The following is a 72089-nucleotide window of genomic DNA, read 5'->3' on the forward strand; positions in this document are numbered from 1 at the left end:
ATGACTTATCCCTTGTTAGTAATAATTGTACTTTCATTTTTTTAGACCCCGTCAATCATAGTCAAAACATAACTACAAATAGTGAAAGAAACATAAAACTTACCTAATCTCAAAGAACATAATTAATTAATTCAACCCATTTTCAAGTAGTTTGATTACTAACTTTAATATGACAAACTTTGTTAATCAGGTGAATTATTCTATAATAAAATTGTAACAGGTGTAAAATTAATTAAGCAGTAGACTATTATCAGTAATACGATAAGTAATCCTACCAACAAGAAACTTTAATCCAATAATTAAGGAAGCTCAATAATTTAGCTTTGATTTTTAGCTAACTTTTTTTAATCCCATATTCACCAAATGGATTCAATTCATTCTCCTTTTCATTATTTTTTTCTTTATCTTTATAATTTTTTTTTTCATGTAAAATATTTTTGAATTAAAGGAAAAATTATTAATTAATTAGCTAATTAATTAAATAATTAATAAAAAAGAGTTGTAGTGAAGTAGGGTCGTTTATTAGTTAATTAGAGTAATTTGGACCACTCGATGTAACCCAAAAATGAGGGCTTCGGCTAAGGTGATGACGAAGGGTTTCTTTAGTCGGTGCCGGCAGATATATTATGGGGTTTATACTAAAACGACAGAATTTTGTGTATTTTTTTTTACCACCAACTTCCTCATTGTTTCACTTAATTTGTCAAGAATAATACTGCTTTTTGATGTTTGTTGTGCACATTTTTGTGTGATTGATTAGGTTGGCTGATGTTGTGCTTGATTATTTTCTTGTACATTTGACGTTCTTATAAGTGAAAATATTCTCGTTTTCCTAAGTATTACTCGTAATTTTATACGGTCTTTGTATTATACTCTGTAAGAGTATGATAATTGTACAAGTATAACATATTTTTTTTTTGTATGAAAAGTGCATATACTTCGTAAAAAGGTAATGTTATATGCAACTCTAAGAATTGCATATAAGCATTAATAGTATAATTTCAGTTTAATTTGACTTAATATTTTCAGTTTTATATTCTTAAGTTACGTTAGCAGGGTTGAATTAGTTAGGCAAAGTTATTTACTTATTTCCAATTAATTTGGAAATCTTAAATCATGCATGTTATGTTCTTATAAAATATAAATATCTTCATCACTTATTTCGATAAAATAGGTCCATATACATATGATTTTGGACTAACGAATTCTGTATAAGGTTATTAGTAATAATATCAAATTAACTAGTTAAGAGACAATAATAAGGGATACCATAAATCAATTTTTATTTTTTATTTTATTTTTATTTTTTTACATAGACGGGGACCAAAATTCATTTCATAATACAGCTACGAGTTCATATAAGTTAAATTCATGATCATAAATTTAAAATGGTTAGATATGTTAAATTCAGGAATAACATATACTTTATCAAATGATATTCAGCTGAAAAAGGCACACCTATAATTTACATACCACTCAATAATCAAAAATCAAGAATGATCCTTAAATTTCATGAGTACTCTGTAGTATTTTGTTTGAGTTTCCATTTTGTAGTAGTATTACTTTTGTTAATAATTGTAAAGCAGCTCGAGAGATTGTTAGATCGAGCTTTCATCTAATCTTAGAGAACGATTTTTATCACTTGCCCTTGTGGTTCTCTGAAAAAAAAAAAAAAAAAAAAAAAGAGAGAGGGAGAGAATTGTAAACCTTTTGATCTCAACTACAATAATGCAATCAATGGTGTTGGGTATGAGGTTGTGTATGTAGGAGATATTCTATAGCTTGATTGATGTTTTTTGATTGACTAAATTCTAAGTACTTAACTTTCAAACTTTAATTTCTTATCTTGTTGAAACCTTGAAATGACATCTACACTATATAATGAAAATCTAGTCTTGAAATTATGACCATCCAATGATATTTCCTTGATTTAAATTATCAATAGAATAGTAAATTTTAAATTTTTAGCTTTTGAACCAACTACTTGTTTTTTTTTATATACTCCGTAGTTTGCTATTAAGAGAGTCACAAGTGATCAATAATGTACGAATGTTTAACCTCACATCATGACTCGTGACTTCATGTGCATCACCCCATAATAATTATATTAAGCGGCTTTTATATGAGATTTTTTTTTTTTTTTTTTGAAATAGGCTTTTATATGAGATTATCCTTCACAAACCACAAACTTAATTTTGTTTAAAAAAAAAAAATCACAAACTTAATTAGATCAACTCGTCACTATCACAAGCAACTTTACATTTTTCTTTGTAAACAGCTGGAAAACAAACTAATCTTTCAGCTCACTCCAAGTACTGTATTTACCAATAAATGAAATAACAATCAAAGTGTGCAAATTTTGTACGTAAAGAAGCAAAAAGGGCCAATTATCACAATTCACAAAGTTTGGATTGAAATACAAACTACACTATGAATTGCATGGTCTTGCATACCATGTGTTTAACATTGTTCCAACAAATATAGTGAAATGTTAAATCAAATTAAATAAAGTGACATAAAATATGAAAATTCCCTTTTTATTACTTTAATGTGATGTGTACTTGTAATAATATAGAGACACAAAAAAAAGAGAATTTCGTCTTCTATTATTATACTAGTATATTGTCTATTCCATTCTTTATTTCCAAACGAATTAAGGGTCAAATTTTGCAACTCAATTGAAGACAAAAAGGAAGATTAACGTCGGTATTTGGTCTCCTTCAAGATCTTCTTCTATAGTCCTTTAAGGCGACAGAAACGGCTATTAGATTTTGTATGTGTAATATACATACAAAAATTAATGAATTGGTGACAAAATGGCTAATTTTCTAAATACTTTAGATTTCATTAAAAAAAATAATTGAAGGATATATGTTTTGGAAAATTATTACTACGTTACAAAGAGAATAATGAAGAACTCAATACAAGAAAATTTGTAAGAAAAAAGATCCTTAAGTAAGGTTTAAAAATTCAAATCTTAGAGATTATATGTCCCAAGGAACATTTGATGATCTGTTAGTACTTTGGTGTCTAATATTACTACAAGTCTACAATTTTTAAAAAAATGTTTAGTAACTTAAAGATTATAGGCCACCTTTAATTTTTTTTTTATTTTTTTTTTATTTTTTTTTTGTGAAAGCATAGGCCACCTTTAATTAATTGTCCAATTTTGCCATTTAAACTACATAAAGTTTAATATTTTGTGGTTGAAAATTGATAGAGTATATAAACCGATTTTGTGCTTCAAGCGTCAACTTAATTTAACTTTTGGTTAAGATGGTCTTTAACAAAATGAATTTAATTAGGGGACTAACCGACTTCATTCCACCAAACAAATCAACCTTAATCCAAGAAAAGAAAAGAACTAATGGATGTTGTTGAAGATATATAGAAACTTCACTTGAAGGTGTTCATTTTTTTCATTTTTTTTTAATTGTTGGATTGTTGATGACAATGAGAGGACACTTTCTTTATAAATTCATCATCACTAATAAACGGACTATAACTTCAATAGATACATACCAAGTTTTTATAGATGATACTACTAGGTGCTAGCAAATCTTACATGGATAATTGATGGATACATACCAAGTTTTTATAGATTATAAAGGATTTGAATTAAAAATTACTCATCATATTGTAAGTCTCCCCTAAATATTATTGCTAGCTCCATAAAATTAAATTCAGTCAAATATGTAGTTAATCAATTAATTTTTGCAAAACATACGCATCATTAAGTGTAACTTAAAATGACATCGTTGGCAAATCTACGAAATATACAAATAGATGATAAAATTATTAGGAAAAAGGGTTGATCCTTCAAACAAACCAAAAAAAAAAGGAAATAGGGTTGAAAAATAGAAACTAGCTAGAAATATAAAGTATGGTTCTTTGAATTATCTTGAGAATTAAGCAGTAGAGATTCTTGTAGAAGCAGCTTATAAAATAAGTTGGCATCTAAAAAGGAGGAGAGTATAATTTGGACGACATGCATTACATACGTACGTCAATGGGCCAATTTAACTTTTTTTCTTTTTTCTTTAATTTTTAATTTTTTATTATTGTATGGGATGACATCTAGGTAGGACCGATATCTTGTAAAAGCACGTGACCAAACTCTGAATAATTGTGAAAAGGCGCCGATATGCACCAGAAAGCAAACATATCGGCTTGTCGGAATTCGGCACGTGGCAACAGAAGCTCGACACTTGGCGTAGGAGGCTTTGCATGGATGGGAGCCACCTGTCAAAGTGGATCATTATAAATAGTAGGTAAGACCTCATTTATGAGGGCATGAATTACTCTCTCTCTCTACTTTCTCTCTCATATTTATCTTCTTCTCTAGAACACTTTCTGACTTTGTCATCGGAGTGGTTATCCTCGGACCACCCCGGGGTTAGCTAACTTCTTCTCATTGTGTAGGTTCTCGGCTTGCCGATATGAGTATCAGGATCCCAGGTCCGAGTTCTTGGGAAATCAAATCTAGACAGAAACCATTTGACGCTAGAAGGAGGGGACTTTGATCACTTCTATCGCCTAAGAACCTCACACACACAAAAAAATATATATATATACATAATAAAAACAATCATGGCCGGAAACAATGAAACACCAATGACAAGAAAGGTAGTGAATCAGTCAGTAGAACAGCCTCAGGTGGAGATAGTGGATGAAACCCACACCTTAGAGGATAATCAGTTTTACATGCCGGTAACCACCCCTGCAGGCGGAGGGGAGGCAAAGGATCTCGGCGACGGGGGCAGGGGCTGGAATTGTGATAACGGCTCCAGACGGGAAAATGTTCGAATATGCCATGAAGTTTAAGTTCAAGGCAACAAATAATGAAGCCGAGTATGAAGCTGCAATAGCCGGAATGCAGTTGTCAATCGCAGCAGAAGCAAAGCGGCTGGTTTTAACAACTGACTCCCAACTGGTATCAAGTCAGTATAGTGGAGAGTATGAAGCTCGAGAGCCTGCAATGGTGAAGTATTTGGAGAAGATGAAACAGTTAGCAGCGCAGTTACAATATTTTGAGATAAAACTAGTTCCGAGACTGAAAAATGCTCAAGCAGATGCGTTGGCAAGATTAGCAAGTTCAAGTTTTAATGACTTGGAAAGGACGGTCATGGTGGAGGTTTTAAAGCAGAGAAGCATAGATGAGATGTCGGCAGAGGTTTTGTGTATTGATGTTGGGAACCAGTGGTATGATAAAATACTGGCATACCTCATCCATGGTGCAGGGCCGGCGGATAAGGGGGAGTTGAAAAGATTAAGGAAAGATAGCGTGTGGTTTGTCATGTACCAAGGTCATTTATACAAAAGGGGGTTTTCACTTCCATTGCAAAGGTGTATAACGGATTTTGAGTCAACAAGGTTGTTAGAAGAATTGCATGAAGGTAGCTGTGGTAACCATCTCGGAGCAAGAGCTTTGTCCAGAGAAGCAATGAGAAGGGGATACTACTGGCCGACGATGAATGCAGATGCAATAGCTTATGTTAAAAGATGCGAGAAGTGTCAAAAGTTTTCCCCAGTTATCAACTTGCCTCCTAATGATCTGACTCCGATATTAAATCCAATCCCTTTTGCCCAATGGGGAATGGATATAGTTGGCCCGTTCCCATCGGCCACAGGTGGAAGGAAATTTCTGATAGTGGGGATAGACTATTTCACAAAATGGATTGAGGCAGAACCAGTAGCGAAGATAACGGCATCAGAAGTGAAGAAGTTTATATGGAAAAGTATCTTCACAAGATTTGGGTTGCCGATGGCGATGGTTTTTGATCATGGAACCCAATTTGATTGTAAGCCGGTCAAATATCTCTTAACGATGTACAAGGTGAAATTTGCTTATGCAGCAGTATGCCATCCACAGTCTAACGGGCAGGCAGAAGCAGCAAATAAGGAAATTATAACGGCAATTAAAAAGAAGATCGAAGATGCAAAGGGTTTGTGGGCAGATTTGATACCGGAGATATTGTGGGCAAATAGGACGACAATTAGAGAGGCCACAGGTGAATCACCTTATACTTTAGTGTTTGGAACAGAGGAAGTCATACCAGCAGAGGTTGGGTTGCCGACATTTAGGATTCAGCATTACTGTGAAGACCAAAATGATTTACTCCTACGACAACAGTTAGACTTTTTACCAGAGGTCAGAGAAAAAGCATCAGTTAAGTCAGCTGCATATAAGGAAAGAATGTCGAGGGCCTACAACAAAAGAGTATCTCATCGGCCGTTAAGTGTGGGGGATTTAATACTGCGAAGAATAGCGGCAACCGGTAAGGGAAATGAAGATGGAAAGCTGACTGCAAGTTGGGAAGGACCTTATTGGATTAGAGATGTCGTCATCCAAGGATCGTTTTATCTCAAAACTTTGGATGGGACACCCCTAAAGAATGTATGGAACACGGTTGTGCTGAAGAAATACTACGTATAATGTACAATTTTCATGTGAAGCTGATATCGAAAAAGGGTATCAGTGATGAATAAAGAAACATTCAGACAACGTATATTGGAATAGGCATCCTCCATTTAACAGAACACCGTTAAATGGGACGGACAGCTCAAAACCGCTTCCGTGAAGTTAATAGATATACAACCTTATCAGTTGTATACGTTAACTCACGAGGTTGCTGGTTCAAAGTATAATACCGGCCAAATCAATTCGAGTATACACCGATATGAGGCGTAGCTCAGAAAGTGATCGCCGAGAGGGTACCTAACTGGATGAAACAACAAAGCAGTAGGTGACCAATGTTATAATCTGGACCAGCAACGAATGATAACTTCCAAGTATACATAGTTCTAACACGAACTATGTACACTCACTACTAGAAAACAGGGAAATAACAACGGACTACTTCCGACGGACCAATTATTCCGTTGGAAATATCGAATTTTCCGACGGATTTTAATTCCGTCGGATATTTCCGACGAATTCTACCCTCAAATCTCTCTCCTCCCCTTCTCTTTCGTTCTCACTCCTCTCTTCTTCGATCTCTGAATCTCACTCCCCTTCTCTGTCCTTCTTCCTTCGATCTCTGAATCTCATTCCCCTTCTCTTTCCTTCTTCTTTTTCGATCTCTGAATCTCACTCCCCTTCTTTTTCCTTCTTCTTTTTCCATCTCTCCTCTACTCTACTTTCCCCTCAAATCTCCCACCATAGCCAACACTAACCACTGACATCAACAACGAACAACACCAACATCAACAACACCATTGCCGGCATCAACTCAACAACAATATTCATCTTTTTCGCCCTTACTCTCTCTCTCTTCATGCTTAAAACAAAGGTTTTTGGGTCAAATTCGACCATGAAAACTCTAGATCTAGAGTTTTTATGGTCGAATTTGGCCTCTTAAACCCAATTTCGAGGTCATGGGTGGTCTAATTAAGGTATGTATTTCGTTTTTTTCAATTTTGATTTAATTTTTTTGTTTTATTGTTTTTTTTTTTACAATTTATGGTGGTGGTGGGTGGTGGCTGTTGAATGCAGATTGTGTTTGTGGGTTGCTCGGGTTTTATTTTATTTTTTTTTTGTTAATTTCTGGGTTGTGATGATTTTTGGTGGTGGCGGTGGTGATTTTAGGTGGGTGGCGGAGTGGTAAATATGGTTAGGTGGCTGTGGCGGTGGTGGTTGTAGGTGGGTAGTGGAGTGGTGGGTAGAGTTCTGGTGTGGGTGGTGCAACGGGCTAGTGGGTAGGGTTCTGGTGTGGGTGGTGGTTGTAGGTGGGTAGTGGGGTGGTGGGTAGGGTTCTGGTGTGGGTGGTGGGTGTAGGTGGCTGGTGGGTAGGGTTCTGGTGTGGGTGGTGTAACGGGCTAGTGTGATGGTGATACGGTTGGTGGGGTTGGGTGTGGGTTAGGTGACTTGGTGAGTGGTTGGCTGGTTGTGTGAGGTGGGGGTCGGTGGTGTAGGGTGACGGTGGCTTTTTTTTTTGTTTTTTTAAAGCATTTTCTGACGGAAATTCCGTCGAGAATTTACGACGGAATTCAATTCCGTCGGAATTTTCCGAGGGACTTTGTCGGGCTTGAAAATACTCTCGGCGGACTGAAATCTGTCGGAAAACCCATTTACGACGGAAATTCCGTCGGAAAAGGGTGTTTTTCCGACAACAACTTTTCCGACAACCGGTTACGACGGAATTCCGTCGGAAATGGGTTTTCCGACGGAAAACACGGTGTTTCCGACGAAAATTTTCCGTCGCAATTAACCTGTTTTCTAGTAGTGACTGGGGGGAGTAAAGAATGAGATAAATATCGTGCATTGATAGTTTTTAAATGACAGGTTGTTATGATATGATATCTTCATAATTTGATAATTGTTGAAAGTTGTCGGGTATCAGACAGATCATCAGGTAAATCTTCATAATTTGATAATTGTTGAAAGTTGTTGGGTATCAGACAGATCATCAGGTAAATCTTTGTTTTTTGCAAACTGTCTTTTGCATATCTCTGTCTTTTGTATATTGTGAATTGCAAGGCAATGTAGTTACGATAACATTGTTTAAATAAGCAAATTAACAAGTGATAAGTAAAAACAACTTAGTTACGATAAGAGGTGTTTAAATTTGCTTAAATTTTCAAGCAGTTGATAAACAACGAAAATGAAAATGAGTTAAGTTTACATGACAGTAAAGTTGACAATCGACAGGCATCACCACAAAAAAGGGGTATATGCCGATAAAACAGCATTGTCAAAATAAATGTTAAGACATACAAAAGGCAATAAAAAGAGAGTTACAGCTAATAAGGCCCAATAATACAAGACCCACAAGAAGATGTCGGTGATGACTGCCCGCCCCTTCAAGCTTGTGCGTTCTCAGGCACTGGAGAGTTTAAAATGCTGGGATCTTTAGGGCCGTCATCAGCACTGGGCACCAAATTGTACAAGTCCTCTTCAGAGAATTGTTGTGTCTCGAAGCCGGAAGGGATCTTGTAAGCTTCCTCGTTGAAAGCTTTTTCAATTTTGGCCCAATCTTCCTTCTTCCAACCTGCAGCATGGGCAACACATCTCTGAGCAGCAGTCCAACCTCCATCGAAACAATCTTGGAGCTTGGAGCAGAACTCGTTCGAAGCTAAATAACGGCCCACGACTCTCTGACGAATACCAGGCTTATCAGCTTCCATTTGTCTAACCATCTCCTCAAGGTTTTTTATTTTAGCTCTGACGTCGCCGAGATCCTTTTCAACTGAAGAAGGCGCTCAATGACCTTATCTTTTTCAGCAATTTGAGACTTCAGACTCTGCACTTCCAATTCTAGACCAGCAACCTTCTCAGCCTTAACCTTCAGTTCCGACATCTCCTTGTCGTCTCTTTCTTTTATTTTCTTCAAATCATTTAAGGCCCTTTCAGCATTATTGATGATTTCCTGCATGACACTTTGGCTGGAGGAGGCTTGATGATGCTTCTCCTGATAATAACGGTACATCTCAACGAGCTCTGTACCAGACATGACGGCTTAAAAAAAATAAAAAAAAATAAAAAATATATGCACAGTTAAGAATAAGATAAATAGAATAAGTCTATAGCAAAGTTGTATACCAAACATAAAAATATGTAAAATAAAAGTTAGAGTACCTTCATCATGTTGTGCATGTGAGTAGCAGCAAGGGGGGCGATTGGACCAGCAGGTCTGTCCATCGGCAGAGTAAGATTGCTCAAAAGTCGATAACCGAGATTCCCACCTTGCATTGGGTCATCGGTAATCATAGATTCATTCCGGCCGACATCCATGTTAGGCTGCCAACGGTCTCCGGAGTGACCAACAGGGACAGCAAAACCCTTCAGAACTTCGTCTGGAAACCTTCCAGAGACTCGTTCAATCCATTGGCTAGACCGATAAGTCAGGGCCGGAATGCTTGAATCAGAGCCAACCGTAGTAGGGGCAACTGTGACGGTTGGCTGAAGCTGACGAGGGGACTCGGCAGTAGTGAGATCTTCGATCTCAATCCCCTGAATAACCTTCTTTACAATGGCCTCAGGGCTCTTACTTTTGGTGGTGGGCGGAGTCTTCTCGGACTTCGACTGGTCCTTCTTCTTCCCACCACGCCCTTCAGATTGTCTGGGGCTGGAGATCACAACGGCTCCACCTCGCCGATTGGCCATGGATGTCGTCCTTCTCTTTTTTGCATTGTCATCAGCCATGATCTCAGCTCTTCTTTTGGCACTGATAGCTGGAGCGCGGCCGCAAACGGTAGCAAGGGTATCGTAGGGGCTTGAAGCTTTAGGGAAACTTCTGAGAACCCTTTTCCCGTCAGAAGATAGGCCGAGTTGCCTGTTGTCCAACTTATCAATACCTGAGAGCAAAAATTGAAAATTCAATCAGCCAGGTGCAAACAATTTTGTAAAAAAAAAAAAAAAAAAAAAAACAACAACAACAACAAAGGAAAGAGGTCGATAAAATAAACAGTACCATAATGGTCAGTCCAACAGAGACCGACACGAGATAACGGCGCGTTGCCCAGAATGTAACTCACATTCGGAACCCACACCTTAGGAACTATGCGGACCTTGCCGTCATCTTCATCAAATTCTGAGACGTCAAAATGATTGACGGTTCTCTCCTCATGTTTACCAAGATCACTCTCGGGAATTGAGTCAAAACGAGGATGAGGCTGGAAAAAGGTTCTTCTCAAAGGAAAGTCCTCAGGAACCGACATGAAAAAGAACCTGACTTGCCAACCCTTGCAACTTGTTAGCTTAGGGTGGACGGTATATTTGTGAGGTTGGGTATACAAAGACCACCACCCATCTGACTGACCATCTCTCTTCAGAGTGATCAGTTGTCTAAAAACGTTAAGGGTTAGGGGATAGTTTTAATACAACATAACCCAAATGGTGGCAATAACGGCCCGAATAGTGGGAGGAGTCATCTGAACTAAACAGACGTTCCAGGCCTTCAGGATTTTTGCCACAAAGGGATGTAAAGGAAAGCGAAGGCCAAAGTCTAAATGCTTCATATAGACGGCCACGGAACCTGCCGAGCAATCTAATAACGAGGCTCTAGAAGGGGGAATTGACAGCTCATACCCATCAGGTAAGTTGAAAAATTACTTAGCACGACGGCAGTAATATTTTTCAATTGTCGTTTTCCTAAAATCGTCATTTATTTTTGCCTTAGCCACTTTTCCATCTCTGGCAAGAGTAATAGGTTGTCGGAATTCAGCTCCGTCAGTTTCAGAGTTATAGCCCTCATCCAGGTTCTCTTCCTAGATAACCTCTGCCGTCATGTCAACAATATCTTCCCTGCTCTCATTGTTGATACTTTCTTCTTGAGTCTCGTCATCTCCTAAGATCGAATTGACAGCTGAATCATGAACGGGAGATGACGGACCTTCCTGGGGGTTTACAGGGATATCAGCTACTTGTTCTTCTTCAGAAGAACTCACAACTTGACCTTGCCCAGGTCTTTTGCTAGATTCAGCTGCCTTAGCGGCCTCGGCTGCCTTAGCTGCATTGGCGGCCTCAGCAGCCTCACGGGCAGCAGCTCGAGGCTGATAACTGGTACTCTTTACCCTTGGCATGGTGTTTATACCTATATTGCCAACGTTAGTGCCGTATTGATTAAAATAGCGTTTCCCAGCAAAGCTGCGTAAGTGATAACGAACACTAACATGCTAAACGTCAAGAATTTCAGTATTGGAAGGAATATCAGGATTAGTGGGATAATAGGCACGTTCGCAGTAGGCAATAGTCCTATGTAGCATAACAACACGTTTTTCTTCTTCAGAAGATAACGTCTCAAGTGGATAGTCAATATTATCAGAAAGGGAAGATGAATTACCCTGATTACTACCGGTTTCTTTGCCTAGGGACTGCCTAATTAAACGACGCCTAGCGGTACTAAGGTTAGGGAGATTCTCTTCGACACTATCTTCAGACATTTAATTTAAAAAAATGAGAAAATAAAACAAACATGCAAAATCAGGGGTTAGGGAGCGGCAATACCTTCAACGAAAGTCGCTGATATGATGTACTTAAAAAGCAAGAAGTGACGAAGAAGAAAATCACGCCGAATATACTGAGAAGCGCAGACCGAAATCGAGAAAAGTAAGAAGAGTAAACCTTTGATTGAAGAACAATTGACACCGAGAGAAAACTTTGGGAAAATCAGAAATAAAATGAAAAATGGCGGAATTTTGATCTAAAAGAAGAAACTGAAAAGTCAGTTGAAGTGAATGGCGGTTCAGAGATCCAACGGCCCTGAATCCACAATCAATTTCAAAAGCAGCGGTAGGATTTGCGACACGTGTACTAATTTTCCCGCTTAAAAAAAAAAAACGGAGTTTTTCGCTCCCGTATATTTTACAATAAGTGGACCTTGTCTGCTATCGGCACACAAGGTCACTTGGGGGGGAAAACGGAGTTTTTCGCTCCCATATATTTTACAATAAGTGGACCTTGTCTGCTATCGGCACACAAGGTCACTTGGGGGGAAAAAAGGAGTCAATAGATTAATGTGTCGAGGAAGTATAAAAGTATAAATTTGGGAGATAACACCAAAGATAATGCAAATGAATACACTATGGGATTATAACACTATACAAAAGTTGTCCTGAAAATTGCAAAAAAAAAAAAAAAAAAAAATAAATCTTCCCAGCAAAAGAATATAGAGCTTAAAAGAACATAAAAGCAAATCTTCTCAGCAAAAGATTGTTTGAGCATAAGCCAAACGGGTATAACGAACTGCAGCAACGGCAGGGATAGCGATAAAGTTTTGTTGACAGAGTACAAGAAACGTTATCACATGAAACTTCCAAGATGAGGTAAAATTCGAAGGATGAGAAGTGGAACCCAAAGTTTGTTTAGTTAGGTTAAGTTTGTCGGCTACATTAACTGAGAACGATGATGTGTGATCATGCGTCCTCACTTGGGGGGCTAATTGTATGGGATGACATCTAGGTAGGACCGATATATTGTAAAAGCACGTGACCAAACTCTGAATAATTGTGAAAAGGCGCCGATATGCACCAGAAAGCAAACATATCGGCTTGTCGGAATTCGGCACGTGGCAACAGAAGCTCGACACTTGGCGCAGGAGGCTTTGCATGGATGAGAGCCACCTGTCAAAGTGGATCGTTATAAATAGTAGGTAAGACCTCATTTATGAGGGCATGAATTACTCTCTCTCTCTCTCTACTTTCTCTCTCATATTTATCTTCTTCTCTAGAACACTTTCTGACTTTGTCATCGGAGTGGTTATCCTCGGACCACCCCGGGATTAGCTAACTTCTTCTCATTGTGTAGGTTCTCGGCTTGCCGATAGGAGTATCAGGATCCCAGGTCCGAGTTCTTGGAAAATCAGATCCAGACAGAAACAATTATTATTTTTTTTTTATTAAGCTTGGTGATCAAGGGTTTTACTGTTGATCGAACTGAGTGAAAGCAAAACTTGCAAGAAGTGGAAAGTCATTAGCACACGTGCAAAATACGTAAAGTAGGAGTATAATTATTTTTAAACCTTAGCCTGACAATTTATTACTTGGTAAGTAAAATTTTAATACGAGTATAAGTTGTCACTTGTACAGTTGTACTAGACGATGCACATTTCTCCTTTATGTTCTACTAATCAATATATATAGAGCTATAATTACGACAACGACTACTAAATATTTGGAAATTTTCAATATTCTTGGTCATGCACTCATGCATGGCGTCCAAAGGGTAGCGTAGGGTTAGGTTAGTTGCGCAAATCTAATTAATACGAAGTAGAACCTAGAAAAAAAAAACACAAGTTAGGAAAGGGAGGTATCAAGTATCATAGATCTTATGAAGATACACATGCAAACAAAACTTTGTGAAAGGTATTTTTCTAATTAACCTAATGTGTTTATCGATCCGCCATATTTGATTATAAAATCTTCCTTATAGTAGAATATTTCATTGATGATTAAATATATATTCCCTACATTTTTACGTCGCGTGTTATAATTAGATTGGCATATAATTTGATGTTGGTTATGTTCAATATTGCTATTAATACTTATTTGGTTTGAAACTTTGAAAGACATACTTTGTTAAAACATAATATGATTCACAAAGTTGTCACAACATCGATGCTACATTATGCATAAATATATAAACAATAAACGTCAATTAAATGCTGAAAATAATATTAAGCATATGTAGTTAGGCCCTGTTCTATTCACCTTAAAAAAAAAAAATATTAAGTAAAAATAATTTCAGTACAGTAAAAATAATTTCAGTTCAGTAAAAATAAGTTCATTTCAGTAAAATTTAGTTGTCTTAAAGAAGAATTATAATAGAAAATCAGTAAAAATAATTTCAGTTAAGCAAAAATAATTTCAGTTCAGTAAAATTAATTTAAGTTCAGTAAAAATAATTTAAGTTCAACAAAAATAATTTCAGTTAAGTAAAAATAATTTTACTTCAGCAAAATTAAGGTGAAGAGAACCGGGCCTTATACTTGTTTTTGACAAATATATCAATGCAAAATTAGGGAAGCGATTGGAGTCAAATCTATATATAGTGGACGGAGATCATGACGTACTTAACGACAATAGATTATTCATTTTATGTATTAGCTAGAGTTTTCTCCACAAGAACACATATTTTGAACCTTATCAATTATCATGCAACAATATAACTATTAAACCAAATTAATACTCGTTCATCTCAATCTATTAAGCTATCCATAAGATAAGGGGCTTCTAGATTCTATTGATCTTTTTCTTAGATGAAGGGCTCTAAATTCATATACTTTCCCGAAATAAAAAAATAAAATGAGTAATGCGTCAAATTTTAAGGCCTCGTTTGGTTGAAATGGAAAATAAATTCCCATAAAAATTTGTATTTCATGAAAAATTATATCCCAAATGGAATTTCTTTAAGTTATTTGGTTGTGCAATGGAAAGTTGGAATTCCCATGAAATTTGAATGACCAAGACGGGGGTAGATAATTATTTCCTATATTTTGTGGAGAGTGGAAATTCCCATGAATTTCAACTTTCTCCATTTTTACTTATTTTGTATCAACCAAACAACTACCCAAATTACAAAATTCCATAAATTTTCACTTCCCCATGTTATTTTGTCAACCAAACAACCATTAAAACTTTCAAATTAATCAAATCAATTTGTAGTATATTGTTTCAAGGAGAAAGTCCCCACTTATCACATTCATATGACAAAATGGAGTAAATAAATCAATTAAAAAAAAACCAATCACCATAATATATTTTTGTACCTATATCAACAATTATGAGACCCATTATTTTTTTATGAAAAGTTGATTTATATAAACTTTTACTATCAAGTGATAAACTTTTTATTTTTCACCATTTTAAGTTGGATACATATACTCCCTCCGTCCCGTAATATAGTTTTTATTTATGTTTTTTTTACGGTATTAAAGAACTAGGAAGAAAAAGTGGATGAATTAGAATAACAAAAGTGAAAAGTACAATTATAGACAAAAATTATAGAGAAAAAGTGAAAAGAAGTACAAAACATGTTAAAAATTCAATAATAATTTAGAAAGTACAATGAATAAAGTTAAAAAATTAAGGATATAACGATCTTTACATACTATCTTAAAATAGAAATAAGAACAATATTTTGAATGTTCAAAACAAGAAATAGGAAAACAAGAACTATATTATGAGACGGATTAGAAAAGTTATAGGCTTGTAGGCTCTCAACTTAACAGGCCTTGTTAAAACAAACAATGGATCAAAACCAAACCAACCCCTTGGGCCTCCATATCAAAAATCACATTTTTCCTCATACTCCAAACACAAAATGTCAAAAAAAAATAATAATAAATAAATAAATGCGACCCCACAAAATTCAGTTGAGAGTGAAAAATAAAACAAAAAAACCAAATAATCCTAAACAGTGAGTTTCTTCCTGCTCCCCAAAACCAAAATTCCAATCTCTCAACTTCCCACCTTTCCCCCAAATTTATCGGGTTTCATCACTGCAATTCAAACTATAGTCCAACTATAACTCACCAATACCAACACTACCACTCTTTCAATGTCGTCGTGTATTCCGACTGCAGCCGTCGCTATTGTCGCCGATAAATCCGCCATTAACACCACCACCACCTCTTCACTCTCTCTCCTCGGCCGCCGTCGTCAACTTCTCTCTCCTTCCAATGCTGCTTTTTCTCTCTCCTCTAAACCCGACCTCCGTCTTTTTTCCAAGGTTTTCATTTTTTTTTTAAATTTCTGTTTATTTTACTGGATCTGTTTGATTGATTTGATTTGTATGTGCTAGATCGATTAATGATGTATTGTGAATTTAATTTGTGTGCTATATAATGTTGATTGTATTGAGTATTATGTTTTTCAGCAGTGTTTAATTGATGCTATTTATGCATTTGCTTGATGCATTTGCTTGATGCATTTGTCGTTAATTTCTATGAACTATGCATTTGTTAAATCTTGGAGATTAGTTGGATTTGTAATTATAAACTAATTGATTATTTGAATGTTTAATGTTTCTACTATTTGAAAAGGGTTTGGAATTAGGATTAATGAAGAATTGGCTTTTTAGTTGACAAATTAGCTCAAATCAACCTTTAATTGTAAAATGATTGCACATTTGGTAAAAGAATGATTTATTTGAGTTAAGAGATGTACTTTAAGCTGTATGGTAATTGATGATGGTACTTTATTATGCTTGTACTGTTGTACTTTGTGTTGTTTTGAGCTTTCCTGCTTCAATCAAGCACCGAAAACATTCCATTTCGAAATATTAGATAATCAAGCTTCATGGATGTTTGTTTGTTTTGGAGCTTGAGTATTATTAACACTTGAATTACTAAGAATTGGATGATGATGGAAGGGTGTAGACTTCGGATGGATGATATCGGGTAATTTCAGTTTGTGGGGTTGTTTGGAATGATATTAAGATATGATTCGTCACTTTTAGGCTAATTTCTCATTATATGAATAGTGGAATAGGCATCGTTTCATGACCTTGCCCACCTTGGGTTTTCAGTTGTGATGGGATGGTGGTCTAACGTAGATAAGAGCACTTTTTTGTAGAGATTTTTGCTGCTGCTATACACTGTAAGTGCGTTCACCATTATTATTACTAGGTATAGTTAAGCAAGAGAGCAAGTTTAGATTAAAGATCTTTTGAGCAATTTTAGCTTTTAAGAAATTTTAATGCTTACTGTTGTCATGAATACAACTAGTGGAAATGAGCTCAATACTTTCTTCCGCGGAGAAAGGGTAAGATTATATATTGAAAGGTTAATGTATTTCAATCATCTCGTTGAGAAGTGCAATCATGTTTGAGGGGTTTTGTTTTACCCCGTGTTTGTGCCTCATGAGTTAGGCCCATGTTACATCCACCTAATCTACCCTCTAGAGGATAAATTATTGAGTGATTTGGGATCTCGATTGGAATGGAGCATTTATTAAGGTACATCCAAAAAAAAAGGAAAATGGTGAATGCTTTTAGGGATGGAACAATGCTATGCTGTAAGTGAAAGATTCGGTTTTTGAGTTAAACTTTTGTCTGGTAATATTTTGTGGAAACTCTTGCCAATATTTCATGTGTTTGATCATTAACTTGAGAGAATAAATTTCCATGGATGTTTGCTTGTTATAGGGCATAAGTGGGCTTAAATGAAGTATACACAATTAACATTTACTAAATGGAGAATTGGATGATGATGAAAGGTTTAGACTTTGGCTTTGGATTAGTTTCTCTCAGCACCTATAGGGCTATAGTGCAATAGGCAACATATAAAAAAAAAAAAAAAAAAAAAAAAAACATAGGTTTTCAGCTGTAATGGGTTGGTGGTCTTGCTAAGTTGAAGGTACTTCTGTGTAGCTGATAGATAAAAGAACTTTTGAGCAGTTTAAGCTTTTATGAAATAGTAGTGCATAGTGCTGTTATAAATACAAGTATTGGAATTTGTGCTTGATACTTTCATGGAGAGAGATTATTTGTTGAAAAGTTAATGTGTCTCAATCAATTGGCCAAGGAGTGCAAAAATGGTAGAGGTTTCAACCCCTTTAGTGCGTGTTTGTGCCTCGTAGGCTATGTTCCCTCCAACTAAACTATCTTCTTGAGGGTTAACTATAGAGTTATGTGGGATCTTTATTATTTCCTGTATCCCTATCAGGGATCCCTAAAAGTATATGTTGATGAAAATGTAAACTAGTGGGAGTGTGGGACTACATGTTGAAGAGAGAATAATGCAATGAGAACACATGATCATGAATGGAATGGAGAATTCGTTTAAGGACACACAAAAAAGAATATGGTGCATGCATTTAGGGGTGGAAGGAGTAGCTGTTAGGTTATAGGAGTAAAGGATTCATTGTGTGAGTTAATCTTTTAACCGGCTTTCATTTGACCATGAACATGAGAAAAGAAAATTTCCTATTGCATTTGTTTGCAAGGAACTATAATGTTGCTGTATAGTTAGGTCAAATTTTAATATTTACCCCCACAAAAAAGCATACAAGAACATTCATTTGCGAAAAAAAAAAAAAAAAAAAAGCTCGGCATTATGGCATATGTAGGCCGTATATAATCTATTACTAGTTCTAATATCGTAATATAACCTTTTTGCTTTTTTTTTTTTTTTTTTTTTTTTTTTTTATCTTTTCCTTTATTCTCCTTTTGTCTCTTTATTTCTCACTTTGATCCTAAACAATGTTTACTTTTCCTCAAATTGAGTGTAACACAAATGGTTGTTTCAAGTTATGAAACTGATCTTTGTTTTTATTTGATTAAATTGTTTCATAGTCAACATTTTCAGTCTTTGACATAACAGTTGAACTTTTTAAAAGATTGAAATGGATATAAGTTTAGCATTTAAGACCCTATAGAATTAACCAAAGCCATGCAAAGTTTTGTTGAATATAGTTAGTATAGGTCTGTAGCAAAAGTATCCTCCCACCCATAGTCCCAGCGTGCAACACATCATATTATTGCATTTTTTTTTTGACAGGCATATTATTGCATTTTGGATGTTCTTGTTGTGACTCATTATGTGATGTGTAAAAAAAATTGTACTTTTAAATGGTAAATATGTGAAGCACTCCTGAATCAAAGTTATACTAACATTTAACTGCAACATTTTAACTTTCACACTAGCCAACACACTATTTTGACCGTTAATATCTTTAACCATGTAATAGTAAAAATTATAAAAAAGTTTATATTTTGGAAGTATACATGGGGACGAATCAAACAATCTTTTACAAAAATACATTGAAAAGTAAAAGTTGTGGTCAAAGTAGGGCATATGAATAGGGTAAAACGCTATTAACAGCAAACTGCGTCTAAAAGCAAACAGTGAAGATTGATGAAATTGTAATCAGAGAATGGTAGGTGTTGTTGGGGCATCTGCAATTCTGCATCATTAAGAATTCCTTCTTTTTTGTTTTGTTGCAGAGTTCCCGATCTGTTATCACACATTCTGTTGCAGCTAAGGCCCAATTGAACAATGTAAGCTTCTTGTAATTTTGTTTTTCAAGGATTATCCTTATTCCATGAAATTTCTCCATTGATAATCATTACCCACTTTGTTGTCTTTAAAGGCTAGCATAGGTGAAGCTTCAAGTAAATCTGAAGCTTCTGCAAAGGAGACAAAGAATGGCAAACCATCAAGTGAGTCTATTTCAACACCAGTGGCTACAGAGGAATCTATATCTGAATTTATCACCCAAGTTGCTGGTCTTATCAAGTAATGGACTTAATTACTCTTTCTTTTTGTATGTAACTTAATCAAAAGCTTAAATATGTGACAAATCATTTTTTTTTATTTTGCAGGCTTGTAGACTCAAGAGACATTGTGGAGTTGCAGATGAAGCAACATGACTGTGAACTATTGATTCGTAAAAAGGAAGCCATTTCACAACCAACACCCCCTCCTATGTATATGATGCAGGCACCTTCTACACCTACTGCACCACCACAAGCTAGCCCACCTGCTTCTTTGGCACTAGCCGCCCCTGCACCCACAACGTCCCCAGCACCTGCTCCACCAGCTGCCAAATCATCAGTTCCTCCCCTAAAGAGCCCTATGTCTGGGACATTTTATCGAAGTCCTGCACCTAATTCCCCACCATTTGTAAAGGTTAGTATTTTTTTTTTGCATTTCCATGATTGCCATGAAATTTGTTGATTTATCTTGCATGTTCAAGTTCAGAATTTCACCCATCATTGACTCATTGTAGATTGTAACTAAAAAAAAGATTGTAACTAAAATTGAGTTAATTTTTTTTTCCCAATATTATTATAACAGGTTGGAGACAAAGTGCAGAAAGGACAGGTTGTATGTATTATTGAAGCCATGAAGTTAATGAACGAAATTGAAGTAAGTCTCTTATCTAAAGTCTGCTTAGATTATGATGATTTTGATAGCTACCATTCAATCCTACTCCGTAATATTTTTTTTTTTCATGTTATTTAGCTAACATTACGAAAACTAGTTATTGTATGTCAGTTTGAAATTTGAGGTTTATTTTTCCTGTACCTACATGTTCACATATTTGTCTACCTTTCAGTTGTGATTTCTGAAATCCATGTGAAATATGCTTAATAAATGAATGGTCCTATCTGTTGGAGGTTGGATCTTTTAATACCAATGAGAGAAATCCCATTAATATCATGAGTCTCGTATGGCTTTATGCTGCTGATTGACCAACAAAGAGCATTACAAACATATTCCCAATTATGTTATTTATTAGAAATAGAAGATATAAAAACAGCAGTCCATTCCACTGATCGCTTATATGGTATCGATACATTACTTTCATGTCAGGCTAAACTTGTGTAGGTAAAGTTTTTGCACAGTATTTCCACCTAGTGTTTTAGACAAAGTGCATAAAGTTCAGGTAAAATTCCATAGTTAAGCCCAAGACTCTTTAATTGAGCATTGTAGGGTTTTTGGAAATACTTCTGATTAAAAAAAAAAAAAAAAAAAGGTTTGGATTTCTTAGGATTATATCAGTGCTCTGTATAGATATCACTTTTCAGATACATTTTACCTAATCACTGTAAAGAGATGGGATTTATTACTACCTCTGTTAATTTTTAATGTGCAACTTTGGGGTATTATTTGTGAGATATAAAATATTCCAAAGTTGCACATAAAAATTAACGGAGGTAGTATAATGAGTGTATATAGGGAAAAGTAGTCAAAACTTGACTTGCTGAAATGGAATCAACATTCTTTCCATATACTCATTCAGCTGTGTTCACTGTTCAGATTTCAGAGGTCTGACTCAGAACACTCTCTCCATGGGAAAAATTTTCCTCACCAATCTCTCTCTACTTACTTTCTCACTCTTCTACACCATTATCCCCACAAGGAAATTTGGTGAGGAAAAAAAATCGTGCTCCCCTACTTTCGCTTTTTTCTCTCCTATCTAACTAATCTAAATTATGGTAATAATAATTTTAGCTTTGTTTGGACAACAAAGAAAGAAAGAAGTTAAGGTGAACTTCATTTTCCCTCCAAATCTCTTCAATTTTGTAGGGATTATATTTTATTAAAGAGAGAGGGGCAATGGATCGCTCTCTCTCCTTCCCCTTCCTTTCCCATCCTTCTCCCAAACAATGTCCCTCCTCCCTTTCTCTTTTTTTTCCTTCTATCTAAGCAAAGTGTTGGGGAATGAAATGTTGATTTAATTAGTTTTGATAGTGAAAAGTGATTTTATAAATTGTGTAAAAATATAGCAAAATGGGTCTCTATATATAGATCTCAAAATTTTATGATTATTTTTATATATCTTCTTATTTATATAAATAAGTTTTAGCTAAAACAACGGTTAAAAATAGTAACATGTTACAAATATAGCTGATAGGGACACATGGCAGGATCTAATTTGTAAATTTTTCCTCGCCGAGTGAGGAAAACTATCTTTCCCATGAGGAAGACTAGCCCGCAACATTGATGGAAGATGTAGAGTCAAATTTTTCCTCATAATTTCACCTCATGAAGAATTTGGTTTACTACCATTGGCATTGCTCTAATAATGTAACTTTAATGGATACAAGCTTATGGATTATGATAAATTGCTATTTTATGGTTTCAGATTTTTGACTGATCTTTTTTTATGTTACCTATTTTCTTTCTACCAAGCTTTCTGAAAGGATTTTGCCTACATATGCTAAGCTTATTGCTACTGTTTCTTATTAAGATCGAACTTTTTTTTTTCGTCTATGATTTAGCCTTTCTGTTGTAGATTCCTGTGAGGTGGGCATGCCACATCCCAGCCTAGGGTTGACCTTTCTCTGTTTCCTGCCCCATCAGCATTCACTGTTAAGAGATTTAACAAGTGCTCCTCTGAGCCTTTTAGGCCTCACAGTCAGCACTGAGTTGCTGTTATTTTCACAATATTGCAACAATGTCACTTTCCTCTTTCACCTCATAACAATTTTTCTTTAAGCTGTTTTGGAAATATTCTAGCGACCTTTTTTACATGATTTGTAGCTGATTGAATAGCTAAGTTGTTTTATAATTTCCAGATTTGGGTCGGTCAATTGTAGTTTGGCAGATCCTGATTTCATTTCGCTTTCAAATTAGTAGGGGACCCTTTGCCAATTTGATTCTTGATATGTGAGGTAAAACTTGATTGAGTTGGTAGCCTAACAGCCACACCTGCTAGCTGAATTGGCTTTGCCTTAGAAGAGAAACCTTTTCTTGATGATCAATTATCATAAAGTTAAGCACTTTTCCGTCTTCAGACTATTGGATATGTACTCTATAGATCCTTCATGATGAGTGAATGCTATGTTCATAATAGATGGACACTTTTACATTTCCATCTTAAGATGGCGATAATTTGGTATGTATGGCCTGCAAATTGTAAAATCTGATAAAAATTGTTTTTTGTAGGCTGATCAAGCCGGGACAGTTGTCGAAGTTGTAGCAGAAGATGGGAAACCCGTCAGCTTAGATACAGTAAGTTCCCTTCTTGAATGTTTTTGTTATGGAGTATAAAACTTGTTTTCTGCTTCCAACTAAAATCATCTTTGACTTGTCTTGGTGCCTTTGCAGCCTCTATTTGTCATTCAGCCGTAGATAACGCTAACCAGCCGGTCCAGCGTCTGTATGATTATTGGTTAAACACACTTCTAAACTCGTAGATGAAAAAATTTTCTAATTCAGATGAGGTGCTAGATGAAGTCGAAAAAGAAATTGTTATTTATTTAATTATTTTTAACCATTTTGATTTGCACGTTGGGGAATTGTCAGTTGTTTTTTTCCTTTTTGTTTCATATTGCTAAAATTGCTTTAGTTTTTTGTCTGACATGAAGTTTTTGTAGGACAAATTTCTCCTATTTTGTGCATTCCTATTTGGACCTTTTATATTTCTCCATGACTAGAATGATGTATTTGAACGTGTATTTTTGGAAATTTTTACGACCATTAATAAGAATTTTAAGACGCAGCAAATTTGAACCATACTCAATTATCTAACCTGAAACTATTTTGACTTGAGCTAAATTTATTGGTCCGATTTGAAAATTAATGTGACTAATTGACAATAATCTTAAATATAATCAGGTATACTATGTAGTATGTACAAAGAATTGAAAAGACTTGTAACCAAAAGTATTTGGTTTTTGGTCATAAGGGTATATTTGTCTTTCACATGTTGCTTGTAATGTATACTTGTATAATGGTGTCGTTATATAGATTCGCCTTAGTCCCAATTTATCCTAGCAATAATGGTGCTTCTAAAGAATATTATCAATCAAAGCACAACTAACATGTGTTTAACGTGTTGGTAATAGTTCAATATAATTAGGATTCTACATTTCTACTAGATCAATAGTTGTTAATGAACCCAGATTATCCTAAAATTCGAGGTGAACCCACGAATAGGTAATTTAGATTAAATTGAGCATATTATATGCAATCGAGGAATCTTTAAAAAATAAAAAATAAAAAAATTCTTAAATAAGACACACGGCAAACAAGTATCGCTACAAGTGTTGGTCATAAATTTTACTTAAATCAAATTTGACCCTATATTAATAATTGGTTTACCATCTTATGGTATCAAAGATTTTGAACATGTTTGCAAATAAATTATTTGGTTGTTATTTTGGCATAATAGATTACACTTTAGTTGGCAGCTGTTAATAACCAAATGTTAGGTGATGTATTGGTCTACTAATAATACAAGTACATTTCTTTTTCAAGTAAAATTGTTGTAAGTTATGTATAGTGGTGCTAAAAAGTTAGGCAAAACCTGAAGAAATAATGAAATATAGCTATCACTAAACACCATTACAGCTGCAGTCGACAAATTATTTGTGTATTTTTTGACCTTTCACTACCATGAAGAAGTTGTACGGAAAGGGATTTTCTTCTTCTTTTTTTTTTTTTTTTTGGTGGAATAAAATTTATGTCTTTTCGAGCAATCAAATTCAAAGATGAGAGAATAGATAGCAAGTAATCGAATATCCAACTCACCAAGGACCACTCTAGAAAGATTAAGAATTGTCTCAAACTAATTTGGATTTCAATTTTTTTTTTTTTTTTTTTTTTGTCAACTTTTTTTATATATTGTAGTACATTCAAATCATTTCTTAAATATTTTCCTTGATTTTGAATTAAAGGTAACATATTTTTGAATTTGCTACGTGGTTAAATTTATTTTAAGTAAGTCTACAAATCGCTCTGTACAAAAGGAACGTTGATCGGTTTTAAAAGTTTCATCTTAGAATTATTTACTATTGTGTTTATGACTTCTCATTGTGTGTGTGTGAGTTCTCATTATAATATGTCATACTTCCTATATGTTAAATCATACTCCAAATGTAATTGACTCTGGGTTTATAATGCTCAAAATTCCTTATAAAGTAGCAGCATTGTATTAGTGGTGCAATCTTTTCATTTTCGTTAATTTTCTTTTGAAGGAAAAAGGGGAGCATATAAAACTAACATTCAAATCGAGATCCTCCAAAAAGCTAGGCTTGAAGGAATTATTGAGAACTTATCATAAAAGAATAGGAATTTTTCAAGTTATTGATTAACTTGATTTACCATATCAATAAAGCAACTCTCATACACTATCTCCATTTAGTAGAATAATCAGTGTTCTCCGGAGAAAATGGTCACCTTATGTAATTATGTCGAAACCCATTTAAACCCACTTACAAGTGTCCCATAATACAAAAAGAGGAGCGATTATTTCACTTTATAAGATAGAAAATTACTCATTTACCCCTACTATCACCAATTGGTTTTAGTATGGAATATTCTTAGTCTGGTTTGTATACCAAACTCTCCTCCTTATTCGAGTTGCCCAAACTCATTTTAAAAGTTAATTGTTGCAACGTTTAAGCAAAGAGTGGAGTATTTATATTCTAGATCCATTTGTTTATTCAGGCATGGGAGAAATGTCTTAATCATATTAGTTGTTTAACAACTAGAATCATTGACAAATTTGATTGACATATAGCATTGGTTTTATTTGTGCAGTAATGGAAGTTTATTTATTAAAATTAATGGCTTATTTTTCGATTGGATTTCACTAAACTATTTTGAATTCAATTGTTCATTAGTACTCATGTTAAGGTTTTTCAATTAATAAATAAGTATAGCTGTCATATCATTAATATATTGAGTACACTATAAGCAAAGTTTAATTTAATTAATAGTTAGGCCATATTCTTGTCACTTCATATTATTATACTTTATCTATAGAGCTGTCAAAAACCGACCCGAACTGGTGAATCCGAACCGTTTTGAACTGTTTCGAAAAAAAACCGAACCGCTAAGAACTTGTTATTTTAAAACCGTAAACCGACCTGACCCGATTTTTTAAAACCTGAAAATGAACCGATCCGAATGTTTGAGAACCGTTAGTGAACCGTACCCGATATCAAGCCAAACTGATACAACCCGAAACCGAGAACAACCTGAACCGAGTACTTTTGAACCTGATAGCAACCCGACCCATTGTAAACCAAAACCGTTTAAACCCAATAAACCCAAATCGTTTACAACCTGTAACTGGTTAAGATTGAACCGTTTATAACCCGTAATAAGTTATGATCGAACCATTTACAACCCGTAATCAATTATAACTGAACCATTTATAATTCGTAAGTCCGCAACCCGTTATGACCGTAGAATTTTTTTTTCTTTTTTTTTTTGGGTACATTTTATCAATAGTAAAATAAAAGGGTTTAATTTGAATTATAAAGTATTTATATTGAAAAGGTTTGGTATTTTATGCTACAATATTATCGTTTACTAACGAGTAAAGGCATATGAAACACTATATTGTATTTAATAAAAAATTAAAAATCTAAATCAAAAGCTAACTCTAGATTTGTTATTATTATTTGATCCTTAAAATCATTATACAAAAAAGGGACATAAAGTTAAACAATTAATTAATACTCCGTATGATCTACTGGAATAACTAATTAAAGAATATTGAGGATATACTAGACGATATACACTAACGAAACCCGTTTAAAACTGGCAAAACTAGTTGTCAAACCGACTAAGTTCAACTCGAACCAATTACAACCCGAACCGTTTACAACCCGACCTGATTAGGACCCGATATGTGTTGACCCAAAACCCGCTTTAAACTGACAAACCCTGTTTTTAACCCGACCGAATTTAACCCGAACCGATTATGACCCGAACCAATTATAACCCGACCCGATAAGGACCCGACCCGAAAAGAAATTGTAATAAAAATTAACCTAACCGAACCGACCCAAAATTATTTAAAACCGACCCGAACTGACCCGTTAATAATTCCAACCCGTTAAAAACCGACCCGTTACAAATCGAAAACCGATAAACCGAACCCGAAACTGAACCGAAAACCTGATTGACACCCCTATTTACCTGTATCTAGACTTAATTTTTAATTTTTTTTTTATTTGAAAATATCTAGACTTAATATAATGCCTCCATCTAAATTAAAAGTATTATTTCACCAGAAAAAAATATTACTTCGCCAAAAAAAATCATTTTGTCCCTAAGATCACTTTGTCCCTATTCGAGTTCTTCATTTTAGAACTCAGAAAATAGAGAGAAAAACATGAAAAGAAATAGAGAGAAGAAGAGAGATTTTTATTAGATTGTAAAAAACTGATTACATATTACAAGCTGAGATGCTATATATAGCATTTTGTTTTATAACAGAATCTCTAACAAATTATATACATCACCAAAAGCGTGGGAATGCTTGTAATAACATAATATGCCAGCTCATACATCTTGTAACAGAATTTTGCCAGCTCATCGATCCAAAACTCAAAGTAAAACTGCTAAGTAAAGGCTGCCTGATTCATCTTCGTTTTCTGATTGAACAAAAGGGTAGATTGTTGTGTCATCTTCAGCTTGATCATCATGATCAGAATGATCATGATGCTCTTTACCCCCCCTCAAGCTAGGAAGTGGCTGAGAGAAGTCATCCCTAGCTTGGACAAAAGTTCTGGCACACCAGAACACACGACCTGGCACACGACCCACCACGACCCCTGACCGAACCCACAACCAAACCAAAACCTTACCCGACGCCAAACCCACCAAGACAGCAACCACAAAAGCAACAAAAACCCTACCCAAAATCAAATGGAAAAAAACCCAAAATCAATTCGAAAAAAACCCCAAAATCATTTCGAAAATCAATTAACCCCAAAATCAATTCGAAAAAACCCAAAATCAATTCGAAAAAACCCAAAATCAATTCGAAAAAAAACCAAAATCAATTACCCCATAATCAATTCGAAAAACCCCAAAATCAATTCGAAAAAACCCAAAAAAAATTCGAAAATCAATTAACCCAAAAACCCTAATCTCGAATAATTAAACCCAATAACATGCACTAACCTCGGACTTGGTGGCGGCGGTGGTTAGTGGCGGTGGCGGGCAGAAGACAGAAGAGAGAAGAGGGGTCGGAGAAGAAAGGGGAAAGAAGAAGAGAGGGGAAAGAAGAGGAGTGAGAGGTCAGACGACAGAGGAGTACAGATCAGAAGAGAGGAGAGCGAAGGAGGAGAGAGAAGGAGGAGAGGAGGAGAGAGAAGAGAAAGGCGCCTAAGAGAGAAAAGCTGAGGGTAAACTTAGGGTTAGGGTATATAAAGGAGAGAGCTAAGGAACAAAATGAAAGGCCGGTTTTTTTTTAAGAAGGCCACCGGTTCAAAACCGGTGGGATTAATGTTTTTCCCTCTGGTTCAGTTTGAACCGGTGGTAATACTCTCCCCTCAAAATCCCGCCCATTTTCCCCCCTTTTTTCCCCATCGGTTTTTAAAAACCGGTGGCCTTGAGGCGGTGCCTATCTTCTTTTTTCACCTAGTGATTTTAACTACAGGTGAAAAAGTTTCATCATAATCTAACCCATATTTCTATGTATAACCCTTGGCAACCAGTCTTGCCTTGAACCTTTCCATTGTTCCATCCTTTTTTAGCTTTATTTTGAACACCCACTTGCAACCAATTGCTAGGTAAATCAGTAACCTCCCAAGTACCATTTGCAGCTAAAGCTTCCAATTCCTTGTTCATAGCTGCTACCCATTCTGGGTGTTGTGAGGCTTCAAAATAAGTTGCAGGCTCAGTGTGTGAACAAAAAGCTGTTATTAAAGCTTTACAGGGAGTATGAAGCTCTTCAAAACTCACCAAGTTACACCAATGAGGAGAACCAGTAACAACACATATATAGTTGTCCATCCAACTTGGCTTTTTAGTTGGTCTAGTTGACTGTCTTTCTGGGATTGTGAGCTTGGAATATGGTGTTTGGTTATTGTTTTGTGTTTGGGTTTGTGTTTGGGTTGAATTTTGTGTAGGTGTTTCAAGAGTAGAATTACTCATTTCAGAAAAATCAAGTTGTCCTGTTCCTGAGTCAGTGTCTGTGTTTTGCACAAAAATATCAGGTACATCAAATTCTGTACCAAAGTTAAAGGGTGTGTTTGCAGGTAAGAAAATAGAGTCAGGTGTTTGGGTTGAATGTGAAAAATGGAAAGGAAAATGTTTCTCATGGAATGTAACATCCCTGGAAACAAGATTTTGTGTGTTTCAAGGTTCATAAGCCTGTAAGCTTTCTGACCAGTTGGGTAACCAATGAAAACACATGGTGAAGCTCTTGGATCAAACTTTGATCTATGTGTTTTCAAGGTATTTGCATAGGCAAGACACCCAAAAACCCTTAAATGATCAATATTGGGTTTTGTAGTATACAATTTTTCATAAGGTGAACTCAAGGGCATTCTGTTAATCAAGTGTGTGGCAGTCAGAAGACATTCTCCCCAATATTTTATAGGCAATTTTGACTGAAAGAACAAAGACCTGGCTGTCTCTAAAAGATGTCTGTGCTTCCTTTCTACAACACCATTTTGTTGTGGTGTGTCCACACAACTAGTTTGGTGAAAAATCCCAAACTTCTCATAAACTGATAGAATTTTGCCTTCACACAGTTCTTTGGCATTATCAGTTCTAATAGACTTGACTTGAACTTCAAACTGATTATGAATCAAGGTAAACAAATACTCCAGAATATCAACTGAGTCTGTTTTATTTCTCATTAAAAAGGTCCAAGTATGCCTTGACATATCATCAACTATAGTCAAGAAATAAGTACAATGATCATGAGTCATGGACTTATAAGGCCCCCAAACATCTATATGTAACAAGTCAAAACATTTATTACTCTTAGAACTAGAAACTGGAAAGGGTTTCCTAGTTTGTTTAGCCAGTGGACAAATCTGGCAAACAATGTCTATACAACACTTTGTAGGAAGATTAGCATTCAAATAATGCAGCTTATTGAATGGCAAATACCCTAGTCTTAGGTGTAACAGCTTAGCTTCTTCAGTTATAGCCAAATTCACAGAAGAACTGCTCTCCGCATGATCCTTATCAACAGCATAAAGACCAGACTCCAAGTTACCAATAACCAGGGAACTTTTCTGGGAATCCTGAATCATACACTTGTCATGAGTAAAAATGATTTCACAGTTCATATCCTTACACAATTTGTGTGTGGATATCAGATTAAACTGTAAGTTTGGAACATGTAACACATTTTTTAAAATTATTCCATTCCCAAACTTTACAGTTCCTATATATTCAGCACTTCAACTTTCTTTCCATCAGCCACAATAATCTTATTTGGCAATTTATCAAAAGGAACATGTGAATCAAAGAGATCTAATCTTGAACAAATATGATCAGTAGCTCCACTATCAATGATCCATTTATAATTTAGGCAAGTAATTAGACAAGTGTTAATACCTGCCATGTTTGCCATGCCTGTGATTTTTCCAGCTTCATCAGCTTTGTTCTGTTTGATGTAAGTCAGAAACTGGCTGAACTGATCTTTAGAGATATGAGCTGCATCACACTCATCTGTGTCTGAATCATCATCTCCATAAACGACAGCAGCAACTCGTTTACCCTTGGCAAACTTTCCATATCCAGGCCTTGGTGGATAACCTTTGAGCTTGTAGCACTTATCAACTGTGTGATTAGTCATTTTGCAATGATCACATAACAGATTATTCTTCTTGTATCCTCCTGCATGCATCTGAGAACTGTGATTTGAGCTTGTTCCTTGATTGAACCTCTGATTATCTCCAGTTGCAAAGGCCATCCCAGAGTGTCTGTTATACACATCTGTAATCTCTTTCTATCTTTCATCTTGAATCAACAGATTATAAGCAACAAATATTGTAGGAAGAGGATTCATCATTAGAATATTGGTTCTAACACCAGAATGTTTAGAATCTAATTTCATAAGAAATTGAACCAATCTCTTATCCTGTTGAGTCTTCAGAAACTTCTTGGTCAAGTTACAAGAGCAACCATTACAAGAACAAACTGGAATAGGATTAGCTGCACTAATCTGATCCCAGATTCCTTTGATTTTAGTAAAATACTCAGCAACAGATGAATTATCTTGACTTATTTGTCCTAGTGATTGTTGAAGAGAATACAACTGAGGTCCAGAAATAATTGAGTACCTGTCTTCCAGATCCTTCCAGATCTCATGTGCCGTGGTAAAGTAAAGAACACTCTTAGCAAGAGTATTATCCAATGATCTCTGGAGGTAGGAGATGATCATGTTGTTGCATCTTGTCCAGGCATGAAAATCAGGATCTGCTTCATTTGGTTTAGGTAAGGAGCCATCTATGAACGTCATTTTGTTCTTCATAGAAAGTGCCAAAACCATTCCTCTCTTCCAATCAGCATAATTATCACCATTGAACTTCTCTGAAACCAGTGAAACAGTTGGATTTTCACTTGGATGAATGTAATATACTGAATTAGGATCTGAAGTAACCGATTGAGTTGAATTGGTTTATTCCACCATTTTTGATGTTATAGGAAAGAGATTGAGATCAGATTCTTTGAATTTTAAGATGAAATTTGCTCAAAACTTCTTGAATTTTGGCTTGAAAAATTCTGTAAACAGATTGTAGTGTTCGATCAAATAGAAAAATTGTATGATTTTATTGAAATTTTGTGCGGAATTTTAGCAGAAAATCTCCTGCTCTGATACCATATTCGAGTTCTTCATTTTAGAACTTAGAAAAACAGGAAAAGAAATAGAGAGAAGAAGAGAGATTTTTATTAGATTGTAAAAAACTGATTACATATTACAAGCTGAGATGCTATATATAGCATTTTGTTTTATAACAGAATCTCTAACAAATTCTATACATCACCAAAAGCGTGGGAATGCTTGTAATAACAGAATATGCCAGCTCATACATCTTGTAACATAATTTTGCCAGCTCATCGATCCAAAACTCAAAGTAAAACTGCTAAGTAAAGGCTGCCTGATTCATCTTCGTTTTCTGATTGAACAAAAGGGTAGACTGCTGTGTCATCTTCAGCTTGATCATCATGATCAGAATGATCATGATGCTCTTTAGTCCCTAAAATCACTTTTTGTCCCTAATATCACTTTGTCCATCTAAATTAAAAGTATTTTTTTTTAATATTATTTTGAAACAAAATGGCTGATATAAATTTCCAGAGAGTCCTTAACATATTTTCATGGATCACATAAGAATACTTGGTATACCATATTAGTTGTAAATATTATTAAAATATACCCCCTTTATTTCTGCCCCATTGTCATTTTTTGAGTCAAAATTTGAAAATTTTGGCCATAAATTACTGTTAATCTACAAGAGATAATATAGTCAAGAGTGATATATATTAATACTATCACACTTTTATAATTTTTACGTGTATGAAAATAAAGATATAGGTCTTTTAAAACGCGTCTTGGAGATCGTGTATAGTCAAATGGGGCAAAAAAATAGGGATATAGGGAATAGTTGCTGAGTTACATTTGGTTGGAAGAAATATCCTTCGCTCAACCGCGAAAATTAGTCAAACCAATGCTTCTAGGAAGCTCATTACGCTACGTTGAGAATGAATGTATGTGTTGGACTTGTGATTGTACATTTGTACGTAGTCCCAGCTACATGCATTGGTGATGGATTGAGGACGGACGACGATGGCGGCGAGGAGGAAGGAGAGGGGGGGAAGCTCGCCGGAGTTGCAGTTTCATTCATGGTGCCATAAACGGATACATGCATTGAGAAACTTGCTTGGCTTTGAGAAAAGAGTTTAAATTATAAGGTAGAGAGAAAGAATAGTTGGAGGAATTGACATGGTAGCAAACTAGCAATATAATGGTAGTGGGAGTAGGTAATGGAGATGAAGTCAAATAAAATAAAGAAAAAAAATCAATTATTATTGTTGTTAAAAACTATTGTGTACAATGCTAATAGAAATAGGAAAGTTTTGACATGTATGTATTATGGAATTTATAAATTCCATCAAATTATATTTATGACAAAAATATCAAATAATTTTCATTATATAACGTGTCTCTCATACGATTTAAGCAGTCGTTTCATAAGAGAGAGAAATGTGGAAGGAAGAGATATGTCAATTCAGTATTGGTGCCAACTGATATAGAATGGAGAGACGAGTTAATTAAGGCAGGGTAGAGAAAGGAGATGACATGTCATTTATTAATTGTTGGCGTGTATAAATGATTGGAGACAGATATATGTGATCTTCCTTTCTTATTATATTTTGAATTTTTTTTCGATAAATCTCATTTGGTATACTCTCCTTGTCATCTTGTAATATAATGCTCATTTATATCTTCATGGTCAAAAATTTAAAAAGTTTGACCTTAATAATATATGCGAAAATCATAGTCATGTACAATATTTTTAATTCGACTCAATGTGAAGTTTAATTATGCCAGTTTTTTTAATTTAAATGAAAATATTTTTTTGTAATTCGTACCCCATTTTGATGGTAAAAAAATGCATCTTGAACACCGTATAATACAAAATGGACACTATATTATAGAATTATAGTAACAATAAGGGCATGTTCTCTTCAGCTTAATTTTAGTTTAGCTTTAATCAGTTCAGTTCAATTCCTAATTTTCTTATCTCATAAACAATTCATTTCAGTTCAGTGTAGCTCCAATCAGCTCAGTAAATTAAAATAGGTCATAAGTGAATTGGAATTTTTCCTTAAGAGGAGTTTTATTTTGACAGCTATACTTGTGTGCGAACAAGAAAATTTTCACACTATTCAAATAATCAGGAGTTTCTTTATGTACTAATTAGATATGTTTTATAGTTTATTAGGAGACAATTATTCTATACATATGGGTAAATAATCAAGACTTTCTATTGATTTTGTTAGATTTGTTTTAATGTAAAATTTTATCAAATTTTATAATTTTATATACATGAGATTAATAGTACTTCCTCCGTTAATGGTTAATTGCAACAACGAGGTATTATTTGTGAGCTATAAAATATTCCTTTGTTGTAATTAACCATTAACGGAGGAAGTAAATTAAATAGACATTGTGGACTGTCATGTGCAAAGTCTAGTAGACTAATTAAGTCAAATCACATAGAACCAACGAACCAAAATATATGAAGTACATAATGCATGATTTGTGCACCCGGCTACCCGGGTGCACCATCAGGTTAAATAAGAAAAGGCGGACAGAACATTTAGATTGTCAAAAAGGAACATGTGGATTTTTGAAAAAGAACATGTTTGTCTTTAACAATGAACATGCATTATTAAAGAACATAAAGACATTACAAAAAGAACGTGACATAAACTTTATTAAAATTTTATGAAAAATTACACATTAAATGAAAAAATCTTTGCAAAAATATCATTTCCCCAAAAATAGTTTTCTTTCTCTCCAAAAATTCTACTTTCCATAATAATTTTAGTTTTCTCTCTCTAAAATATTTTCAACTAAAAATATTCAAGATTTCATTTTCAAATTAAATTTCAAAATTCAAATTAACACAAGTTAAAAGAACATGAGTTATAATGTAAAGAACATATAATTCATACCACCGAAGAAAAAATTGATCAAACTCAAAGAACATACGATAATAAAAAAAATGATATATGATAATTAAAAAAAAATGAATTTGTGCATCACTCATACCTCAAAGAACATACGAGCCAATTTCAAATAACATACTTTATATTATTGAAACCAAAAAATATGTTTAATCAACATATGGTAAAGAATATAAGTATAAAAGAACACATTATCAAACATATATAGGTATGTTCTTTGTCAAATATAAGTATGTTCTTTGTCAAATATGGTATGTTCTTTATCAAACAACCGTATGTTCGTTTTTTCTGCCTTTCGGGTGCACCAGTGCACCCGGGTGTACTATCCTATTTTCATGAAGTAAATATTATTCTATAACCAACTCCATAAATTAATTATGCCCTGAGAATAAAAAAAATACAATCAAATTGCATTTTAATTGAACCAATTCAAGGATTTATAGACACTAAGCAATAATCAATTCTATTGGAATAATTGCTCCAATTCTTTTCAAATTTTCTCCATGCATCTTGCATTTATATTTTATTTTATTTTAATTATTTATTTATTTATTTATTTATTTATTTTTGACATATGCTTAATAATTAAAGGTAAGGATTACAAACGATGGAATAAGTTTGCTATGCTACTTAGAGGAGCTTTACTAGCTCCAAGATTACATAGGGTATAAATAAAACATAAGTACAACTTCCTCACAAGAAAACGTCGGCTTGAAAACCCAAGTTGCCTTCAAACATGCTGTAGGAGATATCAAAATTTTCCTGTGTTGGCTTTGGATCCCCATTTATGTTGATGTTGGGAAGAGAATAGAAAGGCAGAGAACACGCGGTTGTTGATATACATTAACTCGGGCTCAAAAGACACAAATAGTTTTTTACATTAAATAAAACAAGTAGATAGGAATAAAAGACGACCAAGGCTTAATGACACAATAGGCCCTTGTATCTTGCATTATTCATTCAATAGGCCCTCGATCTCTAGCTTGGAGCAAGCAAATCTGTAGAATTTCATTGGTATACAACTATAACGAAGAAGAGTTTGATCTCATACAAGCGAACTCTTGCATGATTTTATCCTTAAACCAATTGGTATATATTAATTAATTAACATGTGGGTTTTTCCTTTAACAACTTTTAATTTGTGTAGTTGTCCAAGTTCTGACCCTAGCCATCACTTTATTTATTTTTGAAGACAATCATCACTTTAATTTGTATAATACTTCATAATGAAAATGATATTGGTATTACTTATCGAATAAATTATTATATTACTAGTATTAGTTAGTCACTTTAGAATAATGAAGTGACCAGCATATATTTAAGGGAGCATTAATCAAAGTGATAAATTCATCAATTGTGGTATTTGATCACGTATAACGTCAAATCGTCAATTAACATAAGTGATCTAGAATTTTACAAGTAATGATAATATTAGCAATCAAGTAATCAAATTTTTGGTTGTCATGGATGTGGATCAAACGATCATTACTAGCCACTGATTTTAAAATGCGTAATAGCTTATATTTCCTCAGTTTTATATTACTTACAACATATTAGTAGTATTTTGACAAATATTTTAAAAAATAGATATAAGAGTGCAGTATAAACGATACAATAATCAAAATAACTTTTAACAACACAGTAACAAAAAGCTAGTTTTCATCTTACTTGCGTTTAAATTATTCTGTTTGCAACACCATTGAATTTCTTCATTCCTTAAAAAACGTGTCAAAACATTATGTTGCAATTGCAAGTAATATGAAAGCGATCAAGGATGTATTATACACCATGCATGCGACAAAAGCTTAATTAATCACAAAAGATTTTGATTAGGTGCTTAATTACTCCTTAATTATTATATACTACCATATAGTTTAAGATTAAAAGCAGTACGAACTATGTTACGTATTTGAGGCTCCCTCCATTCCAATTGCGTTAGTGACATTTTTTTTGGTGTGTCCCAAAATCGAAGATCAATCTTTATATGGCTTGCAAGTTAAATTATAATTTCATATTACACAATGCTATTATTTTGAACAATTGATCATCATTACTCACTCCGTCTTTAAATAGGTACAAAGTATTAGATAAGTTCGTTTCAATTCATCTAAAAATTACCAACAATGTTTTAGGTTTGAATTTTCACCTTAAAACAAATAAATTTCCAAACTTATTATTGCCAAGAGAATAATATACAATGTCAAAACAAGATGAATTGTAATTTATCGACAACTAATCCTATTTTTCATGGATAGCCTTAACCCCGAGGTTTGGCCAAGTCGGGTTAAGTAAAAAAAAATAATTCATGTCCAGATCAACAAAATCATGTACGTAGAATTGTTTATGTCACGACCGATCTTTTCAGGCTAGCTAGGTTTTGGCTATAATACACTTCTCATGTTGTTCAAACCCACATTTTTCAGGCTAGCTAGGCCATGAATGATATTCGCTTGCAAAACAGAAAGTACCATTGGTAAAGCCTAAGGAAGTAGTAAAAAAAAAGGCTATGTAAAATTGTAAATATGTTGGGATTTAAGTGAAAAAACTGAGAGAAGGTTAATTGCTTAAGTAGTTGACGTACTACAAGATCTTGATGAGCTAAATATACACTAATGACATTTATCTAAGATGGTGTTTAGACTTATCACGTAAGCTATATCTTGCATTGTTAGGCATAACGCAACCCTGGCCTAATCATATCAAATTGTAGAATTAAAATAAAATACTAAGAAAAATAATTAATTAAATTAAAGGCCCAAATGTAAGCTGTTAATATGAAAATTAGCCAAACAATTAAGTGATATAGTGTATAAAATATAAATTTCTACTACGAACATGACAAGTAGGTAGAACAGTCAAGTCGTTCAACCAAAAAAATTTCTAGAATCATGTGAAATATCTATTTCTTCAATTCTAACAAAGTTGTAAATAAGAGATTCTGTAAACGTAACCTTTTACATTTATTATTTTTTAACTAATATAATATCTTCTTAATTAATTGGGTCAAAGCATTCAAATTATGTTTAATTGAATTTACTATAATTTAATCTAGTTCATGACGCATGATTGTATAAATAATACACTTTTAATTATGCACCCAAAAAATGACATAAACCAAGTAAGAACTCAAGAAATTATGCAGGAAAGTTCAATTAATAAAGAAATATTTATATACATACCTACCAAATAAGAAATACAAATATAAAAAATTACTATTAATTCAGGGCATGTGATAATGTTGATTACTTGCTAAGCAACCCATATACCATGCTCGAAGTAGCTAGCCTTTGTGAAGTTGATGTTAGGCAACCAGCCAACCACGGTCTATGTTTTTAATTTATTTTAATTTTATAGAAATATATAATATAGCTTCATAAACTTTTTATGGGTTTGTAATTTGTATAGTAACGAGTTTCTTCGAGAACCACTAATGTCTAATGCAATAGTGCTAGAAACCGAGATTCATTAATTTGAAAGCTAGCTAGCTACTTCTTTGGTTCATATATACGGTATGACTTTTAGTCAACTTGTTTGAAACACAGTCTAATAACACAAGTGATAGATAGGGGTATAAGTGGATAACTAAATAAGTAAATATACTGGTCTAAGTTAATGAGATAAGGGTTGATAAAACCAAACACTTCTCAAGGTTCATTGATATAATTTAACATATTCACAAGCTACTCGAGGGCCAAATTAACTAAATATACCTTATTATCAACATCATCGCATCTTATGCTTGACTCTACTCTTGTCGTACCACTATTATGTGTCTATTATAGGTTCTATAACTATTGCAACATTGCATATCTTGTGTCAAGGTAAACAAAATGAGAAGACAAGGAGTTGAAACTCCAAAAGGGCTAAGGGAGTGGGATGGAAATCAATTTTTATACTATAATAATAATAATAATAATAATAATAATAATAATAATAATAATAATAATAATAATAATAATAATAATAATAGTAAAAAAAAAATTTAAAAAAAGTTACTTTGAATGTGATGGTGCCTCCTTTAAGAATGTTATTACATATTCTATAATTGAGTGATAACATAATTATAATTAAGATAACTATTTTTCATTACAATCCGTAAGAAAATTAGAGACATACATAAATTCAGCTCGAAAAAGGTGGTAAATTATTAAAGCTATTCACCATATATGAGCTAAGGCAATAAAAACCTAATTTATGAAATGAGCGCCCCCGGGGCGTTAGATAAGAGAATTAAAGTGCAAATATTAGAATAAAATTAACATTAATTATACCGAACGACGCATGATTTTGTCATGAATTCCTAACTTAATACCATTTCAACCAATATAATTTATCCTTATCTAACGCCCCAGAACGCTCGTTAGCAAGATCGATTTATGAATAAAAGTAAAAACAAAACACAAAATACAAGAGGGAATATTGAAAAAAAAGATGTTGAAAAAGGTAATGAGTGCATGAAATAGTGACCATGGAAGCAAAACCTTGCTTTCATTCCATATAATAATTAGCATCAATTAATTATGTTCACTTTTTTCCCTTCTTTATAATTTCACTTTTAGGTAAAGGATAGCTTACCCATATAAACCCATCCTTGTTTAATGCCCATAACTTTTATCATATTTTCATGTTTGCGTGCTACAAGCTAGTGTTTTAAATTAAATAAAACCAATTAATATATTAAATAATTAATTATAATAATATTAATGTTTTATTGGCATTGGATACATTGGGCCCTTTTAAATACCACAAAAATGAGTAATCGTAGTACATCCTTTTCGTAGTTTTCTTGCTTTCACACTCCACTAACTAGTTCGCCAACCAACCCCCCATCCTCCATCTCCTTCCTTTCTTTCTCTCTCCTTGTTTGAGTTTGACTACTTCACCCCCCCATTACCCAACTGCTGCTTATTCTTCCTCACCTCACTTTTTTTTTATTATTATTGTGTTATTCAATTTTTTTCGATATTTAAAAGTATACTCCGTAATATAAACATTGGTGTGACATGTAGCTGGTACGGATGGTAAATGTCACGTACCAGCTACGCTTATACAAGTTGCAGTTTTTAAAAGTGGCGACTCTTTTATCCTTTCTCTTAACTACGTGAACATACAACTATATAGGGATACTAATAGCCTAATAGGCCAGTAGAGTCATCCTCCATCGTCCAAACCATACTTTCAAAATTTAAAAAAATATATAATCGAAAAATAAAATATAGAGAAAGAGAAACACAAACCCCACCTATCCCCTTCAATCCCTAAAAGGATCTTCTTCCCAAGTTCAAACGTAAGCTACTACTATTTTTCCTCTCTTTTTTTCAATTTTTGTACAATTTTTATTTCCTCTTTAACAAAAAGTTCCTCATTAAATATCACCTTTCCTCTTTTCTCTCTCCTTTTCTTCTCCTCTCCCCAAAAAATAAACCCTAATCATTCTTCTCATCAGAACATAGAGCAGGTAGCTCAGCTACATACATAGAGAGTGCTCAAAAATCCCCTCCTTTTTATTTTCTTTCCTCCTTTTTAATTAGCTATTGCACTGCACTATTTCTAAAAACAGTAATTCAATCTTTTTTCTAGATCATATAACACCCCTTTTTTTCTCAAATGTAAGAAGAGAAAAAGTAAGAAAAAAGAGATCATAAACCTTCTTTCATATCCAATCTTTTTAGATTTTGCTTTGGACCTCCAAAATCTTCCGTATCTTCTTCTTCTCTAGATCGATCTCGCTCCTCACGCTCCGTCATGGAATCGGGGAATAGTAGTAGCATGCAATCATCGAGTGGTGGCGATGAACAGGAATATGAATCCGGCGGAGTATTATCAGCAACAACAGGAGGTAATTACTTGTTGAGTAATACTAGTAGTAGTACTACTAATAACACCTTACCTTCATCAAATCATTTTAACAATAGTCATAATCATAATCATTTTATGTTTGTGTTATCTCCCAACAATCAAATACCACCTCCTCCGCCATCACTTCAACCATCTTCAGCACATGTTAGTTACTTGGACTCTTTTGATACTCAAACTAATTATCAGAACTTGATGTTCGGGTGGTCCGCTAATAATCAATTCTCTACTGGTAACAGCTTGTCCGATCCTAACCCACATCCTCATCCACCTCCTCCTTCGATGCCGAGTCAAAGTTGCACCAATACCCCTAATACCACCCACCTTCCGCCTCCAAGATCGGTACCGTTACAAGATATGTCAACACATAAACAAACCGCTGCTGCTGCTGCTAGTGGTAGCACCACCAGCACCGGTAAGAACCCGAGGAAGCGAACTCGAGCGTCAAGAAGAGCGCCAACGACGGTATTAACAACGGATACGACTAATTTCCGAGCGATGGTTCAAGAATTCACTGGCATTCCATCATCTCCATTCTCAGCAGCAGCATCACCTCTTATATCTAGAAGACTCACCGATCTTCTATCCGGGTCAAGTTCAGGTTTGGGCGGAGCTAGGTCGGGTCTACCACATCCGATGTCGGGTCACAACCCGAGTTCACTCGAACGTCTCCTTGCTGGTTACAACAACAACAACAACAATTACCCATTTAGACCCTTACCTCAAAAACCAAATACTAATACAAATATAAATAGTACAATATCCAACAATACAACTAATAATCATCATTCATCATTTCAGTCTCTTCTGCAATCAGCCTCAGCCTCAGCAGCTAACCCTCCACCACCACCACCCGTTATGTTCCCGGACCTTGGTGGTGTACTTGGGAATCATGATCAAACCATGTTCGGGTTCGCGCCGATGCGATTACATCCGGATACCACGGGTGGTGGTGGTTGGAGAGGTGGTAGAGAACAACCACAACAACAACAAGGTGATGATGATGGGAATATGAGAGGTGCAATGAGTCAGCAACACCAAACCACGGGTGCTGAAAAGAGTAATAATAATAATAATAATAATAATAATCAGCAAATGGGGGGTCAATTAGTGGGGGTGGGACTTCCAATTATAATGTGAATATCAATTGTTCAAGAGATAAAGCCTTAGACAATGCTACCCAAGGTACGTTGGGTGATTTTCTTGGTTAATTTTTTTTCAATTTTCTACTTAGTTTTTTTTTTTTTTTTTAATTATATTATATTGTTACATACCAAATTTTATATAGATTAGGATCGAATTATATAGTCCTAGGAATGAATACAAGAAATGAAGAATTTTGGGCTGGAAAAAAAAAAAGAAAAAAAAAGAGGGTAGATTAGATAATTGATTAGTTTTGTTGTTATAATTATAGTTGTAATCATAGTACTAGATCAGACAATCTAAGGTTGAATATCAACCACGCACATTATTATAATTATCAATTTATCATATCATCTTTTTTTTCTCTCTCCTTTATTTTTTTAATTATTATTTATATCTTAATTATGTTAATCAGAGGTGAAATTATTATATGCACATTTGAATGGTACTTTTTGTTCATAATTTTGGATCAATTTGTTTTCATTGCATAAATCATTATTACAATTGATGACTTTAATTACACGTCCAATAGAAACTGTCTTTAGTACTAGTACAAGAAATAAAGTTAAGGTTAAATGAATCTATTTCTTTCTCCTTATCTTTCTTTACAACCGAATTTGAGAGTTGTTGTAATTGCCATTAAAAATAAAGTATTAAGTCCGTTCAAAATGATTTAGTACAACCAGTAATAATAACGAACATGACGACTAATTCCAAACAGAACAAAAGGTTGTATGTCATTGAATGACAAAGTTAGCAAGAAAATTAAGTATGGTAATTGAATTAAAGTCGGTGATTTTATGGCACTAAAAAAATTGAATTAGTGTACTCATTTTGTTCCTTTGTAGCTGCTTTGAAAGTTCTTCTCTGAGTTTTTTTTTTTTTTTTTTTCCCTAATATATTTATAATATGATTTGTCGTTTTGAAAAACCATTTAATTAATTAGGCAGTAGTACTGCGTTATAGTGCGGATCAAATCCAATGTGAAATAGTAAAAGTCCATGATTAAGGAGGCAAAAAATAATGTAAAATGCATGGGAAACATTGATATAATATAGTTGGCTTTTGTATTAATTTTACAACATTATTTTCATTTACGGAGTATTATTTGTTTCCACCATAATTATTGTGTGCTCATATGCATTGCACCATTTTTTCATTTGCATGGAATGGCCTTACCACTAAAATGATTATCACACTATTTTTAAGTTAATATAAATATCCTAAACGTGCTGAAAGGTATTTTCAAGTCCTTTTTTTTGGGTATCTTTGAAATTTTTTTTATATATATTTATTTTTTAATTAATTATATTGTGAAATGTGAATTTTGAGTTTTATATATGTACAATGATGATAAATAGGGTGTATAGTAATACATAGTCATCAACTCATCATTATGTTATTAGTCCTTGTTACTCCATTTCGCTAGCTAGGTTATACTTCGCTTTTATTTATTTATTTATGGATAGCTTGGTCATATAATGAGAGCATAAAAACATTTATTCCTCAATAATTATTTGTGTGCTAAAGAAGAGGAATTATTTCACAAATCTCCCATGAAACTTGAAGAAAAAATATAAATGAAAATTATTATATGCAATTGATTAACTTGATCGATTGAGAAAGAACATGTAAGTTTGGAAGTGAGCTTCCGTTAAATACAAGATAGGTGTATGGTAAGACGTGTATGCTTTCTTATAAGGAATGGGGTGACTTTAAAAATGATCTTTAATTTCAAAGGAGCATAGGCGACTTTATTGAAAATTTTAAGCTTCTTCCACCATCATATATATTTCATATGAGATCAAAACTTTGCCTTCTATATTCTTTTCTAACCATACTTTTTATGTCACTCTTTAATTTTCTATTTTTTTTTAAGGTAATAGATATTCAAGCTAGACTTTTGTGAAAGTTTGAAAAGTATACGAGTGTGTCTGCTTGAATCGTGTGGTTATATTTTTTGAAAGAATAAATATTACGGGTTTGTTTGGAATTTATTAGTAAGTTGTTCACTAGATCACTAGTTCAGTTTGCTTATTTAATTTGACCAGCTACTAGTATTTCTAATTCATTGGTTGTAATATTTTCATATAAATATGATATTTAGTGAGCTTACTTGTCAAATTTTGGTGCAAACTACACAGTAACAATCTTTGGATAAAAACAACGGTAAGAAAGGTGTATAAATAATGATAGAGAATATCCATAGAATATTCTCATCCTAGTTTTAGGATATATTTTGTATAAGATTATCTTTGATATCTTTACATATCTTATAGTTACCTAATATGTTTAGGTTTCTCATTGTAACCCTATAAATATTGATCAATGGAAATCACTCTAATCGAGGAGTTTATATTATCTGACAAATAATAAGAGTAATGGTGTTCTAGTTTATTTTTTCTTTTTCATTGAAATAGCTGGCTTTAAGCCAATGGATTAACTATTTAACACATGTTTGAGTTTGCTAGCTACATGAAAGGCCAAATTAAATTTTCAGTTAACAAAACCTTAGCAAATTAAAGTCATTTAACAACGAACAGGGTGTAATGGTTTATTGTAAAAGTCGTACATCAATAATTCACCATAGAAAAATCCTCATAGATCACTTGAGGAAAATATAATTACATGGATATACTTTCTCCGGTTTTTTAAGTGCCTATTTGGGAATTTTATCACTATTCACTAAACATATTTTGACCAATTTTTGTGAAAATACATAAGAAGAAATATAGTCTTGTGGGTCCCAAGAGTAGATAACTAATATTCAATTATTAGCTAAGCATAATTAAAGATATTATGAGTCAAGATTTTGCATCGACATACATATCATGCCACTATGAGACACTTAAAACAATCGAAAGGAGTGGTACTTTGTATGTTCAACTAAACGACCACACTGCCCTTAGAGTATCAACTCATTGACACAGATTCTCTAATCCAAATGTAGAAAGATATATGAAGCAAAACATACCTGATATGATAACACAAACAACATTCATAATTCTTTTAGAGCAGTGAATTAAAATCCATCAAAGTAGATATAGATAGCTGTCAATATAGTAGCAGGTGAGATGATTGACTATAAAGAATAAAAATGGGTATGTAAATGTAATGTAAAGTCTAATTGGCTCGATCCAAGCACATGTTTTGGACTGCAACTTCTCTACAAATGACTGCCTGTTACCCTAGCAAAGATGCCAACAAAAATATTACTCGTACATTATTATTCATCTGTATTTCTATCAGTACTATATCCCCGGATTTTCTTATTTTGCTTTTGACTTGCTTCTATTGTTTAACTTTTTGTTTGACCAGTTTAATGTATTTGGAATTTTGTGTATTTTTGGAATATTTTTATTGGAAAATTTGCAAATTGCAGCCATATAAAGTTCGTATTTTGCAAATTGCAGCTATTTAAATTTTTTTTTGCAAATTGCAGCCCAAAATTTCGTATAAATTGTAAATTGCAGCCCGATTCAATTTTTTCATCGGTTTACATGTTGAAAAATCTTTGGTTAAGATTTTAGGGGTCATTTTAGTCTTTAGAGGCCCGAATTGAGCTCGGAATTAGCAAAAAAATAACGTAAATTGAATTCAGTTTAGTCATTTTGGTATTTACGTTATTTTTTTGCTAATTCCGAGCTTAATTCGGTCCCCTAAGAACTAAAATGACCGCTAAAACCTTAACCGAAAATTTTTCAACATGTAAACCGATGAAAAAATTGAATCGGGCTGCAATTTACAACTAAACGAACTTTTGGGCTGCAATTTGCAAAAAAAAAAATTAATGGCTGCAATTTGCAAAATCCGAACTTTAAATGGCTGCAATTTGCAAATTTTCCTTTTTTATTTGTACCTTTACAAATGTTTGTAACATTCTTAAATAAACCTTCTTAAATAATGCTACAAAAGTGGAGTAAAACATATGGAAGGATCAAAGGAGTACAAATGGATACTTCTATAAGTGCAAATAATTAATTTAACTTTTTTTTTTGACAAAAAACTGCAAATATTTATGATATTGAATGAGAAATTTGTTTCCATTAAGCCTGTCCAAATATATAGCTAAAATGAGATTTTATTTCATAGAAGCACACTAGTGTATTTAGAGTAATCCATCATTTGTCGAATTTTAGGTGAAATAAATAGCTTGTTTTCATGCATGGTAGGGTTCGACGTACAAAGTAGTTGCATGGACAAACATAAATACAATTCTCCCATGAATATGATGATTATTGAATTTATATTGAGTAATGGACACATTATTTAACTTGTAATCATATACTACTTCCGTTACAGATTATGTGCAACGATTTGATATAAAGTAGAGAGGAAAAATGTCTAATTGTTGCATATAACCTGTAACGGAAGTAATATTTAAAATAGAATGCGCCAATATAACTTGAAAAAAAATAGTTTAGCCCTTAGGTAAGGGAAAACCCAAAATAAATAAATAAATAAATAAATAAAAGGAGTTGAATTGCATATCATACAAAAAAGAAAGAGATTATTTCTTAAAAACAATGCATGAGTCGCCATGACTTCATTTGTGTGCTAATTAAGAGCTATGGCTACTAACTAACGTGTATAAGCCTTTAACTATTGCAAAGTTCCTCGCTTTTTTTTTGGACAAGATGAAAAGTTCCTAGCTAGCTAATTAAGCAATAAGAACACAATTATCAATAATCATGATTAATCAATCTAGATATTGATCCTAATTATTATTTTCAAAACTAGAATGATTAGTCGGCATGTGTTCTAAATTCTACACAATGCACTCATCAAACTGCAGCAAGATTTGACTGCCAAGGTACGGTTTAACTACAATAAAAAGAAAAGTATTGTTGTGCGACAGCGGAAGCAAAGGTCGAAAACAAACAAGAAAACAATAAAGAAATTCAATGCAAACAATAAGAACAACACCAAGAATTTACGTGGTTCACTATCGATGTGATAGCTACGTCCACGGGCACCGATATCGAATGATTTCACTATAAACTGCAAAGATTACAAAGATGATTCTTGTATTTCTCAAGAACGGCTCTCACTCTGTCTCTCTTAACCCTAATACTGATATTAGGGAGGTTTTATATTAATCCCTAAAATAAAAGATACTTGGGCAAAAAGATAACATAAAAGATAACTTTAAATCGTAAAATCCGCGTCTCCGCATTTTTCCTTCTCCGCCCGGTCAGACCGGGCAAGGTCTGCCCGATCGGGCGCGAGAAGAAAACTCCATACGAATGCTTCAACGTATCCAACCCCCACCGCCCGGTCAAACCGGGCAAGGTCTGCCCGATCGGGCGAAGGCTCGCCCGGTCGGGCGAAGGCTCGCCCGGTCGGGCGCGAGAGCAGCTTCTTCAACGAATTTGCCAGGCACCTCTTCTTCTTCCGCCCGGTCAGACCGGGCAATGTCCGCCCGATCGGGCGGACAAAGCTACGAAGTACGAGTCACCTAATATACTTATCAACAATCTCCACCTTGACGAGAACTCGTAGTCAGCAAACGACCCCATCAAGACATAGTGAAAAAACATCTCAAGCCAAACCCGATGCAAGACTCATGCATAAGCCATACATCCCGATAAGTCTTCAACCAAGACCCATCACATACTCGTCTCCAAGTATAACAACTCATAATGCTCCACCTGCATCACAAGCCCCGGGCAAGCTCCACCTTAAGGCCAACACACCTACACCAGGAGCTCCCCAACTTCGCCCCTCAGGGCCTACTACATCACGTAGTAATCAATATTTAGCAAGTCTAAGCAATGTTTAAACTTGCTAAACGGAACAGGCTTAGTGAAGAAATCAGCCGGGTTGTCAGCAGTCCCAATCTTCTTCACCTTAATCCTCTTGTCAGTACGTAAGAAATGATACCTGACATCAATGTGCTTCGTCCGATCATGGTGTACTTGATCTTTAGCTAAGCAAATCGCACTTAGACTATCACAATACACTGTAGCAAAATCCTGTGCAATACCCAGTTCACCTACTAGGCCTTTGAGCCAAATAGACTCCTTAGCTGCAGAAGTTAGAGCCATATACTCAGCTTCAGTAGTTGACAACGTAACTGATGACTGCAATGTAGACTTCCAACTAACCACAGAACCACCCAAAGTGAACACATAACCAGTCACAGACCTCCTGGTATCCACATCAGCTGCATAATCAGAATCACTGTACCCAGTGACCAAGCATTCCTTATCATTCCCGTACACAAGACCAATATCAGCTGTCCCTCTCAGGTAGCGAAAAATCCTTTTCACCCCTTGCCAGTGTTCCCTCCCAGGTCGAGCCATAAACCTGCTTACAACACTAACAGCATGCGCAATATCCGGCCTAGTACAGACCATAGCATACATCAAACAACCAACCGCGTTTGCATATGGAACTCTAGACATATAAGACAACTCCTCCTCTGATTGAGGTGACATAGACAAAGACAACTTACAACTAACAGTAGTTGGCGTACTTATAGGCTTCGATTTTTCCATCCCAAAACGAGACAAAATCTTTTCAATGTAGCTTTTCTGAGTCAAGAAAAGCTTACCTCTAGCCCGATCCCTGTAGATCTCCATACCCAAAATCTTCCTAGCTGCACCCAAGTCTTTCATGTCAAACTCCGAGTTAAGCATCTCCTTTAATCTAGCAATATCAGATTTATTCTTTGTGGCAACCAACATGTCATCAACATATAACAAAAGATAAATCATGGAACCATTATCCAGCTTACTATGATACACACAGCAATCATATGAATTCCTGTCAAAACCTTGTGAAACCATAAAAGAATCAAACCTTTTGTACCACTGTCGGGGGATTGCTTAAGTCCATACAATGACTTTAGCAATCTGCAGGCATAGTGTTCCTTTCCAGGAACTTCGAATCCTTCGGGCTGCTTCATCAGAATCTCCTCCTCCAAATCGCCATGAAGGAAAGCCGTTTTAACATCCAACTGCTCCAGCTCAAGATCAAAATGTGCTACAATTGACAATAACACACGGATAGAAGTATGTCGAACCACAGGTGAGAATATCTCAACAAAGTCAACCCCTTCTACCTGACTGAACCCCTTAGCAACTAGCCTAGCCTTAAAACGTATTTGCTCAGTTTCCGACAACCCTTCTTTCTTCTTGTAAATCCATTTACAACCCACAAGCTTCCTCCCTTCCGGTACCTTTACCAGTTCCCACACTCTGTTCTTGTAAAGAGACTGCATCTCTTCACCCATTGCGGCAAGCCATTGCGCAGACTCACTACAACTAATTGCTTGTTTATATGTGGCAGGTTCAAATGACTCTACATCATCAGCTACACTCAATGCATAACCTGTCATCGCATCAACACAGCAATTTCTTCCCTCCATCTCTTCAATCAATCTAACAGGCTTCTTGATAACTCGTTTAGGCATCTCAAGAATGGTGTCAGGTTGACTAGATGACCCCTGATTAGATTGCTCCACCTCATCCCCAGAGTTAGAATGAGTAGGAGTAATCTCAGGTTCAGGAGTACCCGGCACTGGAACATCAGCATCATCATCAATATATTGTACCCGAGGTAAATCAGCAATGGTAGACTGATGTACCTCAAGTACCCCATCTGTCTGTAATAAATTGTCTCCTTCCCTTCTCAAATCTGAAATCTCTGCATTTTTAATTGAATACATGGTGTTTTCATCGAAAGTAACATCCCTACTAAGAATGACCCGACCCTCCGAAGGTGAAAAAATTCTAAACCCCTTCACACCATCCCCGTACCCAACAAAACACCCCTTCTTGGCTCGTGGATCCAGCTTACCCTCAATAACATGATAATAAGCAACACAACCAAAAATCTTCAAATTCGAAAAAATTAGGCAACTTACCACTCCAGATCTCAAACGGAATTTTGGAATCAATTCCAGAATGAGGACCCCTATTAATGACATAACAAGCTGTTAACACAGCTTCACTCCAGTACCTCCTCCCAAGCCCTGCATTAGAGAGCATGCATCGAACTCTCTCTAGCAGTGTCTGATTAACCCGTTCTGCTACACCGTTCTGCTGTGGTGTCTTCCTGACAGTATGATGCCGACCTATACCCTCATCTGCACAGAACTGATTAAACTCGTCTTTGCAAAACTCTAGCCCATTGTCCGTTCGTAGCTTCTTGATCTTCCTTCCTTGTCGATTTTCCACCAAAGCTTTCCATTGCTTGAAAACTTTGAAGGCCTCATCCTTTGACTTAAGCAACCTAAGCCATGTGTATCGGGACTTGTCGTCAACAAATGACACAAAATAGTGGTAACCTCCCATACCTTCAACTCTAGATGGACCCCAGCAATCTGAATGGATGTAATCGAGCACTGCATCAGTAATGTGAGCACCCTTGCTGAACTTTGACCTGTGTTTCTTACCAAACACACAATGCTCACAAAATTCAAGGTTGGCAACCTTGACCCCGGATAGAAGACCCCTCTTGGACAATAGCTGCATCCCCTTCTCCCCCATATGACCAAGCCTCATGTGCCAAATCTTAGTCATCTCCTGGTGAGATACAGATGCGCAAACCGCAGAACTAGGCAGTGTAACACCCTCAAAAACATAGAGGGTGTTCCTTTTGATACCCTTAAGTACCAACTCAGAACCTCTGAAAATACACAACTCCCCATCTGAAAACACACCATTGTACCCCAATTCATCCAGGGTACCCAATGAAATCAGATTCTTTCCTAAAGCAGGAACATGCCGTACATTAGTCAAAGTTAACCTCCGCCCATCAACAGTCCTCAACCTCATGGAACCAATACCTGTGACCTTACATGGAGCATTGTTACCGACTATAACCATACCCCCATTGCGAGGTTCATATGTATCAAACCAATCTCGACGTGGACACATATGGAACGAACACCCCGAATCTAGAACCCAGTTATCAGATAAATCATCAGACCTAGCAGAACTGACTAATGCTAAATCTTCCTCTGAATTATAGCTCTCATTCGGTTTCTCTTCAACTACAGCAGCCTGGGACTTGTTTTTCCTCACCGGACAATTATTCCTAAAGTGACCCGGTTCTTTACAGTAATAACATGTTTTAGTAGTAGTTTTACTAGATCCATCCTTGCCGTTTCCAGCACCCGACCCAGCATTGTTCCCCTTGTTAAACCCCTTATTCTTTTTAGACTTTCCGGACTTAACAAATAACCCACTACCATTATCCCCATTATCACTCGTAGCTTTCATTCTGAGTTCCCTAGTATGAAGTGCTGCCTTCACTTCTTCTAAGGTTATAGAATCCTTACCAACAACAAAAGACTCTACAAAATTCTCAAAGCTAGACGGTAGAGATACAAGTAAAATCAACGCAGCATCCTCATCATCAATTTTAACATCTAAATTACGTAAATCAAGCAAAATAGAGTTAAGTTTTTCTAGATGTTCCCGTAAGGAAGTACCTGACTGCATCCGGAGGCTAAACAACCGCTGTTTCAGTAATAATTTGTTGGTCAACGACTTAGTCATATACAATGACTCCAGCTTCAGCCACAATCCAGCCGCCGTTTCCTGATCAGCAACCTCCGTGATGATTTGATCATCAAGACTAAGTAATATGGTAGAGTGTGCCTTCTCTTCCATAACTTCTAACTGCGAGTCAGTCGGTCCGTCTCCTGACTCCGAAGTAGTACTCTTTGGAGCCAACGGACGCCATATCTGCTGTTGTTTTAACAGAGCCTTCATCTTAATTTGCCATAGCCCGAAACTATTTTTCCCGGTAAACTTCTCAATTCTTATTGTTGAATCTCCTGCCATTGTTATCTTCAAGAAACTATCCAAGGATTGAACCTGAGCTCTGATACCAATTGTTGTGCGACAGCGGAAGCAAAGGTCGAAAACAAACAAGAAAACAATAAAGAAATTCAATGCAAACAATAAGAACAACACCAAGAATTTACGTGGTTCACTATCGATGTGATAGCTACGTCCACGGGCACCGAGATCGAATGATTTCACTATAAACTGCAAAGATTACAAAGATGATTCTTGTATTTCTCAAGAACGGCTCTCACTCTGTCTCTCTTAACCCTAATACTGATATTAGGGAGGTTTTATATTAATCCCTAAAATAAAAGATACTTGGGCAAAAAGATAACATAAAAGATAACTTTAAATCGTAAAATCCGCGTCTCCGCATTTTTCCTTCTCCGCCCGGTCAGACCGGGCAAGGTCTGCCCGATCGGGCGCGAGAAGAAAACTCCATACGAATGCTTCAACGTATCCAACCCCCACCGCCCGGTCAAACCGGGCAAGGTCTGCCCGATCGGGCGAAGGCTCGCCCGGTCGGGCGCGAGAGCAGCTTCTTCAACGAATTTGCCAGGCACCTCTTCTTCTTCCGCCCGGTCAGACCGGGCAATGTCCGCCCGATCGGGCGGACAAAGCTACGAAGTACGAGTCACCTAATATACTTATCAACAAGTATTTCTACGAGTTTAAAATAATTATTCAATTAATTACTTTGTAACATTTTTTGAAAAAATAAAATAAAATTAACATAATTAAGCTTGTGGAAAAGTTCTACTCCATATCTAATTAGATAAACCCTTACTTTTTCAAGATCCTAGATAAGATTTTTAATTTATTTTTTTTTTTTTTTTTTAATCAATGGAGACATGCATGATTTTCCATGGCACTCTAGAATAATTTTGAGAATTACTTTTCTTTATTATTAGTGAATTTCCTTAATAAAATTCTTGTTTATTTGAAATTTCTGTAATTATCTTGAGTGAATAATTATTCCTATTTTGAGATAGAAAATAGAGGTACAAAAGAAGAAAAGAAAGAGACACAAAAAAAATCTAAAGTTGGGAAAAAAAATGTAGAGCATAGTCACAAAAATGTGATGATTAAAAAAGAGGGTGATAAGGAGTGAGTGTGTCAAAATCATATGAATAGGCAATATAGCCAGAAGAAATGATTAGCCATGAGATTTTGCGAGGATACGCTAACCTATTGTGTCTCTGTCTCCCATCCCCCACCCCCCCCCCCCCCCCCCCCCCTCTCTACATACATTATATTGTGCTATAGCTAGATGCTTTCTTTGTCCAATTAATTCAATTTTTATGGAATATTTTGTCCCCATATCAAAGGTGTTTGGCTAATCTCTTTAAGTTGGCTTTTTAATTGATTTTTGGCTGAAATACAAGGAAGTATTTGAAAAATGGTTTTATATTCGGCTTTTGGCTTTTTAATTTGGTGTAACAGTCAGATAAATATGTATGGTTGTTAATTGGTTTTTAAATTAGTTTTTTAGCTAAAAGCTAAAAAATTATTAGGAATAGCTTTACTGGTTTTCTGATTATTGACCCACTTTTTTCACTAATGAATAGCTAACCATCATAACTAATTTTGTCAAACACTTTGGTAATATAAATAGATGGCTTAAATAATTCATCAACTTAATAAGTCAATCCATACAGCTAATACTTTATGTTGTCAAAAGCCAACCATCAATTGCCAAAAAATAGTACCCCAAAATAATATGGTAGTCTAGCTTTTAACAATGTCCTTTGGCTAATCACTTTTAAAATAATCTTTTTTTATCTCTACTTATCACTAAATACAACTAATAATTATAATTAAAAATCAATAATTAGCAACGACAACTTTGTGAGCTTCATGCTCCAGTAAACACAATCAAACTTGACATAATTGCAAATACTGATTTGACCATTAATACATATTACTTTGTATATATTGTATTAATATGAAAATTTAGCAAGACAAACTCAGATAGTCATACTTAATTAGTCACCAAAATATCACGCCAAACATGTATTTCCAACTTTAACATGTGATCTCAATGTAATTTAAAACACAAAACCCTAGTATGGAACATTGGATACATGTATAATGTAATTAGTAACAATTTGTATAATCATCAGGTTAGGGTTAGAGAAAGTAAATTAAGTCGTAAGATTAAAAAAAAACATAGTAGTATGAAAAGGGTTATTATATCGATTATTTAGTATTTGAAAATTTTAAAATAATACCCATAAGTCTGTAACCATACTCAATTGCATAATTATCAGATCGAGTATCCCACTTTGAACAGTCCATTACACTATGTATAGAGCATGGATGGCTAGTTTTGTGTGTTGTGACTTGTCATATAATGTACTTAGGGTTCTCACTTCTCCATAACTCACTTTTAGAATTACAATGATAGTTAAGTTGCTCCTTCCCTAGAGAATAAAATCATGATCTTTTTTTTTTTCTTGTTTTTAACAGGCAATCATACTTCTGGATTTCTTCTACATTCTCTATCTCTAATCTCTATGTTCTTTTTTAAGTTTTCTACAGTATATTACTCGTATCTCATTTGCATCGTACAAAAACCATTTCAAAAATAAAAATAAATAAGTTTTTTTAAAAAAAAAAAATGCACGAAAAGTTGTGAGTATGTAGAGGTGTCAATTTGGATAACCGAATGGCGTTTGGGTCGGGTCTATTCGGGTCGGGTCTGTTCGGGTCGGATATGTTCGGATCAAAATTATCCTTTTAACTCGGGTCGGGTCAAATTCGGGTCATGATCTATCGAGTCCGGGTCGGATACGGGTCGGGTCAACTTCAGATCGATTCACTCTCGGTTATGATATATTTGGATCGGGTTTAAAACGGGTTTAGTCGGGTAACTTCGGGTCGGATGAATTTGGTCGGGTTGATTTCGGTTCGGATGATTTCGGTTCGGTCAAGTTCGGTTCAGTCAATTTTGGTTCAATTCCTTTTTGTGTTTGGCTGAATTTTTTTTGGAAGTGCAAGGCTTTTGTTATTTTTGGGGAAGCCGTACCCATAACATATTATTGGAGTCGAAACATTGGAATGATATTATATGCAACGTATTTTGTATATGAAAATGAAACTACTGAAAAATACCTAAGTTTGAATCATTGGATTATGTATATGTAATATATTTAATTATTATAATGAAAATGTAAGCGCTTGATATATCCTTTAAAACTATATTTATTTTGTTTTCATAATTGTTTCTTATAGGTTGCATCAGACTAGTAGTAATGTGATAGATTTATATTGATATAATTGGTTGTAGGTGTTAGAGAAAAGAATTATTAATTCATAAAATATAACAGAATGGGAGGAAATTCATTAAAAATGACAATAGGCTTTATTAGGCCGCATTTAACTAGAGCTTTACAAGAAAATCAATTAACTCTCGCTTAATGTTTAGGTTTATTAGATCTTGTGGCATTTATTAAAGCTTAGAAAGTAAATTAATATAATTGATATGTACATGAAGTAAACTTAAGACTCCATATTATTTCTTTGTAGTAAAAAAGTTAACTTATTAATAATTAGTAAATATATAGTATAAGAACTTGAATATAAAAGTAAATAATTAATTATGATCGGGTTAAATTCGGATCGGGTAAAAATCAAATCGAGTTAAAATCGAATCGGGTTAATATCAGTTCGGGTCTAAACAGATCGGATTAGATCGGTTATTTTCGGGTCAATTTCGGATCGGGTTGAGCTCGGGTCGGGTCAAATCGGTTCGGTTTGAGTTCAGGTCGGGTCAAATCGGATTCGGGTTGAGTTCAGGTCGGATCAAATCGGTGCCGGGTTAAGTTCAGATCGGGTCAAGTTCGGATTCGAGTTGAGTTCAGTTCGGTTACAGATCGGGTTTGGGTCTTGAATTTCTCAGATCAAATCGGATCGGTTACAGTTCAAAACGGATAATTTTTTTCGGGTCGGTTCGGTTTTGACAACTCTATGCGTATGTGCTTGATTGTTACGCGACAATTAAAAGCTTGTGTGCTTGATAGTTACACACTTATACGGCAATTAAAAGATTTTATGTTTAAATAATTGAGGGCCAAAAGGCAAACCTTTTAATATTATTGTTGATATTTTTAATTGTTTGCTAACACGTTTTTAAAGGGGATTACTTATATATTTAGCCGACAACTAATATATAATGACATCCATTATTTCTTATTAATTAAGGTACAAGTACATGCAACTATGCAAGTCACTTGCTAGCTGCTACTAATTGGTCATATCATATAATAAGTCATGTTACATGAGGAAATTGATCTTCTTGAATGTAATACTATGTAATTTGGATAAAGTTAAATGAGGAAATTCATTTAAGAAATTCATTATCATTTTAAGGATTTTCTTAAAATGTTATTATCTCTATTTATCTAGACTAATTACTCTGATTTGTTGTTTAAAAAAGAACTAATTACTCCGTACAATCTACAAAAGCATAATGTTATAGCTAGATTAGCAACGGTGTTGACCTTTAAACCGCATGCATAATGCTTTTTGTTATTTACTACTCGTACTATTGATAGTCTCATACTAATTTAACTTTGACAATTAAAGTTCTTAATTACACAACAATTAGCTTATTCTAAATTATGAAGTCATATTAGCATGACACAAAAGTAAATTACGCAAAATCTGACGTACTGAGTGACGTCATGATAGGTTCAAACCATGGGCGTCCAATTATATTCTCCGTTTTTCTTAACTTTGGTGGTATAAATAAAATAACGTGGCGATGAAGGTTTTTATTCATCAAATTCAAGTAAGTATTTGAGAAATACTCCGTAATAATCAATGACCCGTTAAATTTTATTTTATTTATTATTTTTTTGTTATAATTTTTTTTTTTTTTTTTTTTTTTTGAGTTTGTGACTTTAGCTTCAGTTGTGTCGTCCATTAACTTTTTAAACCTTTTTTTTCTTTTTCCAGAGACTTGTATAGTCGTATATATTACCTCCGTTTTATATTATTTGCAACAATCAGACTTGTTTCCTCTCTATTTTATGTTAAATCTTAGCTTGTTTAAGTTCAATATGTATTGGACATTGACATATCTTGATTACTTGATATATAGAAGATTTTTAATGAGATGTCTAATAATGTAAGAAGTACTCGGAATATATTATGAATAATTATACTTCATTGTTTTATGAGACAAGTATCAAACAATTGATTTGTATGTTACCAATCATTTTAGAAATATTCAACTTAAATAGATAAACGGTAAACTGTTAAATTTTTTAAAGTTTTTTATGGCCCAAGAAGACAATTATAATTATTAAGGCATTGAATTTGAGTCTCTAAGTCCATTGTCCATAAGACATACACGAGCACTAAGCTACCTCCGCATGGGCTTAATTTTAACAAAAATCATACAATATGTTTTATCAACAAGATATTATTTACTCGACTACTCGTACTTAATAGAGTATAAATACTCTCATGGACATATTTTAAGTCTTTTTAAGCATTATATAATCTTAAACTTTTAGTTGAGCTAGTGTTTTGACATAGTATATTAGTATCAAGCTAAGAATTTACGTGATGTGAAGGTCATGAGCTCATGGCTTCATTTCTCATTCACACCCTTCATTTGTAAATAAAATATTTATGGTTAAATACAGGAAGGTAGTATGTGTTGCATTTACATTTCACATTCAATCCTAAATGACTCTTATGTGTGATAATTGTGATAGAATATAAATAAGAAGTAAAACCTAACACAATACAAAGCATAAAATACTACTCCGTAGGTATATAAATTTAGGGTCTGCTCTCACATGCTGAACTGGGCTGAATTGAACTGAGCTGAACTGAAATAATATTTATAAGAGAAGAAAATTAGAAGCTGAACTGAACTGAAAATAATCGTATGAGAACATACCCTTAAGCTTGGGATTTAACCATCAATTTATGATAATTTGATGCTAGACAATTTAGGAACAAGAGAGCGGAATTCAAGGAATAGAAGTGCCACATAGGATGACAGGATGAGGTTTGCCACGTGGAGGTAGGGTAGGGGGCGGTGCTCCATTTGCTTTCATTATTACTGTATTACTTTCCAATCTAAAATTAATTATTACTAATGCAAAACCAACCCCTAATTCCTCGAGGACCCCCTTTTAAGTTTTAAGTACACTCAACATAATATTATGCTTGTATGATTGGCTAATTAAATTACCTCAAAACGAATTGGAACACGGATATGTATGACAGTACGACAACAGAAGTAATGGTACACGGTATTTTAATACTCCATAATACATTATCAAATTATAATCAAGCTTGTTTAATGTAGTTGATAAGGATACACACTCAATTTATTACCTTGACTTGAAGTTATGATACCTGAAATTGTCCTCGATCTACTTCCAAGTATTTAGTAGTAACGTAAGTTGTTTGAAATATAAGTTAGAGGTGAATACGATAGAATTATGTATTAAAGATTAGATTGTATGAGTAATAAAACAATATAACATATGAGTAATAAAACAATATAACATACGAGTAACTTTTTTGACAATAAATTAAAAAGTTAATAATGATCTAGGCTTCTACCAATATGGTTTCAATACCATTCGATCGACTAGAGTTAAGATGTTTAGCCAATAATTTTCTATCAAAATATAAAGAGGAAGAATACTTCCTTTTCTTGTTAATCATTTTACCGTGCATTGGAGTTGAATTTAGAAGGTAAAATAATGGGCGTTTGACAATTATTGCTTAGCTTGTTGACTGTTTTATTTGTGTATTAGTTTGACTGGTTGCTTGTATTTGTTGTTGATATTAGTTGTTTGACCATTGACTCTTATAAATGTATTTAGTGAAATCAACTACTATACTTAATTTATTGTTGCCTGTTTAATGCTAAATGAGGGAGAAGGGGGGGGGGGGGGGTGAAGAAGCTAATGTTCATTAATAAACCAACTTTTTACTTATGGCTAAAAAGTTTGGTTTTTGGTTCATTTATCACATACGAAGTATATTTTTGTTGTTTGACCACACTGTCAAAGTCAAAAGTAAATGAAAAGGGTGCCTAAAATGTGTTTACCAAACATCCTTAATGATGCATGTGCATGCATGGACTGATTATTAAAAATAAGAACATGAATATACTTGGTGAATAAAACATTAGCTTAGATTTGAAAACTTTATTAGAAGACAAAATTTAGAATAAATGAAAAACGTTAATTATGGACGATAGAAGTATGATTCACGTAAATAAAGTTGTACTCCCTCCGGTTTTTTTTTTTTTTTTTATAAGCATCAATTGGGAATGCACATAGTTTTAGGAGATAAATATAATATTGTGAGTGTGTGAATAAATTATTATAACAAAAGTATGATGGGGACCATGAAAGAGAAAATATGTGAGAGAGAATATATATTTAATTATTTAAGTGTGGACATAGAAGAGAGAGAAATGATAAAATAATTTGAGTGGGAGTTAAAGTTAGAGAGAGAAATAATAAAATATAGTATTACTTTACCAAATATTGAAGTGATGCATATAAAAAAAAACACCCATAAAAGGAAAGTGATGCATATAAGCAATTTAACCCATATAAGCAATTTAACCCATATATTTGGCTATGTATAGTTTATCTAAGCGAATTATAGCTTATTTTAGAAATTATCACATCAAATTAGGTTTTTCATTTGCTTTTACTTATCTCTAGTTTTGTAATTAAATTAATCATGAAAATTTCATATTTAGAAAAATACATACGATTGATATTTAGAGTAGACCAGATGTTAAACAGGATCAACCAACTTCACTCTATATTAATACTCCGTATGATATTATTATTATATTATTATCCGCTTGAGATCGATTCTGAACATCTTTTTTTACACACCCTCTCAAAAAGTCAAAAAGGCTTGTATCAATGGAGTAGATGAACACTTTTATAAGCATTAACTTATGCTTTGCATGTAAAAAATTAAGGACCACGAAATTCATGGCTTACCCTATAGTGAAACCATCTTCCATTGATACAACACTGCACAAGACTTAGCCAACACCGTCCAATTACACCATTTTACACATGTGTGTTCCAGCACCAAGCCACCGATTGGATGTTTAATGCCCTTGTCCTAACCAAGCCATCAACTCTTGTACCAGTTGTTTTGCTTTGGGCCTATCCCACACGAATTAGTTTTTGGGCACCATTCCAATAACCTCATACTAAAGGAGTAGCTAGACAATTATATTTAGTAAACAAATAAACACTTCCTTATCTTTTATACGTGGGACTTAGGCCCTGTTCTGTTCACCTCATTTTCACTTATTTCAGGATTAATAAGTTCAGATAAATTCTAATAAGGGTTAATAAGTTCAGATAAGATAAGTTCAGGAAAAATAAGTTCAGATAAGTTGTGATAAGGGTTAATCAGGGCTACCAAGTTTAATTTATAACTAAAATAAGTTCTAATAAGGGCTAATAAGTTCAGATAAGTTTAGATATGTAAAAATCAAGTGAATAGAACACACCCTTAGATTGCATACCTTAACACCAGACCACAACAAAATCGGTCAAATTGCACACAACGTTATCAAGAACATGATGTAGATCTAATACAAGAATGGTGTAATACTTCGTACATTATACATATGAGACTTATATTTGTAGCCCTATTTAAGGAAAATTTGATAAATACCACCATCTATTGTTGCCAAAATTAAAAATACCACCTCAAGTTTTTTTTTTTTGAATTTTACCACCTATTTTTTTCCTAAACTTTTGAAAATCCCACCTCTTTCTTAGATGACGTCATTGTGGGTCCCACATATTCGTTTTTCCTCTCTCTTCCCTCGATTTCCCCTGTTCTTGTTCTTGTTCTTCCCTCTCTTCCAATTTCGTTTCTGGAATTTGATGGCATGTACAAAAATTTGCGCAAATTAGGTTATAATTTATGCAATCTAACCTAAAACGAAGTGTATTGATTAGATTAATTAGGGTTTGGGTAATTAAGTTGGGGGTTTTGCTAAATTGGACAAATTAGGGTTTATGAAGTTAAAATTGAATGAATAAGTGGACAATTAAACAAGTAATTACCACGAATTAACCCCTAATTTGTCGAATTTAGCAAAACCTCCAAATTGATTACCCTGATTTGTCGGATTTAGCAAAATCCCCAAATTGATTACCCAAACCCTAATTAAACTAATTAATTCAGATCGTTGTAGGTTAGATTGTAGAAATTATAACCTAATTTGCGAAATTTGTGTAATTGAAATCAAATTTGAGAGATGAAATTGAAAGAAGGGAGTAGAAGAATAGGGGAAATCGTGGGAAAGAGAGGGAAAACGAATATGTGGGACCCACAATGACGTCATCTAAGAAAGAAGTGGGATTTTCAAAAGTTTAGGAAAAAACTAGTTGATATTTTTTTTTTTTTTGTGGTATTTTCAATTTTGACAACAATAGATGGTGGTATTTATCAAAATTTTCCCTATTTAATTTGACTCGTCTAAATTTATGCATTAACAAGCGTGCCGATTAGTGCAATCACACCTTACTACTCCGTAGAGTTAACAAGACTAAAAACCGAGAGAACACATATGGTTGCTTGGTTGGGAATTCAGTAATCGGCACCCGCTGAATCTCTGCATTCTCAGAGCAAGAAATAGCCTTAAGGTACGAGCAAGTCTACTCATTTAAAAGATTTTTTTTAGCATTTTTATTCAATTTAATTGCTACTGAAATTATAATACTCAGATTAACATTTCTAATCTCTGATTTTTTTGGAATATAATCTAAACCCCAGATGTTGAATCATTGGTCAATCTTGTTGTTTTCGGTAATTTCATGCTGTATTCGGGTTTCTTATGCTAGTGCTGGTGATGCCGATCCACTTTATAGGTACCCCTAATCTTAATTTTTTGTTCCTGTTAATCTCAATCTGCAATTTTTATTTGGATTAATTTCTGCTTAATTATACAATTGAAACCCTTTAATTGGGATAAATGATTTTTTGATTAAGGTATTAGTATAGTTGTAATGTTGATTCAATTCTTGCTATTGCAATTTGCTGGTTATTGTGATGCAACTTACAGATGATGCGATTGAAAAAAATTCCAACTTTGTGTTGAAATTTGTAGGTAGAGATCCTATCACTTTGATAATGCTAGTTGTTTTTGTCGTCTTCACTTGAAAACTAGTAATGGGTTATCAAGTTGTAGTTGATTGGTTAGTGGTATTCTTGTATGAAGTGTGTTCTCTTTCACTTCCTTTGATGACGTTTTCATGGTGAACCGTTAGTAACTTAGATCAAACCTTTGAATTATGTAATGTTCAACTTAATAATGATAGTTTGAGAAGATAAGGGGAATACAGGAATTTGATGTGGTGGTAGTGCTCATAATGGGTAATTGAGGTGCTTGGTTCTTCTCTTGCTAGGGGTTAATCATGTGGGATAAGGAAGAAACTAGGTCAAATTGGCGATGTGTTGAAGTTGGGTTATTGTGGGAGGAGTAAGAGCTAAGAGGGCCTTGGTTTTTGTTTGAATGTTTTAGTTAGGAAATGGTTGAAGTTGAGGTTTGTGCTTTTAACTTATAAGGGGTGGTGGATGATGTGGTTTTAGATATTGGCGAGGGTGACTGTGGCTCTTGGTCAAGTTTGTCTAAAGATGAGGATGGTAATTCTGGTAGGTTGGTTGGTTTTTGGGAGATAGTAGTCTAGGGCTTTTGAATCCTAAGATGTATTATAAAGTTTGAGGGTGACGTGCTATATAAAGTGGTGGGTGAGGAGGTGCATAAGATGTATTATTTATAGTGGCTTTGTGGCGGAACATAAGTTCTACGATTGTGATTGCTTGTTGTTTGACATATTGTGTGAAGTACAGAATTATATGTGTGCAAAGCTCTATAAAATGCGCTTTAGGGCCCATCAGGACACCTTTATAATTACATTGATTAGTAAAATTCAGGGTTCTGATAATTTGAAACAAGCTTATTTATACAAGTAATAACTTGAAACTAAGGAAGCAGTGCAGTTTCATACCTTATTTATACGAGTAATAACTTGTACTAAGGAATTAGAGGCTCAGAATGTTAGTTTTCATAGTCAGGTTTCCTTTTTTGATGACTCTAGTACTAAGGCTATTGTGGATAACACTGGAGGTAAAGCTGTAAAGGTAAGAGAGGAAGCATCAATTAGTCCATTTATCTAATTTAGAGTTTCTGGAAATCTTTGGACTGATTCTTTCTATGATAGTGATGGTTTTCTTTGTATGAAGTGGGTGATTGCTTCATTGTTTACTGTTGGAAAAACTAAGAATCATACATGCCTCAGGAAAGCAATTGGTGACAATAATTCTGTAGTCAAGTTTCATGTGCAATTATTTTGGATTTACCTTTAATTGTAGACTTGTAGCCTGTGTGCTTTTATGCTTTTTTCTTCTCTTATCTGGAATGTTGCACGTCCTATGTGTATTTTCATCAGCCTTATCTTTTGGGCTTGTTTGCAGGTCTTGTGTGAATCAGTGCATAAGCAGTGGGTGTATTGGTGAGAAATGCTTTCCACAATGCAATTCTTCTTCAGATGGTGGTTCAGTCCACAATCCATGGTACATGCAAGAGCCTCTTTACTTGAAATGGAAACAATCTGATTGCCTCAACGATTGCCGCTACTATTGCATGATTGACAGAGAAAGAGAAAGACAATCACTCGGTCTTGAACCTGTTAAATATCATGGAAAATGGCCTTTCACACGTGTACTGGGACTTCAGGTTTGTCATACACTCATACTGTTAAGTTTGTAGATAATCTTTGTATAAATTGTGCACTCAGTAAACCTGCTTGATCAACAAAAATTCTGGTCAGAACTTGATTTTCCTCATTTATGTCTGGCTTATCCATTGTCAGCAGTTTATTTTTGCAGGAACCTGTTTCAGTGGCGCTATCTATCCTCAACCTCTTAATGCATTTCAGTGGTTGGCTTTCCTTTTACATCCTTCTACAATATAAGCTTCCCCTAAAGCAAGATGAAACTTATTATGAATACACCAATTTATGGCATATATATGGCTTCCTATCCCTTAATTCTTGGTTCTGGAGTGCTGTTTTCCACAGTCGGTAAGCTTTTTTCTTAAAGTTAATTCAAGGTATCTTTTTGAATTTGTTCATTGAACATATCTATTAATAGACATGATAATCCAGAAGAAAAGCGGGAAGCAAAAGTCCTTTATACTTGGTCATCTTTAAGAAGTGTTTTTTCTTTTTCTTTACCCTGACTGGGTGATGCCTGCAATCTCAGCAGCAAACACTTTATCCATATTAGGTTTGAACACTTTAAAATGGTTAAAATTAATAAGTTTACCTCTGGAAGTGGGCGGGCATAGGGTGCCTCAATAGGTTCCAGGCAACAAACCTAATTTCATATTACCTATTGACTTTCTGTTTCATCATCATTTCTAGGCCTCGCAGGTCTATCTTGTGGTTGTGTGGGAGTATCATTTGAGGCCAGGAAGTCATGGTGCATGAAGTAGTGCTTCAGTGAAAGTTAAATGCACTTGGATTTTCATTTTCTAGATTTTTAAATAACAAGGGGAAAAAGTCTTTTAGTTTGTTGATTTGTTCTTCAGGACTGATATATATCTTGTAGGAGCTGATTCTATATTTTGGCTGATTGATATAGTCCAAATGATTTAAAGCATGGAGTAAGAAGGAAAATTTAGAACTAGCTAATATCCTCATTTGAACAGAAAATTTGAAGATTAGGCAGGGCATGAATATCAGTAGTACAGCCATGTATGACAACCACTAATGCTGCGTTATATATTATCTACTAAAGAAATAAAGCAGGGTCTAGGGAAGTCAAGATGTATGTAGCCTTTTCATTAGCAAGCAAGGCTCATTTTAAACTTTTAGTGAACCTAAGTTTCTTTTCTCGAGTATCCTAACATAAACAGCTGTCAATTGTAGCAACTACTTTAATATTGAGGTTGAATTGCATTTCTTGCTTCTCCAGTGTTTTCTTGCACTCCCCAGGTCATGGGGTTGAATTGTGTACAATAACTAAAGTTACTTTTACATATTTGTGAAGATGCACGAGAGGTGTATCAAATAGTTATTAGACAACTTGTCTGATCGTACCTTTAAAGTGCTGGGTTCTCTAGGGTCTCGCTCTTTGGTGCATTATTGTAAACATAGCTGTTTTTTATGCACTCTCTTTTGTAGGGACTAAAAGTAATGTATTTTCTATTATTCTCAAAGACAAAAACTGATCAATATGGGTTTTTGCATTGCAGAGACATTGATTTAACAGAGAAGCTTGATTACTCATCTGCAGTGGCTATACTTGGGTATTCACTCATTGTTTCAATAATGAGAAGTTTCCGTGTTCGAGATGAGGCTGCTAGAGTCATGGTGGCTGCTCCACTTCTGGCTTTCATAGCCACTCACATAATGTACCTTAACTACTACAAAATGGATTATGGTAAGAGAGACTCAATATCTTACTAAAAGTGATCTGCCTTGAGAATTGCATGCAATGGTGATGCTTCGCTCTATAGGTTAAATATACTCATTGCATAAGTTAGCTCCAGCTTCAGGGTCCTTAATTTATTATAAATGTGAAAAAAGATGAAGTGTGCAAGTCAACCTTTTGCCTATCATCGTAAAGGACACATAGTAATGATATCATATGAGCAATCTAACTTGCTCGTTTAATTACAGAAACCTTATCATTTCCATTTGTTGTCAAAGTGGGTATGCTAATTCATCAGTAACTTTAAATGACTTGGACCTCATTTTAATTGATTAGGGAATCAGGTTTTAGTTGGATCCAAATACTTATTATGTTGATGTGTTGAGCTTGAGCACACTTGTGAAAAGAACAAAACTCTAGCTAGCTATTGCTTCATTTGATCTTTGTAGCTTTACCCATGGATAATTGTGGATTTGTGGTCGATTCTCTTGGATAGAGTTGATGCAGACATGATTAATACACGCTAATCCTATTGTAGCTTTATTCAACTGTATTTAGTTGAAGATGATGGTTTTTTCTGCTCTCCCAATGCTGAAGTCCAAAGTCCAAACTAGCAATCCATTATTTCTTGGATAGCACCTGTCTATGATAAGCTACGTTACAAATTTACAATGCCTTCATTTCACAAACTATAGTTGAACTAGATAATATTCTTATGTAGCATCATAGATCTCTCTGAGAATGATTTGCCTTTATTTCTATATTCTTATGCTGTCCATCTGTCCATGGGAGAAGGGTAGACCAGGAAAAACACCATGGTACATTTAGAAGATTTTTAGAGAATGGATAAAATATTGTCATTTTAGAAGTACCTACTTCGTACTATTTCATGCTGTTAACTTAGTATACATTTATCCAGCTTATGGCTAAGATTATAGTCGTATTAGTGCAATTTACCCCTTTACCTGGTCTTACTCATGGGCTGTGATTGGAAACAGGATGGAACATGCAAGTCTGTGTGGTCATGGCTTTTGCCCAACTTCTCATATGGACAATCTGGGCTGGTGTCTCACATCATCCTTCGCGGTGGAAGCTGTGGTTTGTAGTCATAGCTGGTGGACTTGCAATGCTTTTGGAGATATATGATTTCCCACCTTATGAAGGATTTGTTGATGCACATGCTCTTTGGCATGCCAGCACCATTCCCCTCACCTACCTGTGGTGGAGCTTCATTAAGGATGATGCCATATACCGAACTGCTGATCTCACAAAGAAGGTAAAGTGAGCAAGTCCCTTATCAAACCATTAAGGATGTTGGCATGGAGTTATTCAGGATCGCGCTATTGGTTCAGTTATGCCAGTTAATTCAAATGGTGCCACTGGTTTTCTGTTAAGGTTTGGTTGCAGATGGGAGATTCTTAGTCGAAAAGACTATAAATTTGAAGAGGCTCTTGATGTTAAATTAAAAAATCAGTTAAGGATGAGCTTTGAGCCTGTAATTTGCTAATACTAGATTTTGATTAATAGATTTCTCATTGGGTTTAATGGTCTAACACCAAGTTTGCAAATCTTCCATTACTGTATTCACCTACAGTTGTTTTTCAACATTTTGACTTGGTGAAATACATTTTCAGCTACAGACTAATCTTTAACAACAATGCTTCATCCATTTATCATTTGATGCATCATTTCGATTGTTTACACTTATCTATTTTAACTTCCACTGCGGTAGCGCTATAATATACTTCCTCTATTCTTTTTTACTTGACCTGTTTCTTTTATCACGTTTGCCAATACAAAACTTTAACGGTTAATAACTTTAATTCTCCATATTTAAAAAATATAAAAGTTATATATTATGATAGTACTTATTGAGACGAATTCAAAATGATCCAACATAAATATGTTTTTCCTTATATATTATTCACAAAACGCGGTCAAAAGAAGGGTGGTAAATAGTGTAAAAGTCAAAGCGGGTCAAGTAAAAAAGAATGGAGGAAGTAAGAATAAGTGTCATATAATTATGGGGTAAATTTCAATGAATAGTTTCAAAATATGCTATTTTTTAGTTTACATTGTGATTTTCACTAAAACCAGTGACGTGCATAGTAGGGGGAGGGATGGTGGTTGAATCAGCGGCAAACATTAGGGTTCACTGAAATTTTTGTTATTCAACAGTATGCACGTCATGACCAAAAAGAATCCCAGTAATTATATAGGTAAAGTATGAAGAAAAAATTAACACCCATACGATTGAAAAAAACATTCTGTGATAGTCGTAAATTGGTATGTATTGGTGTATCACAATGAAAACTCGAGTATTACGCTAGGACTTGCAAAGGTAGCAACGCAAATGTGGGTACCATCAATTGTACACAGCAAAGGGCCAGGCATGTGATCAGTGGCCACTACCAAAATCAAAGAATGACAGGACTACACGCGAGGATAAAGCCAACCTTGGTAGCCAAGGGTTAGACAGTTCTTCGCTATAATTGTTGGAGGAAGAATAATAATTAATGGACAAAATCACACATTAACGATGTTGAGAATTCTTAGCTATACAAATGGGCAAGATCCATCAGTCCAAGGTCCATCAGCAACCATATGGACAATGGGGACATTAAACACAATCAACAGACATTAGACATCTTCGATACATCTGAAACTTGACTTGAAACCATCCAAATTCGACATTCTGGGCTAGAAAAGTATTAACTAGTAAGTGACAACGATGCACACAATATGTGTGTGCAGAATGCTTGTGTCATCGAATAGTTCCTAGCAAATTCGCACCATCAAGCTTTGCACCTCCCAAATCCTGATGTGAGAAAAAGAAAAAATTACTTGGTTTGAAAAAAGTCTTGCATCAATGTGAGAAACCATGACGTCCTGTTTTATAGATTTATAATAGATATTCAATCAAGACAAATTAAGCGCACTCAAAAGAAATATTCGAAACTTAGCCAGGATAAATAGATAAATATGACAGGAAGTGTTGACCAAAAGAGGCCATAGCTTTAAAATCTAATTAAAAAACAAGATGCATATCAAACGCTCCTAGGTGATACAACATACCCTTTGGTCTTAAATATCAAAATATGTGATGATAGATATTAATACCGCAACACCATTATTCCTAATTTGTATACACAAAGCAACTTTTGCTTTCTCTTAAGCCAGACGGGAGTTTATTGATGTTGATATGCAAGTACAATTCTACTAAAAGTAGTTATAGAAATAACACAACCAAGTTAAACTAGAGTGATAAATTACTAATTTTACAGAGTTAAGAACATAAAGTATGCTCAATTATGTTAAAAGGAAAACTAGATAACATTCTACCAAGAAACGAGCATGGACAGGTCATAAAGGTGATAAAGCTGCTAACTGCACAATTTTTTGGTTCCTACATGTTCATCGATATTCTATTTATATCCAAAAATAAAGCAAGCATACTGGACACATTTATAAGTTAGAATTTTTCAAAGAACAAAATTGTGCAGTAGGGGCAGATGTTTGTAAAAGCAATAGTTGGGTGAACTTACAGATGTGGGAGCATTAGAATTGATAGAAGTGGAAATCACGGAAGCATCACATAAAGCATCACATATCATGGTGGTGTGCCTCACGGCCCCACGGTGGTTCTTAGTCTTTAGTGGAGGATATTTGGGAGATCAACACACAAGTTTGACCGTCCCAAGCCTTAATTTGCTTTACATAAGCAAAAGTTAAGAGGATTCTATGTCAAAAAGCAAGGTCATGGGGAATGTTCTTAATGAGTGTTCCAACCGGAGAAATACTCTTTGTCAAAAAGCTAGCCAAGGGGAATTGTTTCAAATAGCATTCCTGAGAATTCATTGCTCAGGGATTTTTTTTCCCCAACAGCTCAAGTATCTGCAGTTTCAGTATTCCAGGTTTGGCAAATACTTCAACCTGAGTGGATTCCCCAGTTCGGGGTGAGTCTGCAGAGCAATTTTTCGGCCTTTCTTTTATGTTTTAACAAGTTAATCTTTACTGTTCTCTGTAACCTAAGGGCTTTTGTTAGTATTTACTTAGGGTAAACTAAAAAGTGTAACCCACTCTGTAAAATGGGGAAAATTTTGTTGTGAGATCAATTTTTGCCTATCATCAATTTGAGATTTTTTATTTTTCTCTCCTAGCATCTTTGTGAGCTTCAATCTTTGTAATTATTCAATTTTGACCATACTTTGTGTGGGATACAAGATTATAACCCTTGATATCATTAAGCTTATCATTTATTTAATTAAGATTTTATTTTTTGCTAATTTTTTCATTGGTTCCATTAAAATCACCACCCACACTCCCTTTTCCCACAAAATAAGGTCATCCCAAAGTGGAAAAGTAGCGGATAATGAAAGTTTTGTTGAAAAATATGCATCACTTACCGTTTCCCGAAGATCAACATGTCGTAAATAAGCTCGCTGAAGATTTGCTCCTTTTAGACTAGCATTGGTCAACTTTGCCCCCTGAAAAACATTGCAAGTCATTTATTATGCCTTCCTTTGTTGCAGTCTCTCTGATTAGTGTGACCTTATCATGTCATAATTTATTGCTCCAAATTTCAAGTTTTTTTAGACACAGACTATTTTGATGCACAGCAGAGAAGCTAAAATCAACTAAAAGCTTACCTTCAAGTTGGCCCCTTCCAAATTAGCGCCTTCTAAGTTGGTATTGGTAAGATCTGCACTCTGGCAAGTAAAGGTAGTCAAGTAAACACCATCATGACTTGCATCTTAAATCAACTCACATACATATATTTTTTTTTCATGCAGGTAAAGGTTAAATCAAGATACATATTTTTAAATCAAGATCTGCACTCCGGCAAGTAAAGCTGTAAAGGTAGTCAAATAAACACCATCATGACTTGCATAGTTGCATCTTAAAAACTTTAACATGCAGGTAAATCAAGCAATTACAAAATACGAGCAGACAGCTTCATTTCGGGCAAAGTATATAAAATTTCAATCATACAATATGATACTTCAACTTAGGCTCTATTTGAAATAACATGAGCTGAAGTTAGCAAGGGCTAGCTAGAAGTTGGTAATGGTTAATCTAGTCTGGTGTATTAAAAGTGTTAGGCAAATTAAGCTGTTGAATAAACTAGTTTGTCAATATGTCCTAAGTCCTAACTAATAAGAACTAGTCAAACTCCGCAGATCAAGTCACACTACCCTTATTAAATAGTGAATAAGAATAACCTCTGGTCCAAACTTAATCCACAGTATAACAGTAAGATTTCCGTCGTTCACATGCAAATCTCAACTTCAATAATATCAGTTTAATAACCAAATCATCAATGACCCAAATTGTGATCTATAATAGGTCAAATTCACACTTCACAACTTAACTTACCCTTACCCAGTACATACATCGTAGTGCACAGACAAATCAAAACCACGCACCCTAATGGAAATATCCAAACCATAATTTAACTTTTTATGAGAAAAAAGACATTAATAATGATCAAAATCAAACAGGAAAATTGACAACAAATTTCTTTAAATTGTTGCTCTAGCCTCAAAAGTTGTTGTACAGAAGTAGTTTGTTTAATTTAAAATTCGTAAAAAAAACAGAAACCTGTAAAAGTAAATGATACAGATGTTTATTTGATTCAGATGCATTTTCCATCAAAGACTAGTATGGCATCTTGATTATCCTATCAGATCTCAAGTTCTCATCTTGATTAAATAACTCAGATCCAACAGCCCAAATTGGTTTGTAGACTCACTATAAATGTATGTATGTATTTTTTTCATAATTTATACAAAAATGATCAACTTTAGACCCTGAACATTGGCAATTGTTAAAACATTATCAATCAATCAAAGACTAAATCCCATAAGTGGGAGCGGCTACATGAACCAAAAGTGATTGTGTAGTCATCGACAAAAATCTTCCTCCTCGATCTCCTACGATAATACTGCATCCTCATGCAAATCCAAAAACTTCATATCCTTCCTAGCTCCTTCCAACCAAGTTACCCTCTCCCTCATTTAACCCCTCCAAGATCCCACTCTTCCAATCTTCGTACTGACAAGCAGTTCCCATTTGGATTTTATTATTCAATTCCGTACACAATTGTGGTACCTTTTCACCACCAAATTTGATATCAACCTTTATCATCAGCATTACGTGATTTTCAGTTCAATATGGACATACAGTAATGACAAGTTTAGGTGATAACTGTGAAAGAAAAAAAAAAAGAAAGAAAGAAAGAACAGAGGTACATTTAGGTGATAACTGTGAAAGCAAGATTGATGATATTAGTCAATATTTTACGGCAGCTTGTTGATGTTTGGTGTTTGAGCTATTAATAATATTTTTTTTAATTTTTTCTAAAAAAAAAAAAAGAAAGAAAGAAATAAAGACACAATTGGGTTAAAACTAAAAAGATAGGTAATAAATTGACCTAACGAGGTGCATTATGGGTAGTCTAGTATGAATGTATGATTAAGTTAATAGTCTTTAGATTTATTATAAATAGAGCGAGATGAGAAGGGACTAGGCAGGCAATTGATAAGAGAGTTTTAGGAGATTGATGACCTTAAGTCACTATTGGAGAATGGCTATTGATCACTACCTAAGAGATTTGCAGCATAAAGTTGCTAGTATAAAAAGCTTTAATCTTTGCAAGTGAAGAATCAATTCTCTCTCTTCATTTTTCCTGTTATTTTGTCTTAGCAAATTAGTAGCAATCTGAATCCAACACAAGATACTTAGATACAAGTGCACAGGAATTAAGATTTAGTGATAAGAAGCAAACCTGCAAGTGAGCGGAACGCAGATCTGCTCCACAGAAACTACAGTCAATCAAACAAGCATCTGCAAGTAATGAAAAGGTTTAGTAAATTCGAAAGGCATGTTCTAAAATTATATACAGGCAAAAAGATAAGTTCATTAATGTTTTAAGCAATTATACTTTGGTATGCTCTACAGGCATGAGAACGCGACTCATTACCTAATTTTGTTAAACTAATCTGATAGTGTACCAATGTACTAGGTCCTAATTTGCATGTTGTGGTTTGTGATTCCAGGTTAATCAGATAATATAGTAACACTCATTAGGGTCATAATATACAAGTATAGTATAGGTATTACGTTTGGTTAGAGTTTTAAATTTTGTGTTACATAACTTAAGTGTATTGTAACTTGTAGATGGAAAAGTAAAGCAAGGCGTTTAGCTCTTCAATATGTATAACTGTATGTGAAATGATATTAAGTTCAGTAGAACACCAAAAAAACACTACATAGATATTATAGGCTATGTCCAAATCCCCTTTCATTGATCTCTCATAAGGACACTACAAAACAACAATGCCCCCTAACATCTAAGGGTAACTATGCATTAGTTAAGATCCCCTGAAACATAGCACCATTAGTCAAATCATGAACATTCAAGCAATTCTATCAGTGAAAAAGAGAACCATTGATGGAAAAAAGAGCGAATATA

General features: G+C 34.5%; 5 protein-coding genes across 6 annotated transcripts in view; 3 read left to right on the forward strand and 2 right to left on the reverse strand.

Moving 5' to 3' along the window:
* Positions 1 to 15553: 15553 nt before the first annotated feature.
* Positions 15554 to 23412, forward strand: LOC110706559 (biotin carboxyl carrier protein of acetyl-CoA carboxylase 1, chloroplastic-like). Its single transcript, XM_021884487.1, has 7 exons — positions 15554 to 16168; positions 19385 to 19438; positions 19531 to 19676; positions 19763 to 20069; positions 20238 to 20309; positions 22836 to 22901; positions 22998 to 23412. The coding sequence occupies exons 1-7, from the start codon at positions 15998 to 16000 to the stop codon at positions 23019 to 23021; spliced, it is 840 nt and encodes a 279-aa protein (XP_021740179.1). The 5' UTR covers positions 15554 to 15997; the 3' UTR covers positions 23022 to 23412.
* Positions 23413 to 27233: 3821 nt separating this feature from the next.
* Positions 27234 to 30564, reverse strand: LOC110706507. The gene is made up of 5 exons (XM_021884425.1): positions 30207 to 30564; positions 30049 to 30122; positions 29262 to 29890; positions 28336 to 28968; positions 27234 to 27540 (listed from the first exon to the last, which is right to left on the reverse strand). The coding sequence occupies exons 1-5, from the start codon at positions 30562 to 30564 to the stop codon at positions 27234 to 27236; spliced, it is 2001 nt and encodes a 666-aa protein (XP_021740117.1).
* Positions 30565 to 39062: 8498 nt separating this feature from the next.
* Positions 39063 to 43745, forward strand: LOC110706560 (probable myosin light chain kinase DDB_G0279831). The gene has a single exon (XM_021884488.1). The coding sequence runs from the start codon at positions 40095 to 40097 to the stop codon at positions 41343 to 41345; it is 1251 nt and encodes a 416-aa protein (XP_021740180.1). The 5' UTR covers positions 39063 to 40094; the 3' UTR covers positions 41346 to 43745.
* Positions 43746 to 60730: 16985 nt separating this feature from the next.
* LOC110706561 (post-GPI attachment to proteins factor 3-like) lies at positions 60731 to 66326 on the forward strand. Its single transcript, XM_021884489.1, has 6 exons — positions 60731 to 60822; positions 60953 to 61047; positions 62654 to 62915; positions 63068 to 63261; positions 64437 to 64624; positions 65614 to 66326. Exons 2-6 carry the CDS (start codon positions 60953 to 60955, stop codon positions 65898 to 65900), a joined length of 1026 nt encoding a protein of 341 aa, XP_021740181.1. The 5' UTR covers positions 60731 to 60822; the 3' UTR covers positions 65901 to 66326.
* Positions 66327 to 66984: 658 nt separating this feature from the next.
* Positions 66985 to 72089, reverse strand: part of LOC110706562 (FH protein interacting protein FIP2-like) — an 11452-nt gene continuing 6347 nt past the window's right edge. For both annotated transcript variants that reach the window (XM_021884491.1, XM_021884490.1), the window contains 4 exons: positions 71403 to 71461; positions 69265 to 69324; positions 69022 to 69102; positions 66985 to 67433 (listed from right to left, as the gene is read on the reverse strand). In XM_021884491.1, the coding sequence (XP_021740183.1) occupies positions 67380 to 67433; positions 69022 to 69102; positions 69265 to 69324; positions 71403 to 71461 (254 nt within the window). In that variant the 3' untranslated portion in view covers positions 66985 to 67379. The remainder of the gene's footprint in view (positions 67434 to 69021; positions 69103 to 69264; positions 69325 to 71402; positions 71462 to 72089) is intronic.

The sequence above is a fragment of the Chenopodium quinoa genome, unplaced genomic scaffold, assembly GCF_001683475.1.
Source record: "Chenopodium quinoa cultivar QQ74 unplaced genomic scaffold, ASM168347v1, whole genome shotgun sequence".
Lineage (NCBI taxonomy): Eukaryota > Viridiplantae > Streptophyta > Magnoliopsida > Caryophyllales > Amaranthaceae > Chenopodium > Chenopodium quinoa.

Excerpts from the sequence above, each read along its gene's own strand:
- LOC110706559 (XM_021884487.1), top strand. The coding sequence starts at position 15,998 with ATGTCGTCGTGTATTCCGACTGCAGCCGTCGCTATTGTCGCCGATAAA. Across the intron at positions 19,439-19,530 it reads CTAAGGCCCAATTGAACAAT|GCTAGCATAGGTGAAGCTTC; the intron begins GTAAGCTTCTTG and ends TTGTCTTTAAAG. Across the intron at positions 20,310-22,835 it reads AGTTAATGAACGAAATTGAA|GCTGATCAAGCCGGGACAGT; the intron begins GTAAGTCTCTTA and ends TGTTTTTTGTAG.
- LOC110706507 (XM_021884425.1), bottom strand. The coding sequence starts at position 30,564 with ATGGCCTTTGCAACTGGAGATAATCAGAGGTTCAATCAAGGAACAAGC. Across the intron at positions 30,123-30,206 it reads AGGCATGGCAAACATGGCAG|ATCTCTTTGATTCACATGTT; the intron begins GTATTAACACTT and ends GTTCAAGATTAG. Across the intron at positions 29,891-30,048 it reads CTGATGGAAAGAAAGTTGAA|GATTCCCAGAAAAGTTCCCT; the intron begins GTGCTGAATATA and ends TGTATGATTCAG.
- LOC110706561 (XM_021884489.1), top strand. The coding sequence starts at position 60,953 with ATGTTGAATCATTGGTCAATCTTGTTGTTTTCGGTAATTTCATGCTGT. Across the intron at positions 62,916-63,067 it reads CACGTGTACTGGGACTTCAG|GAACCTGTTTCAGTGGCGCT; the intron begins GTTTGTCATACA and ends TTATTTTTGCAG. Across the intron at positions 64,625-65,613 it reads CTACTACAAAATGGATTATG|GATGGAACATGCAAGTCTGT; the intron begins GTAAGAGAGACT and ends GATTGGAAACAG.
- LOC110706560 (XM_021884488.1), top strand. The coding sequence starts at position 40,095 with ATGGAATCGGGGAATAGTAGTAGCATGCAATCATCGAGTGGTGGCGAT.